This window comes from Castor canadensis, chromosome 7 (assembly GCF_047511655.1).
Source record: "Castor canadensis chromosome 7, mCasCan1.hap1v2, whole genome shotgun sequence".
NCBI lineage: Eukaryota > Metazoa > Chordata > Mammalia > Rodentia > Castoridae > Castor > Castor canadensis.
Window position 1 is genome coordinate 126,476,271 of NC_133392.1, and position 72,089 is coordinate 126,548,359.

The window sequence follows — 72,089 nt, forward strand, 5'->3', positions numbered from 1 at the left end:
GGAGACTCTTGATTGCTGCTTCAATTTCATTTTGTGTCATAGGTCTATTCAGGTGATTAATGTCCTCTTGGTTCAGTTTTGGATGATCATATGTATCTAGAAATCTGTCCGTTTCTTTTAGATTTTCAAATTTATTTGAGTATAGGTTCTCAAAGTAGTCTCTGATTTCCTGGACTTCCATGGTGTTTGTTGTTATCTCCCCTTTTGCATTCCTAATTCTACTAATTTGGGTTTTTTCTCTCCTCATTTTAGTCAGGTTTGCTAGGGGTCTATCGATCTTGTTTATTTTTTCAAAGAACCTACTTTTTGTTTCATTAATTCTTTGTATGGGTTTTTGGTTTCTATTTCATTGATTTCAGCTCTTATTTTTATTATTTCTCTCCTTCTGTTTGTTTTGGGATTTGCTTGTTCTTGTTTTTCTAGGAGTTTGAGATGTATCATTAGGTCATTGATTTGGGATCTTTCAATCTTTTTAATATATGCACTCATGGCTATAAACTTTCCTCTCAAGACTGCCTTAGCTGTGTCCCATAGGTTCCGGTAGGTTGTGTTTTCATTTTCATTGAGTTCCAGGAACTTTTTAATTTCCTCTTTTATTGCATCGATGATCCATTGTTCATTAAGTAATGAGTTATTTAGTTTCCAGCTGTTTGCATGTTTTTTGTCTTTACTTTTTTTGTTGAGTTCTACTTTTACTGCATTGTGGTCAGATAGTATGCACGGTATTATTTCTATTTTCTTATATTTGCTGAGGCTTGCTTTGTGCCCTAGGATATGATCTATTTTGGAGAAGGTTCCATGGGCTGCTGAGAAGAATGTATATTGTGTAGAGGTTGGATGAAATGTTCTGTAGACATCAACTAGGTCCATTTGATCTTTTGCATATTTTAGATCTTGGATTTCTTTATTGAGTTTTTGTTTTAATGACCTATCTATTGATGATAATGGAGTGTTAAAGTCTCCCACAACCACTGTGTTGGCGTTTATATATGCTTTTAGGTCTTTCAGGGTATGTTTGATGAAATTGGGTGCGTTGACATTGGGTGCATACAGATTGATGATTATTATTTCCTTTTGGTCTATTTCCCCTTTTATTAGTATGGAATGTCCTTCTTTATCTTGTTTGATCAATGTAGGTTTGAAGTCTACTTTGTCAGAGATAAGTATTGCTACTCCTGCTTGTTTTCAGGGGCCATTGGCTTGGTAAATCTTCTTCCAGCCTTTCATCCTAAGCATATGCTTATTTCTGTCGGTGAGATGAGTCTCCTGTAAGCAACAAATTGTTGGATCTTCTTTTTTAATCCATTTTGTCAAACGGTGTCTTTTGATGGGTGAATTAAGTCCATTAACATTGAGCGTTAGTACTGATAGGTATGTGGTGATTCCTGTCATTTAGTTGTCTTAGTTGTTTGAAGGTTTGATTGTGTGTACCTAACTTGATGTTACTCTCTACTGTCTTGCTTTTTCTTATCCTGTGGTTTGGTGCTGCCTGCCTTTTCATGGTTAAGTTGGGTGTCACTTTCTGTGTGCAGGATCCCTTGCAGAATCTTTTGTAATGGTGGCTTTGTGGTCACATATTGTTTTAGTTTCTGCTTATCATGGAAGACTTTTATTGCTCCATCTATTTTGAATGATAGCTTTGCTGGGTAGAGTATCCTGGGGTTGAAGTTATTTTCATTCAGTGCCCGGAAGATCTCACCCTACGCTCTTCTTGCTTTTAATGTTTCTGTTGAGAAGTCTGCTGTGATTTTGATGGGTTTACCTTTGTATGTTACTTGTTTTTTCTCTCTTACAGACTTCAATATTCTTTCCTTAGTTTCTGAACTTGTTGTTTTAATGATGATATGTCGTGGGGTAGTTCTATTTTGGTCTGGTCTGTTTGGTGTCCTGGAGGCCTCTTGCATCTGTATGGGAATATCTTTCTCTAGATTTGGGAAATTTTCCATTATTATTTTGTTGAATATATTACGCATTCCCTTCGCTTGCACCTCTTCTCCTTCTTCGATGCCCATGATTCTCAAGTTTGGTCTTTTGATGGAGTCGGTGAGTTCTTGTATTTTCTTTTCACAGGTCTTGAGTTGTTTAATTAATAGTTCTTCGGTTTTTCCTTTAATTACCATTTCATCCTCAAGTTCTGAGATTCTGTCTTCTGTTTGTTCTATTCTGCTGGATTGGCCTTCCATTTTGTTTTGCAGTTCTGTTTCGTTCTTTTTTCTGAGGTTTTCCATATCCTGGCAGTTTTCTTCTTTATTATTGTCTATTTTTGTCCTGAGTTCATTTATCCATTTATTCATTGTGTTCTCTCTTTCACTTTGGTGTTTATACAGTGCTTCTATGGTTTCCTTTATTTCTTCTTTTGCTTTTTCAAATTCTCTATTTTTATTGTCTTGGAATTTCTTGAGTGTCTCCTGTACATTTTGGTTGACCCTATCCAGTATCATCTCTATAAAATTCTCATTGAGTACTTGTAGTATGTCTTCTTTTAAATTAGTCTTGTGGGCTTCATTGGGTCCTTTGGCATAGTTTATCTTCATTTTGTTAGAGTCTGGATCTGAGTTTCTGTTCTCTTCATTCCCCTCTGGTTCCTGTACTAATTTTTTGCTGTGGGGAAACTGGTTTCCCTGTTTTTTCTGTCTTCCCTTCATTGTCCTTGGTGTTGTTACTGTCCCTGTACTGTGTGCAATTAAGTATTTTCTAGCTTGTAATAATAACAATGGTAATATTTAGAATGGAAGAGTGAGCTGAGATGGAAAGCAAGAAGTTAAAGAAAAGGGGAAAACAAATATACAGACAAGAAGGAGAAAGCAGAACAAGGTATCAGACAAGAGAGTTTCAAAGGTATAAACAGGGAGTGTTAGTGTACTAATCGACATTAAGCTGAACAGACATTAGAGGGACAGAGAGAGGATTGAAAATCAAAGATAAAAAAATAAAAAATAAGTAAATGAAAGTAATATCTATATATAAAAATGAATTAAAATAAAATGAAAAATAGAAAATTAAAAAAAAAAAAACCAAAAAACTTCCAAGTTTATATGCAATGCAGTTTCAGTCTTAATAATTTGGGTGTCCGTCTCAATCTCCAGTCCTAGAGTTGGTGCCTCAGATGTTGTTCTGTAGTTGTCTCATCAAAGGGGACGCATAAAGTAGAACAAAACTACACACTCACACACACACACACACACACACACACACACACACACAAATGCCCCACCAAGTGTCCCCAGTTCAAATGCAATACAGTTTCAGTAAGTTTTTCAGCTTGCAGGTGTAATTCGGTTGTTCTCTCATCAAAGGTAGGGAGAAAAAGAAGAAAAAGCGTCTGGAGGCAGTTCTGAGAGTGGTATCTGGAACTGTGTCTTGCCTGCCTGCTGCTCCCAGCCTGTAGCTGGCGGCGTTATTTATGCAGATCTCTGGGGTGAGCTAGCACTCACCTGGTCCCACAGGCTTTGTTTGCTCAGAGTTCTCCTGTGCGGGAGCCTCTGCTACAGGCTTTCCCCTTTCCAAGCACTGGGAAAGGTGACACTGCCCCCGCATTGTCAGGCCTGCGTGTTTATTTACAGTTCATGTGGGAGGTGGGTCTTCCCCCCTCTCCTCTGAAGTTTTCCTCCCACTGCCACTTTCAGAAGCTTTCCTGCTCTTGCTTACCGGGCAGTGCTGCTGCTCCTGCCGGCCGCCATGTTTGTTTACAGTTCACGTGGGAAGTGGGTCTTCCCTCCTCTCACAAGCTTCCCCGCTCCTGGTTGCTGGGCGTGTGCCCTGCTCTCGCCAGAGGCTCTCCGGCCTGCCTGGCTTGTTTATTTACAGTCCTGGGAAGGATTCCCTTCCCCCAATCTTCAGCGCTCAGGGCGCCCCACCCTCTTTCCAGCATGTCTTAACTGTTCTTATTGCTTATTACTCAGTTTCTCTTTTTTTTTTCCCCCGGGTGGAGGTCAGTCTGTCCAGGGGGCTATGCTGCTCTGGCCCAGGCTTGTCTGTGGGGCTACCGCAGTACCGCAAAGCTCACCTGGTCCGCGTCTTCCCAAGCCGTATAGGCGCCGGCCACTGGCGGCCCCGGGGGCCCTCCACGTTTCTCCGTTTAACGTGAAGTGAGATTCTCTGCACCAGCTGGAGATGTGGAGGAGTCAAAGTTATGCCTTTTCTCGGTGATTATGCCTGCAAAGTGTGTCTCCAGCGTCTCTCCAAGATTTCACTATAGGAGGGTCGCTTTCTGCTTCCTACCTCTAGCCGCCATCTTGCTATTTGGCACTGTTTTTAATTTTAGAAAACATAACAGGAAAATTTAAGTGCATTTAACATTTAAAGACAGTAACAACATCACAGCTACACAGATGTAGGTATGCAGCAGTAAGAAAAATCAATCAGTTTACAAGCTGACTACAACCCCATGGCCTAATATTAAAACTAACCATGAGCGATGGATTTGTATCAGCCAAGCTTACCTTGGTGCAATTTGGATTCTGTACTGGTTACAAAAGTTCATATTAAGATGTTTCCCTTTTAATAATCAACAGATTGTCCTCTTTATATTGTTATCTTTTCATTTTATGTGTTGTTTCTGGTATCAGCCTCTTTGCCCAGCATATAATAGTTCTGATGTTCTAATAGTTGGGTTGGCATTCAGGATCAGCATCCCATTTTTGATCCTTAAGCACTGGGAGATGCATTGATCCTACTAGCCAAAAATAAGGTGACTAGTTCACTTCATGGCCCATTTAAAATTATTTACTATCATTTACATCCTGCCTAAACCCTAAGGTATTTTTCTAATAATGCTAAAAAAACATACTGCTAGTGACTTGTATCTAAGTGTTACAAAATCATTTACAGAGTTTAAAATGTATACATGTAAACAGCTATAGTTCTTTTATCTAAGGTACATTCTATCTAATAAGGTCTTTAATATTTCTGCTCTTTATACCAAATACTAAAAGTTCTGCCATTTAGGCTTGACATTTGTTTGTCAGCTAACCATTGGTTTACTTGACATCTGTTCATTGTATAAACACTGGTTCATCTGACATTGGCTAGATAAACATTGTTTTCTATATATGATATATAAACATCAAAGCAGGCACTATTTATAATTACTGACACTGCCTTCCCCTAACCACTGAAAAATTTAGGGTTTTTAATGGTCAGTACTGTACTGCACTGACAACCACTAACTCATTACTTTACCTAACTCTTATTCAAGGTTTAAACTGTAATTATCCATGGTTATTTTAAGTTTTGTCATTATAGTTCTGATACTTCAGGAGCATTTACAGACAAGCCCATAAAAAATGACTCTGACAAGTGCTTACTATCAACCAGGACAGACATTCTTAAGTATTAGGCTCATTTTGTATTTTCCTTGTAAAATCTTTGCAACTGTTACCTGCTGACACTTTACAACAATTTAAAGATGTTGGTACATTCTCTATGGGACAAAAAATTAGATTAATTAAGCCTAGCCTAAGAGGTATTTTTTAAATAAGTCTCTTTGTTGCTCAAAAAGACTTTGTTGGCCAAAAAGGTCGCATTGGCTCTGACTTCTGACCTGTTCAATGTATTACTCCCCCTTCTCCATGGGACAAAATCTGACTTTCTGGGGGAAGTCACTCCCACACTGAGGGACAAAACTGCCAAAATCTTCAGATTTTGTCCAGAGAAAGAGTTTAGGAGGACATGACCCCTGAGCGGTCCCCAACTTCTTAGAGGAACAAGTGATGTTCAGCCACCCAAAACATATCAAAAGGACAGCACAAATGAAGGAACTTCTCCAGATACAGATGGAGTCAATTATGCCAGACCTCTAAAAGTAACCAAAGCCAAGAGATTTTAAAAATGGGGCTCTTACACATGTGCTCTAATATTTAAGCCTTCTAGGCTTCTGGCAAAAGACAAACTCATGTCTTTGGCCAAGCCCTTCTGTTTAAGCAAAGGCAATATAACTTTCAATGGTATCTAACTTCTGCTTAGGAATGCTGTGAGTCTTCTTTCTTATTGATGTTCACTAACTCATTGATGTTTACTCCTTTATTAGATTAACACCTGCACCCTGGTACACCTGGCCCCTAATATAATCAGCCCTTAACTGCTCACTATAGTAACAGTCCAAAATAGAGGGCCATATCAGAGTTAAAAAATAGCTACAGGTATAAACACCGACAGGCAAAGTACCATAAGACTCTCTATCACTTTTCAAAATTACCTTTCGTGTCACACCTGGCAGAATGTCTTCTGATGTTCCTATTATTGTTAATGTCCAGGTCATGTCTTCTAAATAAGATTTATCTCTTCCAGAATATAAGCCTATAGGATTCAAATCATGAGACAACAAGGCTATTGATCTCTACAAATGAGCAAGATCTCCATGAGCAACCCAGATCTCCATGAGGAACCTTAACTATGCTGGGCAATAATTTAAACACCTTGTGTCCAAATGAGCCTTGAAGGAGAGAAATAATAGCGACAATTTCCCTTTATAGGTAGGGTCTGCTGCCCCTTGTCAGCTCACAGCAGATACTGAAGATGGACTACCCCCTTTCAACAGCCCCCAAAAGGAATTTTTTGGAATATTGTCTCTCAGGGGCAATTTGAGACAAGCTAGAAGTAGGAAAAGTTTGGGACTCATGTAGGCTACCTGGGGATGGCCCAGACCATCAGTACCTGGCTGGGAACCACCAATGTCCCTCCCTGCTTGTTCATTATTGGGTTGGAATCTCTTGGGTCTGTCCTTCCCATGGGTTAGTGTAGGTTTAAAAAGCACCTAATAAGGAAAAGCATGCTTTCTCTGCTGGCAGACCCACCTGCACCCACCATGCTCCCTTTGTATTTCCTTTCCCAACTTTTAATAAACCCCATTTACACCCACATATTCTGCTTGGATTCTTCCATGCTGGAACACAAGAACCAAGGTCTTCTGAAAACACCTTTTGCCATCAATAAGGCAGAGCCTTATATCACTCTTATACTTCAGCTATACTATGACTTTAGCTTTTCTAAGCTCCTCCCACACTGGGAGAGAATTGAAAGATTACTTCAATAATCTTTGTGCTTGCTTTACTTTTAACTCCTGGTCCGACATCTTCAATCTTCAACTTCACCAACACAAACTTGGGATCAAAATCCAGTATCAAGAGGAAGCATATGAAATTTTTTTCCCCTTGCACTAAGCATACTAACTATACATTAAATGTTAGCTATCACCACATATTAACTCAGAATTCAGAGAGGGCAAGAAACAGTCACACCCAAAATTCAAACCAAGGCTCTGACTCCATAGATATTTTGATTGCTATTTCACATGCTGAGAAGGTGCTGAGCCAGGAAGGGAAAGAGCTGAGGCTTAAGAGTCTCTGGTGGGCAGGATAATATTCCATTTCCTAAATACATCTTAGGCCTGCTCATTATTTTGGTTATTTGTTCAGTAAAGAAATATTTGAGGATGGAAATAACCGCAAAACATGGGCAAACCATGGAATGGGGTGTACTTGTATGAACTAGGGTGGAAATGCTCTGCACATGGGTTTTTTTTACAAGGATCAGGAATTCATGGAAGAAGGGACATGGAGCTATACCTCAGGGTAAGTTAATGTTTAACAGTAAAGTCTTTGGTGCCACACTGCATGGGTTAGAATCCTGGCTGCACATATAACCAGCTGAGTGATCCAAGGCAAACAGTTAATTTCATTTTGTTGGAGATTTTCCATTTATAGTTTGAGATTAAAAACACAAACTGTTTTCTATGGTTACTGTGAAAGAAAGGAAGTAATGTTCTTTGTTCTGTTCCCTAAACAAAGTTACTGTTCACTAAATGTTAGCTATTACCACATTGTAAGCCCAGCTGTAAAGAAGACATCAGGATTCAGAGAGGGAAACACATAACCACAGCCACAATTGAACATGAGTCTCTGATTCCAAGGCTCTTTACCCTTTTGCCCCTCATGGTGTGGGTCAAGAGTGAACTCTGAGTCAGGTAGGGCAGAACCATAGTCCAAAAGTTCTTGGAAGGCAGATGGAAAATAACCACAAAACTGGAGGAAGGTTGGAATGATGTACAAGTAGTTAATTGTACCATCCTTGGTACTGCTCAAGATTTAGGGAAGAAAGAAAAGAACTCCGGTTCCATGAGTAGTGTAACAAACCACTTGTCATTACGTAAAACAAAGAAGGAAGGTATGGGAGTAAAATTTTGATGGGTAGATGAAACCCCCTTGAACAATCAATATACATTTGAAAAATGAAGGACAGGAAGGTAAAACAGGTTGGTACCAATGGGAAGGGGGAGGGTAAATGGAAAGGGTAAAGGGATGTGAATATGGAGGATGTACTTTGTATACATGTATGAAAATAGGAGAATGAAATCTGCTGAGATCATTCTAAGAAAGGGGTGAGGGATTATGAGGGAGACAGATAGAGGGGATAATCTAATTAAGATCTATTGTAAGTACATATGTAAATTTCACAATGACTCTCTCCTTGTACAACTACTATATGCAAATAAATAACAAATAGTAATAAATAAAGAAATGAATAAACAAATGAGTTTTGATTGGTGTTAAAACAGATCTAGAGGGAACTCATGGCCCTGGGAGAATGGTCTTCAAGGGAATCTATCTGAGGTATCTTCAAGGTTTTTCTTTGTGAATTATGGGCATTGGCTTTGATCTTAGAGAAAAATCATGAAAAAAGTAAGGGCAAGGAGCTTCAAGTTGAATTACTTGCTTTTTTAGGTTAGATCTTCTATTGATTTCCTGACTCAGGACTCTCCAACTGGTAAACTCCTATTCTTCCTTTAAGACTCTATTGCATTTGTGCTTTTCATTCCCTGGTGGACATTTCACTCCTCCAGTACATCCTTTTATTTTATTGTACTGATATACCTTTTTGCCATTAGCCAGCAGACTGTGAAGTCAAGAAATATTTGTTGAATGAATGACTGACTGAGAGAATAGTTGTCCTACAGAGTATTTCAGAAAAGGTTTATTATCCCACCTTACAAAGAAAGGCATCAAGGCTCAGAGAACAAGAGATGCTCACCACATTTGTAATGAAGCTGACCTGGGCCTTAGGCATCCTGAATCCAACTCCAGTGCTTCATCCACCAGCATAGTCAACCATGGCCACACTGCCATGTGTATGGGACAAGCCCAGGGAGCATTGCCGAGAAAGATGGGGTGGGTAGCTTTGGAGTCCAGCATGGGAGATTCCTAATGTAGACTCTTGGTGGCTGTTTTCCTTTGAAAAAACTAGTTACTTCTCCATAATCAGTTTCTCATCACTGAGATCATGGTAATAGTACAGCCAACTAAACCTGCAGAACATTTGATAAAATACACTGTGGATCCCATGAAGTTGGTACTCGTGTCTGTTTTTCTTGGAGCTCTGCCCTACCACTTAGCCTCCTACATGGCACATAGTAGGTGCTCATTTAAGTATTTGTAAGCAATATGGAGAGGGGTAAGGGGGTTTGTTTACGGCTGTTTACACTGTCAGCTGATAACATTTTCTCTTACTGTTTCCTAATGTGGATTATTAAGGTTAATCAACTCTGGACTGTGAGGTCAAGTTCTGACCTCACTCTTCTCAATCCCACAGGTGGGTGGGACAATTCTATCAGTATTTAGGTAGGGGAGACAGGGCAGTGTGAGTGACAGATAGTCAGAAGCTTTTGCATCACGAGTGCTTCTGCACTGATTCCCACCGGACTTTTGGGGAGTATCTCTGAACTCCTCCAAGTAGTCTCTGCTTGGCCTGCTTCTGCTGCTGTTCAAGGCAGCCCAGCAACACTTGTGCAGACAGTGGCTGCTCAAAGCCCTACCGGTGTTCGCTTCTCCACCCTCTAACTGGTTCTTCGGGCACTAATTAAAGGTAGGCAGGAGCAGGAATGGGAGTACAATGTTCTGGCAGCCCTGTGCTTGGAGGGCTGTGGTTGGTCCTTCCTGAGTCTCTTCTTCTCATGGCTGTGCATTCCTAGTTCCCTCACACTGTTTTCTTTTCCTATTTGATTGGTTTTATTAGTTATTGTTATTTTCTTGATTTTTTTTCTATAAAACGGGACCATGGAAACCTTCCATAGGATTGTATTCTTTCAAAGCAATTTCCATTTAGGAAAAAATACCCTGAAGTCTGGTCATTCTTGATTCTGAATTCTTGCATATTGTTTATTAGGAATTGATTGACTGCAAAGACAGAAAACTCAATTAATGTTGCTTTAGAGGAAATTTTATTGACTCACAAAATTGCAAAATCTGTGAATAGGTGTCTTCAGGGTCACCTTAACTTGGAGGATCAAATGATAGCACTGTGCTTCTCTTGCTCAAGTTGTCCTCCAGCCACTTCCTCTTGTCCTCAACTATTCTTAATGAACCAGGTTTCTAGATGATTCCCTATCCCAGTCACTCAGTATCATTCTTCAGTCTGGCTCTGAGCTCACCTGGGAACACAAACGTAATCCCTTTCCTGTCAAGTTTTCAGTGTATGATGACAACAGGCAAATGTCAGGAGGAGTCAGGCAACAGGAAAAGAGTTCACCCTTCTGGGTTGGGTGGCTGAAGTCAGGTGAGTTTGCCCATGACTAAGGATATTTTCAGAATAGGTGATTAACAGGCTAAAACCCTGAAGGTCAAGAGCACATGTGAGGATGTGAGGATGGCTGCACAATGATCAGAGGGGACTGGTGTTAGTACTGCCCCATGAAATAGGGCTTGTTTTTCTCTCAGATCTCTTCCTACATACCCTACACTGCAAACTCCTTGGAGCCATGCACACCATCCCTTCCTTTCACCCTAGGGTCCAACAGAGCCTGACATAGGTGCATGTAGTGACAACTGAAGAGTGGAAAGGAATGGATTGAGGGTCGCAGAGGGACAGGTCCAACTCCCTGCAACATCACCCTGGACATGGAGGGGCAGCACTAGACATGGCTGAATGGAATGGCACCCAGAAAGGGATTGTGATGACAACACTTATGTGAATATGGAAGAAGCAGAACTCCTGTGAAGAGCTGAGACTGACGTTCATAGCCATCTGAGGTACCATATGACAAGGCCACAAGACCTGACTCAGAGCAATCATGGGCAACAGCAAAGGTCTGGATGACAGAATGGACAAGATATCTGAAACAACTCCAGAGTCCTGTCTTCTCGCTGAATGTTCAACCACTGTGTCCCAGTGGGTTTCCTGCCCTTCCATCCAATCTGAAAGCTAGGAATAAAAAATGATCTGATTTTTCGTGATTCACTTTTTCTCTGGTCTCAGGTGAAAAAGGAGCAGGAGCTACAGCACATTCTTACATGGGTGGAGAAATTCCCAAGTGCCTGTCCACAGTGGTTCTGGGGGAACAAAGTATTCATCTTGATCTATGACCCTGACTGCATGAAGGTAATTCTGGGGAGATTAGGTAAGAGTGAAATTCCATCCCAGCTGCAACAGATATTTCCTATTGAATTCAGACCCTGCATCTTTGTAATTCCATGAAGAAGGGGCAATTGAGACACTGATATCTAAACGCTCTACCTACCATTCTCTCTGACCAATAATACTTTCTTAGTACTGAATATTTGACAGCTGTGTGGAGCTGAACTCCCTTGTAATTCTCTTTCCTTCTCTTAGACAAATTGAGGTGATCTATTTCATGTAGTGCCCCATATCTGAGAAACAAACTTAATATTTAACTGACTTGGGTTGAGACCTCTAGTTTCCCTTGTCTTCATGATGAGTAGGGCCACCTCTCACTGTGGAAAATCACAAAGTTTTGTCTTATTCTTTGGCCTGAGGACATGACCTATGATTCTTACTAATTCCTCATAATAGTCCCAGGGATACTGAGCTGATATTACATGGAGCCTGACTTCCTGAGACCAAGTGACTGTCAGGACAGAGATGGGTGGCATGGGAAGCAGTAGGAGGTGACATAGTATAAAATACCAAATGACAGTCATCTGGAACTCTTGTCAGGCAATGGCCTCAACCACAGTTGCCTCACAGCTAACTTACTTGGTCACTTTCACATCCTATAAAGCCCTTCTTTTCTTCCAGACCCCAAACCTCTTGACACCTACAAATTTATGGCTCCATGGATTGGTATGTATGATTAAATCAGAACTGTGGTCCCTAGCATGTTAGGTTGCTGAGTGTTCTCTGAGTCACAGAGAACAAGAGTTAATAGTCACAACTGTGATAACCCATCTCTAAATCAAGCCTCATTTCTCTACTACTCAGACCCACACCCCTTCCTTTTCCTAGTTTGAGTCTCCCAACCCTGTGCTCAGTTCCATGTGCTTCTATTTTCAGTTTTCCCCAAATATTCCCAGTCTGACATTATATATGTGCACCTTGATATACCTCCAGCCTTCTTTTAACTTTCCTCTTTTTAAAAATTAGTGTATATTAATTGTACAAAAGAATTTCACTGTGATATTTCTATACATGCATGTATTGAACTTTGAGCAAATTTACCTACTTATCACTCTTTTTTATCCTCCTCCTCTCCTTTGAATGTTTAAAGTGTGTTTCATTATGGTATTCTCATACATGCATATAATGTACTTCAATCCTATTTGTCCCCCCATCACCTTCTCTTTTCCCCCTTCCCATCTTGCTGGTTCCCCCCAAAGAGTCCCCCTTTTACATTCATTCATATTATTTAAGGCTTAGGTACTACATATGAGAGAAAATATGTGATATTTGTCTTTCTGAGCTTGGTTTACTTTGCTTAACATGATGACCTCCAATTCCATCCATTTTCCTGCAAATGGTATACTTTCATTCTTTATGGCTGAATAATACTCCATTGTGTATATGTACCACATTTTCTTATCCATTCATCTGTTGATGGGCATCTGGGATGATTCCACAGATTGGCTATTGTGAATAATGCTACAATAAACAGCAATGTGTGGATATTTTTATTGCATGTTGATTTATACTCCATCAGATTTATGACCAAGAGTGATATAGCAGGATCATATACAAGTTCTATATTTAGTTTTTGATGAACCTCCACTGTTTTCCATAGTCACTGCAGTAATGTATGTTCCTAGAAACAGTGTATAAGGACTCTCCCCACCTCCCCCAATCCTCACCAGCATTTGCTGTTTATTTTCTTGATAATTTGCCATTCTGACTGGGATAAGATGGAATCTTAATGTAACTTTGATCTGTATTTCCTTATGGTGAAGAATGTTGAAAATTTCTTCATGCATTTATTTCCATATGTACTTCCTTCTTTGAGAACTGTGTTCATTTTTCCATTTATTAATTGTATTATTTATTCTTTGGGTGTTTAGTTTTTTGATCTCTTTATATTTTCTGAATATCAATCCATTGTCAGATTGATACCTGGCAAAGATTTTCTTTCATTCTGTAGACTGTCTCTTTATTCTAGTAATTGCTTCTTTTGATGGGCAGAAGCTTTTTAATTTGATGCAATCCTATTTGTTAATTCTTGCTATTGTTTCCTGAACTATTGGAGCCCTATTAGGAAAGTTGCCTATGCCTACATTTTCAAGTGTTTCTCTTAATAGTTTAAAATTTTCCTGTCTTACAATAAGATCTTTGATCTATTTCAAATTGATTTTTATCCAGAATGAGAGGTAGGGATATGGTTTCAGTCTTCTACATGTGGATATCCAGTTTACCACACTATTTATTAAAGTATGTATGGTTTTAGCCCATTGTCTAAAATCATGTGTATGTAGCTGTGTGGGGTTATTTCTGGGCTTTCTATTGCATTTGTTTTTATACTAGGACCATGCTGTTTTTGTTACTATGGCTCTGTATTGTAATTTGCAGTCAGATATTATGATTCCTCCAGCATTCCTCTTTTTACTCTGGATTGTTTTGGCTATTCAGAGTCTTTAGTGCTTCCATATGGATCTTAGAATTTTTTTCTACATCTGTGAAGAACAATGTAATGTAATTTTGATGGTGATTGCATTGAATCTGTAGATCGCTTTTAGTAATATAGGTATTTTCACAATATTGATTCATCTAATCTATGAACATGGGAGGTCTTTCCATCTTCTAGTGTCTTCTTAGAGTTCTTTCTTCAGAGTTGCTTTCATTGTAGAGGTATCTCACCTCCTTAGTTTATTCCTAGGTATTTTTATTTTGAGGCTATTGTGAAAGGGACTGGTTACCTAATTTCCTTCTCAGCATGTTTGTTATTGTTGTATAGAAAAGCTATTGATTTTCATGTGTCAGTTTTATACACTACTTCTTTCTTGAAAGTATTTATCATATCTAAGAGTTTTTTGGTGGAGTCTTTAGGTTCTTTAAGTATATGTTGTGTCATCTGCAAATAGAAATAATTTGACTTCTTCCTTTCCTATTTCAATCCCTTTTATTTCTTTATCTTGTTTTATTGCTGTGGCTAAGTGTTGAAGCACAATTTTGAGTAAGAGTAGAGAGAGTGGACATCCTGATCTTGTTTCTAATTTTAGAGGAAACGATTTTAGTTTTTCCCTATTTAGTAGGATGTTATCTATAGTTTGTCATATACAGCCTTTATTCTGTTAAAGTATATTATTTCTATTTTGAGTTTCTGATGGGCTTTTATCATGAAGGGATGTTGAATTTTGTCAAAGGCTTTTTCTTCACCTATTGAGATGATCATGTGATTTTTGTCCTTTATTATATTTATGTGTTGTATTTATTGATTTGTGTATGTTTGCCTTCCTTGTATCCTTGGAATGAAACCAATTTGGTCATGGTATATGATACATTTAAGGTTTTATGGAGTTTGGTTTGCAAGTATTTTATCAAGAATTTTTGCATCTATGCTTATCATAGATGCAACATTCTACAATTTTCTCTTTTTTTGTGTAGTTATCTGGTTTACCTATCAGGGTGATATTGGCTTCATAAAATGAATTTGGCAGTGATCCTCTGCTCTCTATTTTATGGAATAGTTTGAGAAGTATTAATATTATTTATTTTTTGAAAGTCTGGAATGATTCATCAGTAAGTCTGTCAGACCCTCAGTTTTTCTTTATAGTAACATTATTACTGCTTCAATCACATTGCTCATTACTCATCTATTTAAATATTCTATAATATCTTATTCAGTTTGATAGAACATGTATGTCTAGAAGTTTGTCTATTTATTTTAGATTTGAGTTTGTTGGAGTATAAATTTTCTGAATATTATTTAATGTTCCTCTGATTTTTATTGGTGTTTGTTGTACTCTCCCATTTTCCTCTCAAATTTTATTAATTTATTAATTTTATTAATTTATTAATTTGCCCCGCTCTAATGTTTGTTAGTTTGGCTAAGGGCTTGTCAATCTTTTTCATCTTTTTAAAGAATCATTTCTTTGTTTTGTTAATTCTTTGTATCATTCTTTGTCTCCATTTCATTAATTATCACCCTATTCTTTATTATTTCTTTCCATCTGGTGATTTGAGGCTTGGCTTATTCTTGTTTTTCTAAGAGCTTAGGTGCTTCATTAAGTGATTTATTTGGGATTTCTCTGATTTTCTAATGTAACACCCCTTGTGGGGATTATCCTTCTCCCTGACCATTTTGTTTTGCACCCTATGTTAGAGTGCTTGTTTCTTTTGTAGATCTAAAGTTCAATCTTCCTCGATTTCCTTTGGTCTCTAACTATTGTGCCCACCCCTGCCTTTTTAAGCTACCTATGTTTTTTTGTAGCCATATACCTGAGGTTCTAGCTCAGATTTATGGAGACAAAGGAGAGTGATAGGTCTCTAATCTGTCACTGTGTCCCCCATTTTAACTTTCATTGCCCAGGTGTTGTAGTCACATCAGACATACTAGCCTACCTTGGAGATTCACATTTCTGAAAAGTGCAGCCTTTCCTACTTTTTGACTTTGATTTGCCTTCTTGTGGGTTTTCTCTCCCTAATAGTTTCTCTGTGTCCTTCCAAATTGTCCTTCTGATCCAGTCTCCTAGAAACACTATCTCTAGCCCAGGGTATGGTTTGCCTCTGATGAATGGGCAGATGTGGTTCCAGCACTGGCAGATGTTGACTCCAGACTATTTAGTCTTTCTCTCTCTCTCTCTCTCTCTCTCTCTCTCTCTCTCTCTCTCTCTCTCTCTCTCTCTCTATTTTTCTCTCTCTTTCTCATCTCCCCTAACATTGTCAGGACATTAGTGTGAGAATAGGATTCCCTAAAATGGATGGGATACCAGGATCCGGCCACACTTCATTATCCAAGGCAGATTGTGTCATGGTAGATACAGGACCATGTTCTCAGCACAGAGGACTAGGGAAGTAATTATCCCACTGGAAAGCAGGACTACTTATCCTTGGGTGTTCCTATGATGTTAAATAACAGGCCTGGCCTAAGGCCAGAGCTTCTGTATGGACTTGAGTTACCTAAGCAGTGAAATGGACAACAGGTTCACGTTCTCATAGCCAGCCTGCCATGCATCACCACCATTCACACTGAATTCTGAACTCACTTTAGATGAATGAAAAGGATTTGATATCTTTAACATCTCTGCATTAGGAATATTCAGTATACTTTCTGTTTCTTTGACATTTATCCACTAATATAGTCTTTTAACAGCTTTTCAATGCTTGCTGTGCTCTCAGGAAACTATCTTTGTCTTTCACTTGTTCCTAAAAAAATAAGGAAAGAGAGAAATGAAATTCTAAATAACCAAAATGTCATAACTGATTCCTCAAATTCAAAACATAATTATAACTTCACAAGAAATGCCTTTAATTTTGTTTTAAAAGTTTTAAATTAATAAGAAAAGTTTACAAATACTTTTTTTCATAGTCTGAATTATATGGTATTTGGGGATACAAGGAAGGAACCTAGTCTAGTAACCACAGCCTTCTGGGGCTAATTGAAGGGATCAATGCCCCTCTCCCACCACGAACAAATGGTAGCAGCTCAATACTGAGGAATACCCTCTGGTAATATCCCAACACATCTCTTTGATGACCCTGGATACCATCATGAAGTATGCCTTCAGCCACCAGGGCAGTATCCAGTTGGACAGGTGAGTGACAACCCTTTAGTTGCAGGGTCCTTGTTCTTACTAAGTGGCATGGATTCACCCGAGAGGCAGGTGGATGCTCACCTCCAGAAAAAAATTCTGACTCCAGCCCCATGCCAAGCTCAATGCCAGACCAGATCCACCATGTCCCAACCACAGGCCCCTGATCCCTAGTATAAGTGGAAACCTGGGGGCTTCTGCCATCTTTTAAAGGCCCAGTCATAAAGGTCATAAAACAGAAGTGATTCCTGTCCCATTGTTTTAGGGAATCCTAACCAGAACCCACTCTCCCTGTTAGTCATACCTCATCATTTTCAGTACATTCTGCATCCTCTCCCTTAGGAATTCCCAGTACAATATATAGGCCATTGAGGATCAGAACAATCTCTTATCTTTCTATATGAGAAATGTCTTTCACGCTATTGACACCATCTACAGACTGACTGCTGATGGCTGCTGGGCAAATTGTGCCTGCCAGATCGTCCATGAGCTCACAGGTTCTATCTGTTTTTCCTGTCCCTCCTTCTTTACCAGGGTCATCCCAAAGCAGCTGGTCATGACCCACTAGGCCCACATGTACCCCTGCATGACACATTGCAGGATACACTGTTGCTATATTTTCCTAGTGCAAGGGCAGGAGCTAAGACATTACCGTATTAGGCCCGTGAGGATTACCTGTTCTAACACACTGGCAATGTTGAGACTCATGCTTGCAGCCTTCAATAGGGTCTCTATTGGCTATGCTCCTGAGCAGAGTCCTTACTAGCATTAGATAGTGCTGGACCCCCACCTGTGACCAATCCACTATTTTCCACACTCATCCTGAGTTCTACAGGGATTCACATTAGGAAAGAGGGCACATGGGCCTACTAGGGATTACTAGGGCATTTGGTTTTGCCTGATGACTGCTTTCCTGGGACAGACCGGGTGATCAAGTTGAGGAAGGCTCAACTGCAGGATGAGGGAGAGCTAGAGAAAATCAGGAGGAGAAGGTGCTTGGATTTTCTGGACATCCTCCTTTTTGCCAAAGTGAGAGTACATGGCAGAGGCCTGAGGCTTTCTCTGGAAGCTTAGAGCGAAGCACAGATACTGCTTTCTTACCCATGCCCTTCCTCAGATGGAGAATGGGAACAGCTTGTCTGACAAAGAACCGCATGCTCAAGTGGACACATTCATGATTGGGGGCCAAGACACCACAGCCAGTGGCATCTCCTGGATCTTCTATGCTTTGGCCACACACCCCAAATACCAGCAGAGGTGTAGAGAGGAGGTGCAGAGCCTCCTGGGAGATGGAACCTCCATTGCCTGATGAGTAAGATCACAAGAGGTAGGAGAGCCTTGCTTCTCTGGTAGGGGGAGTCCCTGGTCTTCCTAGGAGCTACTTGCCTTTCAGGATGGGTTTTGTTTCAGGGAACACCTGGATCAGATGCCTTTCACTACCATATGCATCAAGGAAGCCCTGAGGTTCTATGCACCAGTATCAAGTGTGGGCAGAGAGATGAGTAAATTTGTCACTTTCCCTGATGGATGCTGTTAGAAAACACTGCACATCTCACACAAAGGAGGCTCATGAGAGGTATCTTATGTCCAAAGTTTAATAAGCAGGCTGGCTGGCCAAGAAGAAAAAATGGCGCAGCAGCTTCTCTCAGTGGGTCTGGCCTTAAGTAGCATTTGGGAGAAAGTAAGGGCTAGGGATGAACAAAGAGAGGTGGCGGGAGATAAGGGACAGTGGGGCTTTGTTCTGCAAGGGATGAGACCAGCTGCTGAACGGTGGCAAGGGGCAGTTCTTATCATTCCCCCATTTTTTAGTTTAATAATGATGATTGTAGGGACTGAGGATCAGGAGTTGGGGTGAAGCATCGGTCTCTTTAGCCGCTTCCTGCTGGCAGGGGGCATTGTATGGGGCAGGATCCTCAGGCTCCTGTGGCATCCTGGATGGGGCCTTCACAGTAGTTTTTCCGGGAGGCTTTGGAGAGGTTGATACCCCTGGAGGTACAACTGGTTAAATTTTTGATTAGCAGTAGCAGACATGTAGTATGATACAAGGGAGGGAGCTTAAGAATCGGAGAGCAAGAAATATAGGCATTAGGATGGGCATTAGCCAGGAGAACCACTGTGAAATGTTGTTCTCTAGAGGATTTTAAGAGTCCATTCCTTAAGAGGTGCTGCCACTGGGGGATCCCATTGAGCCTGACAGCAGTGCGTGTTGTGAGAAAGACCAGATGAGGGCTGGTTCATCAAAGTCCCAATGGAGAGGGTAGAGGATCTTTTAGGAGAAAAAGATCCCCTGGTTTAACAGAAAGTGTTATAGAAGGGCAGGATACAGACCAGAGTCTGTATGTTTTCTGAGGAGTTCCCTGAGAAGGTTAAGATAAAGTAGTAGTCAGCCAGAGTCTGTTGGGGGCAAGTTTTCTAAGAGAAATGGGTGGCCATACATTATTTAAGACCTAAATAGGAATATTAGGAGAAGCATAAAAGGTGTCTTGCTAAGGGACTGCATACCTAGGGATCTGAATTTTGTAAAATCCTATAACTCCCAGGAAAGCTCTAAGCCACTTTTATGGTATGGGGAAGTGGGAAACTGAGGATTGGGTTGATTTACTCATGACTCAGGGAGTGAGTCTGTCCCTTTAAGAACACACCTAGGTAGGTGACCTGAGGGAGACATAATTGAGCCTTCTCCTTAGAGACTTTGTATTCCTGGAGGCCAGAAAGTTTTAAAAGGGACTCAGTTGCCCTGCAGATAAGGGGCTCTGTGGCTCTGCACTGAAGAAGGGTGGCCTCTGGGCAGTCAATCTAATAAGTCTCTGGTTAGGGCCTATCCATAAAGATGAGGGCTGTCTTTAAATTCTTGAGGCAAAACTGACCAGGTTAGTTGTTATGAAGCATTTGTGGGATCTTTAAAGGCAAATAAGGCTGACTGTCAGGATGCAGGTTAAATGTAGCACTTTTGGATAAAAGAGAGATTTAGCTCATCATTTTACATAAACTGACACTTTTAACTCTGTAAATGTTTGTACCATATTTAGATAAAGTCTAGATACCGAACACAGTTATAAGGTGGTCATTTAAGATACATGAGCAAATACATAAATGAACTCTGATTTAGTAGTACTTAAAGTTTGACAAGATTAACAGAAAACATAAATAATTTTGATAAAATCTTTTTTTGTAATGGTTTTTTGTAGATGTTACTCAGAGCAGAACAATATTAAGATAACCTTGTTATTTTGTAGACATAGAAAATTTGATTTTAGTTTGATATGACCATAAAAATCTTTTAGACAACTCTTAGATTATATTAAATTTTAACTTTATTATACATTGAAGCTTTTATTATACATTTTTAAAACTTACTCAGACCTTTATATAACATACTAAACCCTTTGATGGCTTGTCTTTATCCCTCCTATTTGAAACAATAAACCCTTCTTTATAAAATCCTTTTTTATCTAAAAACATTTTCTTTTCCTTTAACTTCTCAAAAAATACACTCACTACCTATCTATATCCTTTCTAGTTGTTTATTTTGTACCTTGTATTTTAAAATTAACTTTCATAAGAATTTTAAATTTATTGTATAGGCTATAGCAACTAATTAGTAGCCCTTATTTTTAAAGGAATTTATGATGGGCATAAGGTCTCATCGTCCCTCAGGCTTGAGGGGATATTGTTTTGGGTGTGGAAACTGTGAGGGATTTTTGAGTTCTATTTGAATAGGGAGGGTGGTCAAGGCTCACCCTACATTCATCTCATCAGTCCACATTGTGGGATCTATTTGTTTCTGAAGGAGGGGGCAGCAGAGATAGCTGCCTGGGGAGGAGAATTTGAGTTTTTAGTTGTGATAGTAAATCTTGTCCAGCAGGGACATTGGAGTTTTAGGTACTATGAGGAAAGGGTGACAGAAGAGGAGGTCTCCCCAAGAGCAGGCCAGAGGCAGGGTAAATTAGCACTGTAGAGGCTGACCAGGTTTGCCCTGAATGATAACCTTGTCATTGGACTGGGGACTGGGAGAGAAAGATAAGACAGAGAAATGAGCTCCACTGTCTAGCTGGAAAATGATCCTTTGGCTTTTTGTCATAATGGCTACCATGAGGCTCCTCAACATCGATGCCAAGAAGTAGAGCATGGACAGGGGGCTGGGACCCATCAGTCCATAGGAGGTGGCATCTCACCTTCCATCTAAGTGATTAGACCTCCAGTGATTACCTTTGCAGAGAGGGCAGGGTCCCAGTTGGGGGTGGGGCTAATTCCTGTGCTGTCCCCCCTTAAGCATTCTCTGTAGAAATGCCCATCCTGTCCACCATGGTAGCAAACTCAAGATGTAGGCCCCAATCGGGCGGGGGAAGCAATGAGGTCATGTCTCTTATCTTTCTCTCTGTTGGTAATGTCCCAGTTATAATATATAGATATGGCTAGTGGTATTAGTTGACCCAATGACTTTTCTCCTTCAGCCATAGACTGAGTTTTTTGCAAATATCAGGGGCTGACTGTTAGAAATTTATCTTTGAGGAGAACCTCTCTCACTTGTGACTCTGGATAGAAATTTATCTTTGAGGAGAACCTCTCTCACTTGTGACTCTGGATGTAGAAAGGTAGGGGGATTTTCTTTTAGGGCATTGCTGTAAAACAAAGTTGTTATTTTACATTGACACTTGACACTCTGGAGAGCAGGTCTCTGAACTGTTTTGGGCCTCAGTTTCCTCATTTGAAGAATGAGGGATCTGGTCTAGTTTAAACTACATTTTTTCACTATGAGATGGTTAAAGTGGCATTAATATCATTTATTCTCTTTATTTATGTTTTGATTTAGTAATGTTGGGGAATTGAACTCAGGGCTTTTCATATGCCGGGCAGACATTTTCCCATTGAGCTACTTTTTTAGCCCCCAATTTTTTTTTGTCTTTGACTGTGCTGGATTTGAACTCAGGGCTTTATGCCTGTAAAGTGGCATTCTACTGCTTGAGTTATATCATTAGTCCCTTTTAGTGTGGATCAGTTAAGGGGACTGTCTGTGCCCCTGTAGGTAGGTGTATTTATTTCCTCATTTCTGTTTCACTAGTATTGGGGCTTATTGTAAATGGTAATCATTTTTAACCTGAGTGGCCTGGGCCAGAACCCAATGCATTTTTAATAAGACAAGAGTTTGGTCTAGTAGAAGCATAATATCTTTTTATGTTATTTGAAAGGTTTGGATCACAGAGATAAAGGCTGTATGGGCATCAGTATAGCTGTTTAGATGTTTTTAAATTGCCCTTAGATCTGATAGTTGGAATGGGACATAGATTGGCCCTCTTCCTACCATTACCTATTGAAGGGGGAAGCACCCATTAGGATGTTTTGGATATTGGGGTGGCTTAGAAGGTAGGGCAGAGGGTGGAGCAGTAGAGGTAGGACTTGTCATTGATAAGGGGCTTTTCTGGTCCTCCTTTCCATGTTTATCCTGTGGCTTACAAAGAATGGCCAGCATTTGAGTATCTAAATAATAATTGTGGAGCCAATTGGAAATGAAAGAAAATTTGTATGGGGACCTCAGTTTACTTTTTTCCCTTTTATAGAAAAGGTCTAATTGGAGTATGGTATTGTAATTTAAGGAACCCTGTGAAGGCCACTTCTCTTGGTCACCCAGGGCATATTGAGGCCAGGCCTCAGTACAAAGCTTTTAACGTCTACAAGCCAGAAGACTGGAAGGTGCAGGTTCCATCTAGAAAGAACAAAATGTGAGGATCCTGCCTTTTAGCTAACAGCAAGCAGCCTCTTTAATAAAGGCTACTTTTAACAAAGGAATAAATTGTCTGTAAAGTTAGAGAAGGGCATTTTAGGTCAATAACAGTACCATATGGGACAAGTAGTGTTAACATTTGGAGGGAAAAATTTATGTTGAGGCCAAAGTATAGAAAATTTTAAATGAGAAGTTTAGAGACCACAGTAATGTGTTATTTTTGAGACTATAAACTTGAGTTAACAATTGGCTTATAAGGGCTGGGTCTGGTGCCAGGTGTGAGGTGGGGCTAGGAGCAGGGCTTGTGCAAGGTGCCATTCCCTCCATACATACCCGGGACAAGCGAGCCTGTCTGCCTAGGTCTGATCCTGTGGCCTGTCACACCTCCCCGCTTCCTGTGTACTCTGCAAGTGTTTATTCTAGGGGAAGTGGCAGCAGGCTGCAGCCATCGCCGCATGTGGCTGGTGGCCCAGGAAGTGCTGGGTCCTCTCTATGGAATTTTTGTTATGGCAGGCATTTTTGCTGTGTCCAGGAGCTGGCATCCTTGTGCATGAGTGTGCCTATTTGCTTTCCCTCCTCCCCTTGTTGGGGCAGAGTTACAGTGTGAGTGTGGCAGCTGCAGTTTTGTAAGTGCTTTTGTAAAGCAGCTGATTTAAAGTTACTTTAGACTGAGAGGCCTGGCAAACTAGTTGGGATAACTTAAGTCATAAGGTACCATGCTACAAGTTTTTCATGGGAGGGAGGGTCCCAGTAAGCCCAGGGAGGGGAAGGCAGACAGAGACAAAGGACACATGGTGAGACCATGGAGGAAGTAGAAAAGGTGTCCTGACATCTTAGGTAAGGGAGGGGAAGGCAGAGCCTGGAGGCATGACACACACCTGAGGGATTAGCCATCACCTGTGTCTCTAGGTTGCTCCCATTGACTGGTACTGGAACACTTTCAGCAACATGAAACCTCCATTCTCCGGTCACTGTCTCAGGAAAAAGGGGCATTAGATGGCAGGGGGGTGGGAAGAGAAGCAGTCATCAGATAATCAAACAGGACTACCACAATGTAGAATGAGGTGTACCTGAATAAACCTGGGGCTTGGTCTCAGCCCATAGGGAGGGAGCATGAGCTTCCCAGAGCTGGAATCACCATGAGGCCAGAGCTGGCAAGGAGTGGCTTGTTTAACTCCATGATGGGGAAAGTCCTTCAGGAAGATAGGAAGAGACAAGCAGCGTGAGCAGCACAAGAAGTCTGCTTACATGGGGAAGGAGGAGGTTTGGGAGAGGATTTGGTTCATTGGCAGGGTTGAAGGAAGGGAAGGTTTCAGAGTCAGGGACGTTAACTGGGGTTTTTATGGCCAGAAGGACTTGGGCAGGGGAGCAAGAGGTGCAGAGAGAAGGTTTAGAGCGGACATAAGAGAAGGCCTGGACATAGGGGATCTCCTTTTATTTTTCAGTGCGTTCACAGAAGGTGTAGAGATCCCTGAGAATGTTAGGGTCGAGTGTGCCATCAAGTGGCCATTTTGAGTCATTGTCCAATTGGTATTGTGGCTAAGCCTGATTGGAAAGAAAAATTAGTTTTTGGGCTTTGAGATCAGGTGAGAGCCATAAGGGCTCAAGGTTGGCCAGTAGGCAGTCCAGAGGAGTGTCTGAGGGAATTTTGGAAGGTTCAGCCCCCATGATGAGACCCAGTCCGAGGAAGAATATGGTGGGCATCCCTGAGATATTGCTTTCCTGGATGAAACAGAGAAGTAGAGGACCTCAAGGGAACGTCTTCACTGAGAGGATCGTCCACACCTCAGGAACCCGGTTCCTGAGCCAAAGTGAGTCAGGACCTAGTACTAGGATTTTGCCCAATTGAGAGACAGACAGAGAGAGAGAGAGAGAGAGAGAGAGCCATGACACACAACCCAAGGGAACTCACCAAGGGAGGACCGACTGGTGGTGGGCAAGTAATGGGAGCGCATTGGCCTTGAGGAGGTTCCCTGTGAGAGAGAGTGGTGATGGCATCACTAGTCTGGGGTCAGGGGTCCTGGCAAAGCAGCTCAGATCCCAGTAAGTTTATCCAGGCTTAAGGAAGGCAGCTCCCACCTACGTGGCTTTGGCAGGCCTGTATAATCCCCCAGACAGGCCCTCCTATATAGGGGATGTCTGCCTTGTGGCTAAAGTAGGCTTGGGAGTGCAGTGTATATCAGGAGGGCCTGAATTTACTAACTGGGAGAGCAAGATCAATGCCAGAAGCTCACCTGTTCCCTGCCAGTGCGCCAAAATGTTAGGAAAATGCTGCACATCACACACAAAGGAGGCTCACAAGCGGTATCTCATGTCCAAAGTTTAATAAGCAGGCTGGCTGGCCAAGAAGAAAAAATGGTGCAGCAGCTTCTCTTGGTGGGTCTGGCCTTAACTAGCATTTGGGAGAAAGCAAGGGCTAGGGGCGGGCAAAGGAAGGTGGTGGGAGATAAGGAACAGTGGGCTTTGTTCTGCAAGGGATGAAATCAGCTGCGGCTCCGGCTGCAGAATGGTGGCAAGGGGCAGTTCTTATCAGACACTCCTTGACCAAAGGTATGAGCTTCCCAGACTCACTCACTTAAGAACTCAGCATGGACAAGAGAGGATTGTAAATCAATATTTACTTCTGCAGTTGTTCATATCTCTAAGCCTCCCATTCTTCTTAGGTATCTTTTTGATGCTTACTTTGAAGTTGAGGCATAAGAAATTCTGTACATTGTTTGACTTCAGCAAAAGTCATTAAATAAATGCTAGACTGATCATGTGTCCTAGAGCCATTAGGCCTAAAATTTTATTCTCTGAGATGTGGAGGTTGGAGAGGAAAACAAACAGAGGCAGATGGAGAAACAGTCTTTCCTTATGGGATCAAGTAAAATGAGATCAGAAAATCCTGTGTCATGGATCAGATATGGTCCAGTGTTGGAGAAGCCCTCAAGTTTATAGAGGAAAGCAGCTCATGACCACATCTGAGACCTCTGTTGTGGTTATAGCCACCAGCTAATGCATTCACCAATGAATTTGTTCTCAGTCCTGGAGCTTTCTAACTTTGGGATCTAAGACAGGATAATCAATTTTTTTGAGACTAGAAAATCTCTATAAAAATGACAATCTTCCTTGGAGAGTGCTTGTGAGTATTGGGTAAGTAAATGTGTATTCTTCAAAGGTGCTTGGAAGGCATTTGATGAATGTGAGTTATCTCTACATCTAGTACCAACAGGAAGCCTCTGATACTTTCTTTTCATTCCCAAGTTGATGGTTTACTGCTACCTTCCTGAGCTTAGGTGTTTTGTCACATTCATTTCATCTCTTTTTGATGGGGTCATCCTGCTCAAAGTGATAACTTATGGCACCAGGCCTTTCTTTTCTGTGTGTGTGTGTTTTGCTGGCTTTGGGACCAGGACCCCACCCCATTGACATAATTAGGTTTTTTTCCATTAATTTTTTTATTAGGATATGTTCATTGTACAGGGGTAATTCATTGTGACAGATCCATATAGGCTTTATTGTTCCCTGGTTATATCATCTTCACCATCTCTCCCTCTCACCCCACCCCCCGCACCCATACCCTACTTAAAACTATTGCAATAGGTTTCTTTGTTCTATTTCATATAAGTATATGAAATCCTTCAACAATATTCCCCCATCCTTAATCTCCTCCATTCACCTTCCACCCTTCCCAAGTATTTTCCCCCACACATTGTACCTATTTTACTGTCCTGTCTTTTGTTACTAGTATCTAAGTCAAAGTTCAAGTTCAAAGGGGTTTCTCAATGTACCCCCACTGTCAGTATACTTTACTTTGGTCTGTTCAACCCCTTTCATTACTCTTCCTTACCGCTTTACCTCCCACCATCCATTTTCCAACAGCTTTCAATACATATCCTTATTTCCTCTACCTTCACAAATGTTGTGTTTTACGATATTGTTGATGCTCTTTCTCTTTTCCTTTCCTCTTTCCATGAGTTCCACAGAGTAGTTCCACTATTATAAACATGTTCTATGTATGAGTTTGTATATTATCATGTTTGTTTTGTGTATATGTTTATCTTTTGGATCTATCTTCCACATATGAGAGAAAAATGCATGGCCTTTGTCTTTTTTTTTTTCATTTTTCTTTTATTATTCATATGTGCATACAAGGCTTGGTTCATTTCTCCCCCCTGCCCCCACCCCCTCCCTTACCACCCACTCCACCCCCTCCCGCTCCCCCGCCTCAATACCCAGCAGAAACTATTGTGCCCTTATCTCTAATTTTGTTGTAGAGAGAGTATAAGCAATAATAGGAAGGAACAAGGGGTTTTGCTGGTTGAGATAAGGATAGCTATACAGGGCATTGACTCACATTGATTTCCTGTGCGTGGGTGTTACCTTCTAGGTTAATTCTTTTTGATCTAACCTTTTCTCTAGTTCCTGGTCCCCTTTTCCTATTGGCCTCAGTTGCTTTAAGGTATCTGTTTTAGTTTCTCTGCATTAAGGGCAACAAATGCTAGCTAGTTTTTTAGGTGTCTTACCTATCCTCACCCCTCCCTTGTGTGCTCTCGCTTTTATCATGTGCTCATAGTCCAATCCCCTTGTTGTGTTTGCCCTTGATCTAATGTCCACATATGAGGGAGAACATACGATTTTTGGTCTTTTGGGCCAGGCTAACCTCACTCAGAATGATGTTCTCCAATTCCATCCATTTACCAGCGAATGATAACATTTCGTTCTTCTTCATGGCTGCATAAAATTCCATTGTGTATAGATACCACATTTTCTTAATCCATTCGTCAGTGCTGGGGCATCTTGGCTGTTTCCATAACTTGGCTATTGTGAATAGTGCCGCAATAAACATGGATGTGCAAGATGCCTCTGGAGTAACAGTCTTTTGGGTATATCCCCAAGAGTGGTATTGCTGGATCAAATGGTAGATCGATGTCCAGCTTTTTAAGAAGCCTCCAAATTTTTTTCCAGAGTGGTTGTACTAGTCTACATTCCCACCAACAGTGTAAGAGGGTTCCTTTTTCCCCGCATCCTCGCCAACACCTGTTGTTGGTGGTGTTGCTGATGATGGCTATTCTAACAGGGGTGAGGTGGAATCTTAGTGTGGTTTTAATTTGCATTTCCTTTATTGCTAGAGATGGTGAGCATTTTTTCATGTGTTTTCTGGCCATTTGAATTTCTTCTCTTGAGAAAGTTCTGTTTAGTTCACATGCCCATTTCTTTATTGGTTCATTAGTTTTGGGAGAATTTAGTTTTTTAAGTTCCCTGTATATTCTGGTTATCAGTCCTTTGATGTATAATTGGCAAATATTTTCTCCCACTCTGTGGGTGTTCTCTTCAGTTTAGAGACCATTTCTTTTGATGAACAGAAGCTTTTTAGTTTTATGAGGTCCCATTTATCTATGCTATATCTTAGTTGCTGTGCTGCTGGGGTTCCATTGAGAAAGTTCTTACCTATACCTACTAACTCCAGAGTATTTCCTACTCTTTCTTGTATCAACTTAAGAGTTTGGGGTCTGATATTAAGATCCTTGATCCATTTTGAGTTAATCTTGGTATAGGGTGATATACATGGATCTAGTTTCAGTTTTTTGCAGACTGCTAACCAGTTTTCCCAGCGGTTTTTGTTGAAGAGGCTGCTATTTCTCCATCGTATATTTTTAGCTCCTTTGTCAAAGATAAGTTGCTTATAGTTGTGTGGCTTCATATCTGGATCCTCTATTCTGTTCCACTGGTCTTCATGTCTGTTTTTGTGCCAGTACCATGCTGTTTTTATTGTTATTGCTTTGTAATATAGTTTGAAGTCAGGTATTGTGATACCTCCTGCATTGTTCTTTTGACTGAGTATTGCCTTGTCTATTCGTGGCCTCTTGTGTTTCCATATAAATTTCACAGTAGATTTTTCAATCTCTTTAATGAATGTCATTGGAATTTTGATGGGAATTGCATTAAACATGTAGATTACTTTGGGGAGTATCGACATTTTTACTATGTTGATTCTACCAATCCATGAGCATGGGAGATCTCTCCACTTTCTATAGCCTTCCTCAATCTCTTTCTTCAGAAGTGTATAGTTTTCCTTATAGAGGTCTTTCACATCTTTTGTTAGGTTTACACCTAGGTATTTGATTTTGTTTGAGGCTATTGTAAATGGAATTGTTTTCATACATTCTTTTTCCGTTTGCTCATTGTTAGTGTATAGAAATGCTAATGATTTTTCTATGTTGATTTTATATCCTGCTACCTTGCTATAGCTATTGATGATGTCTAGAAGCTTCTGAGTAGAGTGTTTTGGGTCTTTAAGGTATAGGATCATGTCATCTGCAAATAGGGATATTTTGACAGTTTCTTTACCTATTTGTATTCCTTTTATTCCTTCTTCTTGCCTAATTGCTCTGGCTAGGAATTCCAGTACTATGTTGAATAGGAGTGGAGAGAGTGGGCATCCTTGTCTGGTTCCTGATTTTAGAAGGAATGGTTTCAGTTTTTCTCCATTAAGTATAATGCTGGCTGTAGGTTTGTCATATATAGCTTTTATAATGTTGAGGAACTTTCCCTCTATTCCTAGTTTTCTTAGAGCTTTTATCATGAAATGATGTTGGATCTTATCAAAGGCTTTTTCTGCATCTATTGAGATGATCAAGTGGTTTTTGTCTTTGCTTCTGTTAATGTGGTTTATTACGTTTATTGATTTTCGTATGTTGAACAACCCCTGCATCCCTGGGATGAAGACTACTTGGTCGTGGTGAATAATCTTTTTGATGTGTTGCTGAATTCGATTTGCCATTATTTTGTTGAGGATTTTTGCATCAATGTTCATTAAGGAGATTGGCCTATAGTTCTCCTTTTTGGAGGTGTCTTTGCCTGGTTTTGGGATAAGTGTAATACTGGCTTCATAAAATGTGTTTGGCAGTTTTCCTTCCCTTTCTATTTCATGGAACAGTGTAAGGAGGGTTGGTGTCAGTTCTTCTTTAAAGGTCTGATAGGATTCAGTTTATTAATGTCCTCTTGGTTCAGTTTTGGATGATCATATGTATCTAGAAATCTGTCCATTTCTTTAAGATTTTTGAATTTATTTGAATATAGGTTCTCAAAGAAGTCGCTGATGATTTCCTGGACTTCCATGGTGTTTGTTGTTATCTCCCCTTTTGCATTCCTAATTCTACTAATTTGGGTGTTTTCTCTCCTCATTTTAGTCAGGTTTGCCAGGGGTCTATTGATCTTGTTTATTTTTTCAAAGAACCAACTTTTTGTTCCTGGCTTACTTCACTATGTCCTCCAATTGCATCCATTTATCTTCAAACCATATGCTTTCAATATTCCTTATAGCTGAGCAAAATTCCATTGTATATATATATATCCTCATTTTCTTGATGCATTTACCAGTTTTAGAGCATCTGGGTTGTTTCCATAGCTTGGCTACATAATTCATCTTTGTCTTTTCCCTTCCTGCTCCATAGGTGCCAGACTTCTCTCTTTTCATGCCCTTCACCATAACCCCAAGGTGTGGCCAAACCCAGAGGTGTGAGGGCCCAGAAGGAGGGTAGAGGAAGATCCCTCAGGATCAACACTCCCTCCTTTTCTCACCTCTGGGCACCCTGTCCCCTCATGGGTTGAAATCAGAGACTTGACTTCTATTTGTCTTGGTCCTGTTACTCTCTCTGCAGGTATCTGACTCTTTCCAGTTTGCAACAGACTCTGCCAGACACAGTCACTCATTCCTGCCTTTTACATGAGGATCAAGAAAAATGTTGGTAATGGGGTGAAGGACAATGGGAGTTTCTGGGCACATTCCCATAATTTTTAACTCTGTATGTTCCTGTGTTATAGCTTCAGGTATCACTTTGTTGGTGGTGTTTGGGGAAGGATATCTCATGTGGGTGTGTCTGTGTTCCAAAGAAAGGTGGCATTTCAGAGTATACAATGGAGACATTAACACATTTCCTAATAGCTAGGCAAAAATCCATGTCATGGTCACTACACACTTCAGTGTACTTTGATGTTTTCCTCACTTTGGCCTATGAATTTTCAAAAATTAGATTTTCTCATATTAACTAGCTAGGTGTTTGTTATTCTTGTCAGGTATATTAAAGGGTGGATTTTTTTCCCCACATTCTCAATTTAGCCCACTACCTTTTCTACCACTTGGCCACTATAACAAATATTTGTTTAAATTGAAATATTTAAATATAGTTAGATTTCCAGAGGCCTTGCTGGTCCTACTGTTGAAGCCATGGACATGAAAGCTTGCAGCCCACTATAGAAGACTGGGCACCAATGAGTGTTGTTTCACAGACTTGTAAAGTGTGAGACATTCATTACCTATTATTTACATTATCTTTGCGTAGTTTTGCAGACGGCAAAATTCTTTATGTGGAGAGGCATCTTTCAGCATAGTGCTATGGTTCACTTAGTCCCACATTGGCAAAAACATAAGAATCGGCACTAGACAGCCTGTGAGAGAAAATATACTATGGAGTTATGACATATAGTATATACTGGCATGTACAATAAAAACTTACCTGAAATAGCTGACAAACTGTACACATCCAGAGGCATTGCTGTAAAAATCCATGAAGCCTACAGTCATCCTCCTGTGGGATACAAATTACCACAAGGCTTGCAAATAATTAGTAGAAAGAAAAGTTTTTTTGAGTGAATAATGGTGAGCCAGTTTTCGCAGAATATGTTTTAAGCATGTTGTTTTTCTAGAATACAGATTTTTAGAATAAAGTTCATCCAGGGCTGAGCACTGGATATACTGTCTCATAAACAACAACTATAAATAATGATGGTGTCATTGGAGGACAGGAGATTATTGGATTGCTTAATTACCAGTTAGAAATAGAATTTTTTAAAGTTCAACTAATTTAATTCAAATAAAAAAGTATTAAAAAATGTTTCTCTCTGCCAAGTCCTGTACTGAGACAAGAATACAGAGATGCAGAATTCTGGTCTCAGGTACAGGGACAAGCCCAGAAAGGTGTTGATCTGACATCCATATGTAAGATACACATAGTCTCTTCCTTCATTCCTTCACTTGTTCATTGCTCATTGAGCTGTTTGTGGACTGTTCCAGCTGTCTAAGGCCCTAACTTTTGAGGGTATTTGAATATAGCACTGATGGTGTCTTGGGTACCTGGGAGGGAGAAAAACATTTGGCAGAGGGGTGAGGGCCAGCCGGTCATTGTCCTGAGCCTTTAGGATGTGCAGGCACAGGTGGAGAGAAGACATTTTCAGTGACCTCAACATAAGGTGGGGTAAAAGGTGGGGCTGGGCAGGTAAGAGGTGGGGAGAGAGCTGATATAAGAGTGTGTGGATGCATCTGGACACTTCCTACCTGACAGTGGGCATAGGAGGGTCACTGGAGAGGGAGGTGGTCACAGAGACAAGGCAAGTCTAGGAGAGTAAACTGACAGGTACAGACATTTCTGGAGTTGAAGTCTGTAGGTTCTGGTAGACTCTGGGAGTAAAGGGGAGACTTGAGGCTGACTACTTAGTGGGAAGCAGACAAAGCAACAGAGAGAAGACGGATGGTGAATTTCAAGGTCCTCTAGCCTCCTTCTGCCCCAAAGCTTTCCTTATACCTTTCAGGAAAAAATGCCTGTTTCTCACCCATCTGTGTCCTCTCTGTGAGGCACACTGCCATGTGGCCATGACATGTGGCCTTCACACTGGAAGAGGTAGGAACTATTAGTGGAGTAGTGAACAATCCAATGACTAACTCCAAACCACTCATTTGATTGGACTCTTTCTTGCAGGGCACTGGTGTTTTCATAACAAGAGATTTCATGCCTCTGAGAGAAAAATAGGGTCAGGGACGGCCCTGGAAGCACAGGGGTGGAAGGCATTTTTCAAAAGTCAGGAGATGCTGGATGTGGAGGCACATTCCTATAACCTCATCCCTTGGGAGGCTGAGACAGGATGATCAAGAGTCCAGGACCAGTCTGGGTTACATAGTGAGACTGTCACTAAAACAAAACAAAAAAAGAAAATGTCATGACAGTGTGAACCATGGGCTGAAGTAGAAGTGTGAGTGACCTATGTCAGGCTGGGCACATAAAGGAGGACCGTGAATGACCAGCTCTGTGTGAGGCTCAAAGACGAATATCCACTCAGCTGTATGTGGGGCCTGAAGCCATTTCTCATTTCACTGTCCCTTCTTGTCCTAGACACTGCACTGGAAAACTTTGCCATGAATGAGCTGAAGGTGGCCATGGCCCTGACTCTGCTCTACTTTGTGCTGCTGCCAGATCCCACCAGGGTTCCCATCCCCATGCCATGACTTGTGCAGAAGTTCGAGAATGGGATCCATTTGCATCTTAGAAAGTTCCCTTAGTCCTAATGGGGACAGGATAGCAACGTGGGCTTGCTAGTTTCTATCCTGCTTCTTGCCTTCTGCTCCTTTCCCCTGACTATCTGCCATTCTTCCACCTGCATGCTGTGCTGCCTCTTGTCTTCCTGTCTTCTGTCTGTCCTTCTGTCTCTCATCTTCCTCCAGGATCCCTGCTTGCTTTTCTGTCAGTCTATTGCACCTTCCTGCATTTTTGACTGTCCACCTAATCCCGGATCACCTGTCTTCCCATCAATTCTTAGACTGTCTGCAATATCAGAATTAATAGTAAGATGTTTTAAACATATAATACATTCATTGTGGACATTGCCTAATAATAAAAGATGAATTAAAAATATTTCCCATTTTTTAAAAAACATTACATGATTTAATGGGATTCGCTTTGATATTTTCATGCATGATTATATTGTGCATATATCTTGTCTATCCACTCTTCATCTACCATGTCTGCCTTTCCTGTCTCTTTGTCTATATTCTGGCTTCAGATTTTCTCTCTCTCTCTCTCCTTCTTGGACATATATCCGATGCACAGGAGTCACTCAGAACCCCAAGAATGGTGCAGCAGGGCCATACCCTGATTGGCAGGATGCAGCATTCACCCGCGGGACTCATGGGCTCCTCGCCCACACCTGAATCCACGAGTGCCCAAGGCACAAGGGTTGCATTCACGTAGCCTGGTCCTGCCCCAGGGGACGGGCCACATTAAAGCGAGATGCCCCTTCCCTAACCTTATCCTCCCTAATCCTTAGCCCTTCTCCCGTCTTTTTCTTTGCTGATAATCGGTGTGTTGTGGTAGATGTACTCCAAGGTCTCTAACCCCCATGTGGCCAGGGACAATTAGGAATGCCCGAGGAATTTGGGCTGGGTTCTACCCCTTCTCTCTCTCCCTCCCCTAACCTACCAGTGGGAATTTAGAGGACAAGTAAATTCACTTGACCCATCTGGCCACAGTTTTTGTTTTTGTTTTAAAGAAAAAAACTACCTCTGAAGGGGATGGTGACAGCGTCTGTCCTGGGAAAACGTGACCCTGTGCACAGCGGCTTGGACGGCGGTGGAAGGAGCAGCATGAACGGGGAACGAGTCCACCACTACCTGTGGGCTGTGAGACTTGTGGTGCCTGTGTAGGTGCATGGCTGTCTGCATGCCTCAGCACCCGTCCCCGGGGGTAAAAACTGCAGGTGGTTAGATCTGCCAGGCAACCATGCAGGTAGCAAAGGGAATGGAGCCCTAATGCTCCATCTCTGCCACCACCACCCAGGAAGGGGCGGCCCTGGGAAAAGCACAGGACACAGCCCTGAGGGAATAAGGCTTTTCAGCCTGCCCCTTAGGGCGGGGCACATTCAACTCACCCACTTAGCGTCCAGCCGACCAGAAGTCCTGCCTCCGGAAGTCCCACCTCTAACCGGAAGTTTTGTTGGGAGGAGCGGAAGCCCCGCCTCTCAGGCCAGCTTGTGGCATGTACCGCCAGTCCTCTGCCTCTGGTTGGAGCTTGGTGTGGCCATCTGGCTCTGCCTCTTGGCCTGCGCTTGTGGCGTGGACCTCCGGCCCACCATAGGCCAATACCCCTCAGGCCTATGCACTGGTCAGGACCCACCCCGCCTCTCAGCATGGGCCGGAAGCCCCGCCTAGCCAGCTGCTCGGCGTTGATGTATGGCGGTGACAGGCAGTGACTGGGACCATGGCAGCGGCAGTGGACGCGTGGCAGCCATGATAGCAGTGGCAGCATGCGTGCTGCAACAGTTGCAGCCATGGCTGCAGGATGCAAGGAAGCTGCAACACTTATGCACGCACATGCGCATGCCTGCACCCTGGCTCCCCAGCCTGGCAGCCTCTGTCCAGCAGTTTCCAGCCGGAAGGCTCACAGTGCCTGAGCTGGCTGGAAGAAGTAGCGCAAAAGCGCCACCTCTCCTCTTCCGCAGCCAGTGGGAAGGCCAGGGAGGCTTGGGGCACCGGAGGCAAGATGAGCGATAGTCTGCAAGCCCACCAGGACATTGTATGCTCTCCCCAGCCACTCCTTGTGATTCTTCTGCAGCCCCACAACAGTGGCAGCAATGAGGGTGAGGGAGGGGGCTACATGCCCCAAGAGCTGGGGAACACACACCCAAAATTTTTTAAAGGTGCCTCTTCTGCTGACCAAGGTCCCGCACCTGGCTGGACTGCCTTTTTCCCTCTACAGCCTTCTCCCTCTTCCTCCTCTGACCTATTCCCTTGTCCGCCAGGTCTCTGTTTCCCATGGGCACTCTCACCCAGGCCCTCCTTGTCCTCATTGTCTGCAGGGGTTGAGGAAACACTCACCTGGAGGTCAGATCCTCTTGCTCCAGAGACACACACTTGGGGCCTACCAGCAAGTGGTTGGCACCCTTTACTGATGGGACTGATTAGATACTGTAGTAGGGAGGAGGATCAGAAGAGAAACAGGCTGTGTTCTGATAATGAGGCAGGGGGAAGGGATGGCAAAGCAGAGAGATAAAACTTAAAGAATTAAAACATAAAAAAGGTCACATAACACTAAGGAAATAAAACAGCCAATGAAGTCACATACAGCCATATGTGGGTTGAGCTTTGCTTTTTGCTTCTGTAACCTGCTTGCAAGGGTATATAAGGTGAGATCTCTTTGCTCTTGGTGCTCAGCCTATGGACAGTAGTCTGCTGAGTCCTTCCTGCACAATAGACCGTTTCTTCCTGCTAAACTGCCTCAGTGTCCTTATCTCAGCTTGAGATTCCTGCAACATTTCTTGGGACTTGTCCAGGATTTCAGAGATGGTGATTAGTCAGTTACCTGCCTTGTCACCAGGGTGCATCCCCTGGACCATAGGGAGAAGATCCCACAGGGCACCAATATACAGCTCCATCTGCAGGAGGGACTCATTCTCCAGTGAATTGGAGTGAAGGGCTTGGATGCACAACAGAACCTTGTGACACACAGGAACCAGCAAGTGGAGGAGAGCACCATTTGTCAAACTGGTAAGAACCAGGTTTGAATTCAGGCCTGCCTCAGGAGGCAGAAAGGGAGATTGATCACCTCACAGAGACCACTAGTAACCGCCTTTTGCTGTGAAACCATGTCTCTCAGGTTTAGGCAGCAGGTGGAAAGTGTGTGAGACACTTCTGAGAATTAGGGAGGTTGACCTTTTCCTGGGAAATAGCCACAGCGGAGGTTAAGGGATCCATAACAAAAATTCAGTTCCAAAGAGGGAGACTCACAAGAGAACAGATGCATCATCCACCATTCCACTGAATAGTCCTCTGGGTATAATTTAAGTTTTTTTTTTTTTGAGAATGCACTCTAATTTTGTGTGTGTGTGTGTGTGTGTGTGTGTGTGTGTGAATTTGTATAAAGCACTGGGCAAAATTTAATTTGCTACTGGAATTCCAGCTCATCTTATGCACACTTAGGTTGACACTTTCTAGCATACTTAATTTATAAAACTTTTATGTGTATATCTGTGTATATGTAAGTATCTTCAAAATGGTTCTTAAACTGCTTTTATAAGGTTATCATTGATATTCAAGGTAACAAAAAACCAGGATTTTTGTTTTAAAGATCTCTGTTATAAACTACTTAAGCTTTTTACATATGAATATGTAAACATCTTATAAGGATGGTTCTTATTATAGAGTCAATGTAAAAAAATTTTACTCTGTTCTACTGCTACTTTCAAGAAAACAGATTTTCAAACTTATTTCAATCAGGTCTCACTAGGATACAGACATTCAGGGCCTAACACTCTGGCTTAGACCAGAGAAGAAAAAAAAAAGTGTGTGTGTGGGGGCACAGCCTGCAGCAGAAATCTTAAAATTTGGGTAATTAAAAATGACCTTAGCCTGTTTTATTCTGTCATAAATAAAATCTGAGATTTACCTCTCTCTTGTAATACATGGCTCTATTAACAAATGGACTTTCTATAAATTGTTTTTATACAAAAATAATTTTAATTTTAAGGTTGCTTTCTTTCTTTCTCATACAAATATAAGTTAAAAGGTTTTATGAGTTATTTTCAACAAATAACAAATATATATTATATATATGATATTACATATATGGGTTTTAAAAAAATGCTTTTAAATAAAAAAAGATAAAGACAAGCTCCCCCAGGGGATACAAAATAAGTTGTCATAAAGGGACAGAGTAAGTTGTCATAAAAAGATGGAGCTTATAAATGCTTATATAAGTGTTTGAGTTGACTAAAATCCAGTTAAATTAAAGGGTTTATAAGGTCAAAATTGAATGTACTAATATTAAACTAAAACAGTTCTCTATACTCATAATAACAAGACTATCTTAAAAATACATTGTCTTAATAACATTTACAAAAACTGTCTTAAAAATGTTTTTTGTATTGTCAAGTTAACTGTCAAAAATTTTTGGTGCTACAGGTTAACCCACAAGTTTGTTAAGACAGCAAGAGTTTATTAAAACACAGAGAGACAAGAGGCAGCTGAGCACAGGGAGTACTGCTACACTGATATGAGGGTTGAGACAGATTTACTTATGTAAAACAAAGTAAAAAAAAGAAAACTCAAAAGAAACACTATACTGGAGATCAAGACATACAGTTTTTATTGGAGTCAACAGAGTAAAAATGTTAGTCCTACTCCTTCCACATGTCAGGCAGAGGGAATTTTTTGCCTGGGATGGCCGGCTTGGGCCTGTTATTTTAGGAGTGCTCCATTGACTCCAGGTTGGTGGGATCCTGGTGTATGTCATGAGCCATCTGTTAATGTCAACCATCTGGGATATGATCCCTTATCAACATCTGAGCCATGTTTCTTGGCTATTAGGTTTCCTAACTCTACGCTTAGTCCCCATAAATATTTACCTGTGTTCTCTGATGATTTTTGTCAGGATTTTAACTACAAAGGTAACTGAGTCATGTTCATTTAAGAGTTGGTTTATGTTGGGGTTAAAAGTAAGGACAGCCATGTTAGGACTAGACCCGCTCCCCCCTTACAGATGGCTTACTAGAAACTCCCCACTCAACCCCAAAGACTGACAAAGAGACAATTGTTAACCTTTATCTCCGTGAATGGGTGCCAAAGACAGTTGAGCAATGACCTAACTATAGTTTAATTTTCTTGGTTGCCCAGCAACAGTATCCTTTAGTGATCTTCCTAATGGGTCTTCCCAATGAGCTCTAGCTCTCTTGCTGGGGTCTCCCTCCACAGGGCTTCTGCCTAAACAATAAACCCTGTGCTGGTATTTGAGCTGTCTCTCTGCCTCTTCCATACCTCTTATTTTCTAACAGTTTACGTAAAAATTTCTAGATGACCTCATGGTGATTCTAATACAGTCGGTACCCTATATGGGTCTGTAACTTGACTGACACTGTTCTTCCCCCTACAACTGATAAAAATCTAAGGTTTTGCTTCAAAAACAACAACTAAACTAACATGTATATATAACCTCTATAGAGCTATGATGCTATTGCTGGTCCCTTATATTAAATGTATTAATGTTTTTCAAGTTTATCAAGCCTTCTAAAATACAAAATTTAGATAAACACAGTAACAAAAGTTAATGGTACTGATATGCCATTCTGTTAGTTGCTAAATTGTCCATCAAAATTTTAACCATGGCTCTTTTAAGTTTTTGTCATTATAGTTCTGATCCTTCTGGGGCATTTACAATCAGGTCCATAAAAAATGACTAATAAGTGCTTATGTGTCAACCAGGTTAGCTTTTTAGACATCTCCTTTTGTTGGATTTTGTTATGTACTGTCCTTTTCTAAAAGCCTAAGGGCCACTCCTTTGTTGCTTAAATTTGGTCAAAAGGGTCTAGTTGGCCCTGACTCCCACCTAATCTGCTTGTTATTCCCCGCTGCTCCCCCGCCATGGGACCAAAACCAAAGAAGCAAACAAAATCCAGGAAAGAGCAAATCCTCACGATGAAAAAAAAAAAAAGACCAATCAAGAAAGATCTTCAGTCTATCACCATATCACTCTAAATGTGCCCAAACTCGTCTGTCAAAAGTTAAGCAGGGTCAGGCCTGCTTAGTACTTAGATGGGAGACACATCTTCAAAAGTGACTGCTCAGAGACAAACAATTTGAAAACAAAAGGGAAATACCATCAAAGTTCAAATGGAGTCACTCATGCCAGACCTCTCAAAATTAACCAAGGCCAAGAGATTGAGGAAGTGGTTCGTATATGTGTGTGGCCATCTGGCATTAAAGCCCTTCCAGACACAAACTCATATTTTTGGATACAGTCTTCTACTTAGAGACAAAATGACCATTTTTACTGGCTTTAAATATGTCTTTTGATACTTAAAGATGGAAGTTTTAACTTTTTTTTTTTTCATTTTTCTTTTATTATTCATATGTGCATACAAGGCTTGGTTTATTTCTCCCCCCTGCCCCCACCCCCTCCCTTACCACCCACTCCACCCCCTCCCGCTCCCCCCCTCAATACCCAGCAGAAACTATTTTGCCCTTATCTCTAATTTTGTTGTAGAGAGAGTATAAGCAATAATAGGAAGGAACAAGGGGTTTTGCTGGTTGAGATAAGGATAGCTATACAGGGCATTGACTCACATTGATTTCCTGTGCATGGGTGTTACCTTCTAGGTTAATTCTTTTTAATCTAACCTTTTCTCTAGTTCCTGGTCCCCTTTTCCTATTGGCCTCAGTTGCTTTAAGGTATCTGCTTTAGTTTCTCTGCATTAAGGGCAACAAATGCTAGCTAGTTTTTTAGGTGTCTTACCTATCCTCACCCCTCCCTTGTGTGCTCTCGCTTTTATCATGTGCTCATAGTCCAATCCCCTTGTTGTGTTTGCCCTTGATCTAATGTCCACATATGAGGGAGAACATACGATTTTTGGTCTTTTGAGCCAGGCTAACCTCACTCAGAATGATGTTCTCCAATTCCATCCATTTACCAGCGAATGATAACATTTCATTCTTCTTCATGGCTGCATAAAATTCCATTGTGTATAGATACCACATTTTCTTAATCCATTCGTCAGTGCTGGGGCATCTTGGCTGTTTCCATAACTTGGCTATTGTGAATAGTGCCGCAATAAACATGGATGTGCAGGTGCCTCTGGAGTAACAGTCTTTTGGGTATATACCCAAGAGTGGTATTGCTGGATCAAATGGTAGATCGATGTCCAGCTTTTTAAGTAGCCTCCAAATTTTTTTCCAGAGTGGTTGTACTAGTCTACATTCCCACCAACAGTGTAAGAGGGTTCCTTTTTCCCCGCATCCTCGCCAACACCTGTTGTTGGTGGTGTTGCTGATGATGGCTATTCTAACAGGGGTGAGGTGGAATCTTAGTGTGGTTTTAATTTGCATTTCCTTTATTGCTAGAGATGGTGAGCATTTTTTCATGTGTTTTCTGGCCATTTGAATTTCTTCTTTTGAGAAAGTTCTGTTTAGTTCACATGCCCATTTCTTTATTGGTTCATTAGTTTTGGGAGAATTTAGTTTTTTAAGTTCCCTGTATATTCTGGTTATCAGTCCTTTGTCTGATGTATAATTGGCAAATATTTTCTCCCACTCTGTGGGTGTTCTCTTCAGTTTAGAGACCATTTCTTTTGATGAACAGAAGCTTTTTAGTTTTATGAGGTCCCATTTATCTATGCTATCTCTTAGTTGCTGTGCTGCTGGGGTTCCATTGAGAAAGTTCTTACCTATACCTACTAACTCCAGAGTATTTCCTACTCTTTCTTGTATCAACTTAAGAGTTTGGGGTCTGATATTAAGATCCTTGATCCATTTTGAGTTAATCTTGGTATAGGGTGATATACATGGATCAAGTTTCAGTTTTTTGCAGACTGCTAACCAGTTTTCCCAGCAGTTTTTGTTGAAGAGGCTGCTATTTCTCCATCGTATATTTTTAGCTCCTTTGTCAAAGATAAGTTGCTTATAGTTATGTGGCTTCATATCTGGATCCTCTATTCTGTTCCACTGGTCTTCATGTCTGTTTTTGTGCCAGTACCATGCTGTTTTTATTATTATTGCTTTGTAATATAGTTTGAAGTCAGGTATTGTGATACCTCCTGCATTGTTCTTTTGACTGAGTATTGCCTTGTCTATTCGTGGCCTCTTGTGTTTCCATATAAATTTAACAGTAGATTTTTCAATCTCTTTGATGAATGTCATTGGAATTTTGATGGGAATTGCATTAAACATGTAGATTACTTTGGGGAGTATCGACATTTTTACTATGTTGATTCTACCAATCCATGAGCATGGGAGATCTCTCCACTTTCTATAGTCTTCCTCAATCTCTTTCTTCAGAAGTGTATAGTTTTCCTTGTAGAGGTCTTTCACATCTTTTGTTAGGTTTATACCTAGGTATTTGATTTTTTTTGAGGCTATTGTAAATGGAATTGTTTTTATACATTCTTTTTCCGTTTGCTCATTGTTAGTGTATAGAAATGCTAATGATTTTTCTATGTTGATTTTATATCCTGCTACCTTGCTATAGCTATTGATGATGTCTAGAAGCTTCTGAGTAGAGTTTTTTGGGTCTTTAAGGTATAGGATCATGTCGTCTGCAAATAGGGATATTTTGACAGTTTCTTTACCTATTTGTATTCCTTTTATTCCTTCTTCTTGCCTAATTGCTCTGGCTAGGAATTCCAGTACTATGTTGAATAGGAGTGGAGATAGTGGGCATCCTTGTCTGGTTCCTGATTTTAGAGGGAATGGTTTTAATTTTTCTCCGTTAAGTATAATGCTGGCTGTAGGTTTGTCATATATAGCTTTTATAATGTTGAGGAACTTTCCTTCTATTCCTAGTTTTCTTAGAGCTTTTATCATGAAATGATGTTGGATCTTATCAAAGGCTTTTTCTGCATCTATTGAGATGATCAAGTGGTTTTTGTCTTTGCTTCTGTTAATGTGGTTTATTACGTTTATTGATTTTCGTATGTTGAACCACCCCTGCATCCCTGGGATGAAGCCTACCTGGTCGTGGTGAATAATCTTTTTGATGTGTTGCTGAATTCGATTTGCCATTATTTTGTTGAGGATTTTTGCATCAATGTTCATTAAGGAGATTGGCCTATAGTTCTCCTTTTTGGAGGTGTCTTTGCCTGGTTTTGGGATAAGTGTAATAGTGGCTTCATAAAATGTGTTTGGCAGTTTTCCTTCCCTTTCTATTTCATGGAACAGTTTAAGGAGGGTTGGTATCAGTTCTTCTTTAAAGGTCTGATAGAATTCAGCAGAGAATCCATCAGGTCCTGGACTTTTCTTTTTGGGGAGACTCTTGATTGCTGCTTCAATTTCATTTTGTGTTATAGGTCTATTCAGGTGATTAATTTCCTCTTGGTTCAGTTTTGGATGATCATATGTATCTAGAAATCTGTGCATTTCTTTTAGATATTCAAATTTATTTGAATATAGGTTCTCAAAGTAGTCTCTGATGATTTCCTGGACTTCCATGGTGTTTGTTGTTATCTCCCCTTTTGCATTCCTGATTCTACTAATTTGGGTTTTTTCTCTCCTCATTATAGTCAGGTTTGCCGCGGGTCTATCGATCTTGTTTATTTTTTCAAAGAACCAACTTTTTGTTTCATTAATTCTTTGTATGGTTTTTTTGGTTTCTATTTCGTTGATTTCAGCTCTTATTTTTATTATTTCTCTCCTTCTATTTGTTTTGGGATTTGCTTGTTGGAAGTTTTAACTTTTTAAATAACGAGTTTTCTTGAACATGTATACTTACAGTATGTTGTTGCCATGGTAATTCAACTCAGTTAAAAAAAAAACAAAACAAAAGCACCAGCTTAGCAGACATAAAGCAATGAGTTCAACTCTCACCTTAGTTTACTTCAATTTTTTCGTCTTTTCATTAGGCTGGCTAACCCATATGAACACCTGTCTCTTGGGGGAGATGTCTTTTATTCCTATAACAGATTGCTATTTTGAGCCTGTATGTTTCATGTAACATATCTTTGTGTTCCGTTTGAGAGACCCACTGGAGAGACCATGTGGTCACAGGAAATGCTGCCACCATGATGGAGCTACCATGTATTCAACATCATCTTGCCCCTTCCTAGGAAAATTATAACTAGCTTGTAATTAAAATTCTCTAAATTAATACAGTTTTTTATACATTAATTAATACATTAATATTGTTTTTGATACACTAATCTGTTAAGGATTGGACAAAAATAGAGTATTTGTGTTAAAGATCTGTTATAAACTACTTAGGAATCTAGTTGACTAAAGGTAATGACAAAAATTGATTTAAGAGTGCACGCTGAATAAATGTGATTATTTTTTATGTCATTGTGTGTTTTCTTTGTATGTCTTAGTCTGTCTCCTACCTATGTATTTGTGGCCTCTAAATTTTTAGCTCATTATGCATGCTTATATTCTTTGGCATGCCTAGGTCATAACATCTGTGTGGCTGTGTGTGTGTGTGTGTGTGTGTGTGTGTGTGTGTGTGTGAAGATGTCTTTAGGATGGTTCCTAAGCTACTTTTATAAAGTTAATGTGTACAGCTGTCTCAAAAGTTATCTAAAGTTCTAATCCCAACCAGGCCTAACTATCCTCTGCCTTAGAACAAAAGAAAAAATTTAAACAATAATCTCAATCTGTTTCATTCTGTCATGAGTGTAATTTACATTTAACTCTTTTATAATTAGGTTTATTGACCCATGTGTTCTTCAGATTGCTATTATTAAAAGGATAGTTTAACTTAATTTTCTTCCTAAATCTTTTTAGGTATAAGATTACTAAGAGTTTTATTTAAAACAGTGTTATCTAAATTCAGGTTTTTACAAAGGTTGTTTCAGATCTTCAAATTAAGATCTTAAAGCTTATAAGTTTATATATGTGTGATTAAGTTGGCTATAGTGTAGTTTTCCTAGAAGGTTTTCTGAGGTCAAAATCACCTAATCATGCACTTCAAGCTCTCAGAAAAACAAGAACAAATCAAACCCCAAATTACTGGGTGAAAAGAAATAATAATGATTTAGGCAAATATTCATAAAATGGACGTAAAATATGAAGAATCAAAAAAACAAAGAGTTGGTCCTTTGAAAAGATAAACAAGATCAATAAACTCTTAGCTACACTAACCAAAAAAGGAGGGACCAGACCTAAATTAAGTAATTTAGAGATGAAAAATGGGATATCGTAACAAATGCCAATGAAATTCACAGGGACATTAGGGAGCACATCAAAAACTTATATTCTAATTAACTGGAAAATCTAGAAGAAATAGATAAATTCCTGGATTTGGCTATTGCGAATAGTGTCATGAATATTTACCTCTTTTGTATGCTGACTTCATGTCCTTTTGTTGGAATTGAAGAACTTCCAGTGCTGAAAACAAACACACGAGAGACAGAAAATCTTGACAAGGCAATCTCTTTTGACCAAAAGGGTGCAAGCATGTACTTAATCCAACTGAGCAGACACGCGAGCACAAAATGGCTGACTGTGGCTCCTCCTTATATCCCTGACACAGTTGTACCTGCCCCTAAACCAGGATTTGTCCAGGTCAAAGTTTCACGATCTCCCTCGATTGGATAAAAGGCTTGGGGGATGGGTTAGAGCATATAGTTTGGTGGGCAGTGGAGTCATACAGGAATCTGGAAGAAGAAGCAAGGACCCTTTAAACATGCAAGTCACCTAAGATGGTGATCTGATGAATTTTTAAGTAATCTAAGGATAACAAATACTTTGATAGAAAAGATCATTTTTCTTACAATTTCCCCCCTCTTTTAATTTAAATTCTTTTCAAACTCATTTAGGAGCTGTTGGCTCTCATGTTCCTGTGTTTCTAATAGAAACAAGTTATTTTGGCAGGGCAGGATGATTGTTTGGTTTGGGTTGTCTCAATTAACCGCTGTATTAGTCCTCGGACACAAGGAATTATGCAGCATCCTGCTAAAATCCTACTAAAATTAAAACTCTAGCCACTATAATCAAGGAGATTAAGACTGAGGTCATCCAGCCCTTTTATCTTCCAAATCATTTTTCCATTAAGTCAGTGAAGGTATCATTTATACCTGAGTTTTCAGCTAGCTTGTTAGATAGGGTAGTTAATCCCTGTAGGGTCTTAGTAATAGTTCCATCAGGGGCTGTATTATTTAGTATATATGTGCAACATGAAACTCCAATCATTATGCACATTCCTCCCTTTTTGGCCAAAATCATGTTTAATGCTAGCCTGTTCTCCCAAGCCTTCTAGCTAGTTGGTCCCAATTGCTCTGCTATTCCTTTGATGGCATCCTTGGTACAGTTAAAAAACCTTTGTTGGTTATAATAAATATAATTTACCCAATTGACATTTTTATTTATAGTGGACCCTGCTGCAATTTGGTTCCTGGCTTTGAATTCATTTGGTACTCCCCTAGGAACCTCAATGGCATCAATGTAAACATGGAGATCAAAGGAGCCTCTGTGGCTGGCTGCAGCGTCTATGTTTTTGTCTCTCCTTTTTCTAGATGTTGTGGCACAGGCTGGGGATCTAAATGCTAGGGTGAAAGAGATTGCCAACTGCACCAAAGCACAGGTGCCTGCCCAGTTACTGGGAGAGTCTCAAGTAAAGGTCCTCTGCAGTACCACCAGACATCAGCTCTGCCCACTGAGAGTGTGGACTGGTTTGGGAGGCTGTTGAATGACTGGCTTTCACTGCATCCTGTCAGGTGTTCCACATTTGTCAGTTATCCTCCCTGTCTGGTGAGACATGAGGTATAATTGATGTCTAGGGAGGGTGGCCTCATAGTCCTTGGGGGCTGACCTAAAGGACCTCTGACTTCTGGGAACAGTAGTGATAGCGTCCAGCAGGATTCACTGCCCCAAGCCATGTCTGAAACAGCTGTAATTTCAACTGTAGTCTGTTAAAAGACTGTTGATTGTCCTGGATGGTGGAAATTAGAGTCTTACCAGTGTCTTGGGGCCTGGTCCAGCCCTTAGGATTATCATAAAAGGAAAAGTATATCCTTTATATCCAGTGTTTTACCCCACATCCATCCACTCTGGACAGATACTAGGTTTCCCTATGTATCCTGGGATGGGGCACATATAAAAGGAATATCCTTGGTGCTAGGGTTGGGACATAAGGCCTCCACAAGGAAGGATCTGGCATGCATCAAGTTCAACAGTTAAGGGAAAAGTACTGAGTTACATTAATAATAAACATACCATTTCCCAGATGAAAGAGAAAGAATAATTTCACTATAGTTTTTTAAAGGTTACTCTGGTGTCCCCTGGATGTGAGACCATGGTGGTCAATTGTTCCTTCTGGTCAGATGGGGGCGCCTTCTTTACCCATGTGTGATGAGTCCACCCCCTCTCCATGGTCCAGAAGGCTGTTTCCTGGTCAGCAGGACCAGGGAAGGTCCTTACCAAGCTGGCTCAAGCTTATTTTCTTTCCATATCTTGATCAGCACATGTTGCCAGGCTGGTATGGGTGAACAAGAAAGTCAAGTGGAGGAGCCTGCGCTAACAATCCTTTTTTCCTAAGACAAAGTAAGGTAGAGGACAATCCAAGCATATAATTTTTGAGGAAATAGTCTTTGGTTTCAAAGGAAGGTTCATCAGTAACCCTCCTAAGGTAAGGAAGCCCATAAAGCATTTCATAAGGGGAGAGGCCAATGTCCTTCTGAGGGGCTGTCCTTATCCTGAGTAGTACTATGGGAAGGCATTTGATCTAAGGTAATTTGGTCTCTAAGACTAATTTAGTGGGCTGATTTTTAAGAGTCTTATTTAGAGCAAACAATTTGCAAGTCTATGCTGACCAATTGTTAGGGAGTCAGCCTGATTCTATTTCAGTCAAGGCCTACCCATTATGCATTTTTCCCTCAATTACCTGAGAGGATCACCCACAAGGAAATGGAACCCAGTCTGGAAAGGAGTTTCCCCGAAGTCTGGCCTAACTTTTCATTTGGTATTCAATAATATCTAAACATTTTGTGCTGGGCTTCTCCTTCTTGCTTCCCCTTCCAAGAAAGTGGATTTAGGACCTCATCATTAGTTAAAGTCAGGTAATTCTTTTCTAGCAAGATAGCCTAATACTTTCAGATCCTGGAATCAGTCAGCCATCTACCCACCTTTTGGTTTAAGATTGTTCTAACTTGATGGGGTGTGCTAAATAACTTGCATTCCCCAAAAGGTGATTTTTCTACTTTCTTCGGTTAAAAGAAGCCACTATTGCCTGAATGCACTCAGGCCAACCTCAGGTGAAAGGATCTAGGAATTTAGATAAGAAGGCCATAGGTTGATGTTGACCCCCATGTTTTTGGGTTAGCACTCCAAGGGCAACTCCCTTGCTTACATTTACAAAGAGGTAAAAGGATGTTCAAGAGAGGGCAAGGCTAGCATCGGGGCTGTGATAAGGGCCTGTTTTAGCTCATCTACTTGTTTTTATCTCCTCGGGGGTCCCAAGAAGGGGGTCTGGTCCCTCTTGGGTCAATTTGAGATATAAAGATTTAGTTTTAAGGCATATGCATCTATCCACAACCTGTAGTATCCCACTAAGCCAAGGAACTTTCTTAATTCTTGTTTTGTTCCTGGGAGCATGAGAACAGTGATTCCTTCTATTCTTTCTGAACCAATCCTTCATTGGCCCTTACTGATCAAATGTCCCAAATATTTCACTTCAGTCTCAGCAAATTGTAACTTATTCTTTGAAATACAAAGTCCCTGGCTTCCCAGGAAATTTATAAAGCTAATGGTTGTGTTAATCACCTCCCCCTGATTATCCCCTCATTATTAAATCTCTCAAGTCTCTTATATTTTCTCAGTGCCCTGGGGTGCTGTTATTCCATCAGGGATCTTGATTAGGTGACTTAACAGCAGCTGCCAAGACACTTTGTCCTGGGGGATGTTCACGTTCCCAGATAGCCATTGCCACTCTATGGATCATGGCTCCTTCCTCCCCTGAGAAGAGAATTCCCAAAATAGACATTAACTCAGCCCAAGTATATATCTGTGGTCCCAGAAATTGATCAACCTGTTCTGAGACCCTGAAGGGATCCTCAAGAAGGGGTCTCAACGCTTTTTTAAAATTTCAGACCTCAGAGCTGGTAAGAGGGAGGCATTTATAAACCCAATTTCACCTCCTCCAAGGGGAACCTCTTGAGAGGAAAGAGAGAGTGGGGTTTTTCTTTTTCAGACTGAGTAAAAGGTAGATTCTCAATGTCTTGATGACATTGTTCTAAGTACTTTTGAAGTTGTGGTAGGGACAGGTTTCGGGTAGGGAGGGAAGGGGCAGGGAGTTGAAGGGGGGTGGAGGTGGAAGGGTTAGAAGGGGGAGGTGGAGAGGTGGAAGCCTGAGGTGGTCACGCAGGGGCCAGCTCTGGCACCTGAGCCAGAGGAGCAGCAGGGTTATGGGGGGGGAAAGGAGGAGAGTAAATCCCAGCAAGAAGGGTTTTTTATCTTTTTTTCTTTTTTCTTTTTCTTTAAGTGGAAACAGGACTATAGGCCTCCAACAGAGGTCATATTCCATCTCCTCTTGAGTGACTAGGCTCTTGTTGTTTACATGCTCAATTAATAATTGACAGACTCAGTTCTCGTCAGACCCAAATTTTGGGCAAAACAACCAAAGGCTTTAAGATCAGTTCTGTGTCCAGATAAAACAACAGTATTTAACCATTCTTTGTTCTTCTTCCCTTTAGTATGGGGGTTATCATCCCAATATTTTGACATCTTCCCTAGGGAACTCTCAGAGGGTATTTTATCCTGGGCCTCTATTTTCTGTCCCCCCTCTTTGCTGCTTTTATTCCCCATTTACCCCTTTTGGTTGACTGTGCTCTATCAGGAGCTCAACCACCCCTTTGACTTGGAGGTTTCTTGCACTCTGATTCTTTTTCCCTTTGTCTGTCTCCAGCCATGTCCCTCGTGGGAGTTGAGGCAACTTTTCATAGCTGGCAGGTCAGTATAAGATGCTGACCTGGATTAGATTCAAGAATCTAATTCTGCCTTAAACAGTATGAGTTTAAGAAATGTGGATCAGGACTCTGCTTTCCCTTCATGCAACCTGACACATCTTATTCACACATCACACAGCCTCCAGTATCCTGACCACCAAGACATTACTTGGTCACCCTTGTGACGTTTCTTGTCTTGGTTTGTGCACAAAACTTACATGATTGCTGTGGTCCCTGTCTTCATTATTACTTTATTCATTTATTCACATGTGCGTACATTGTTTGGGTCATATCTCCCCCTGCCCCCTCCCCCCTCACTTCCAGGCAGAACCTGTTCTGCCCTTATCTCTAATTTTGTTGAAGAGAAGACATAAGCATAATAAGGAAGACAAAACGTTTTTGCTAGTTAACGATAGCTATACAGAAAGATTCCTAGCATTGCTTTCATGTACAAATGTGTTACAACCCAAGCTGATTCAACTCTAACTGAGGTTTATACTGGTTCCTGATCCCTTTCTCATGTTAACCTCTGTCACTTTAAGGTTTTTGTATTAGTTCCTCTGGAGTGGGGACATCAAATGCTTTCATGTTTTGGGTTTTCTACCTATTCCTATATTTCCCGTATGTGCTCTCCCCTTGTCATGTGATCCAAGTCCAACCACATTGCTGCATTTGCCCTAGATCTAAAGTCCACATATGAGGGAGAACATACGATTTTTGATCTTCTGGGCCTGGCTAACCTCACTCAGACTGATGTTCTCCAATTCCATCCATTTACCTGAAAATGATAAGATTTCATTCTTCTTCATGGCTGAGTAAAATTCTATTGTGTATAAATACCACATTTTCTTGATCCATTCGTCAGTAGTGGGGCATCTTGACTGTTTCCATAACTTGGCTATTGTGAATAGCGCTGCAATAAACATGAGTGTGCAGGTGCCTCTGGAGTAACCTGTGTTGCATTCCTTTGGGTATAACCCCAGGAGTGGGATTGCTGGATCATATGGCAGGTCTATGTTTAGATTTTTAAGAAGCCTCCAAATTTTTTTTTGAGTGGTTGCACCAGCTTGCATCCCCACCAGCAGTGTATGAGGGTTCCTTTTTCCCCACGTCGTCACCAGCAAATGTTGTTGGTGTTTTTGATGATGGCTATTCTAACAGGGGTGAGGTGGAATCTTAGTGTGGTTTTGATTTGCATTTCCTTTATAGCTAGAGATGGTGAGCATTTTTTCATGTGTTTTTTGGCCATTTGAATTTCTTCTTTTGAGAAAGTTCTGTTTAGTTCAGTTTCCCATTTCTTAATTGGTTCATTGATTTTAGGAGTGTTTAGTTTCTTAAGTTTTCTGTATATTCTGGTTATCAGTCCTTTGTCTGATGTATAGCTGGCAAATATTCTCTCCCACTCTGTGGGTGGTCTCCTCAGTTTAGAGACCATTTCTTTTGTTGTGCAGAAGCTTTTTAATTTTATGAAGTCTCATTTGTCCATCCTTTCTCTTAGTTGCTGAGCTGCTGGGGTTCTATTGAGGAAGTCCTTGCTTATACCTATTAGTTCCAGAGTGTTTCCTGCTCCTTCCTGCACTAACTTCAGAGTTTTGGGTCTCATATTAAGGTCCTTGAACCATTTTGAGTTGATACTAGTACAGGGTGATAAACATGGATCTAGTTTCAGTTTTTGCAAATGGATAACCACTTTTCCCAGCAACATTTGTTGAAGAGGCTGTCTTTTCTCCATTGTATATTTTTGGCCCCTTTGTCAAAAATGAGGTGGGTATAGTTGTGTGGATTCATATCTGGATCTTCTATTCTATTCCACTGGTCTTCATGTTTGTTTTTGTGCCAGTACCATGCTGTTTTTATTGCTATTGCTTTGTAATATAGTTTGAAGTCAGGTATTGTGATACCTCCAGCATTTCTCTTTTTGCTGAGTATTGCCTTGGCTATTGGTGGTCTCTTGTGTTTCCAAATGAACTTTATGGTAGATTTTTCAATCTCTGTGATGAATATCATTGGGATTTTGATGGGGATTTCACTAAACATGTAGATTGCTTTTGGCAGTATATCCATTTTTACTATGTTGATTCTACCAATCCATGAGCATGGGAGATCTTTCCATCTTCTGTAGTCTTCCTTGATCTGTTTCTTCAGGGGTTTGTAGTTCTCTTGTAGAGGTCATTCACATCCTTTGTTAAGTTTACTCCTAGGTATTTGACTTTTTTTGAGGCTATTGTGAATGGAATTGTTTCTATGTATTCCTTCTCAATTTCTTCATTGTTGGTGTATAGAAAAGCTAATGATTTTTGTAAGTTGATTTTGTATCCTGCCACTCTGCTATAGCTGTTTATGGTGTCTAAGAGTTTTTGGGTAGAGTCTTTTGGGTCTTTAGGTTATAGGATCATATTGTCTGCAAATAAGGATATTTTGACAGTTTCTTTTCCTATTTGTATTCCTTTTATTTCTTCTTCTTGCCTAATAGCTCTGGCTAGAAATTCCAAGTACTATGTTGAATAGGAGTGGGGATAGTGGGCACCCTTGTCTCATTCCTGATTTTAGAGGAAATGGTTTCAGTTTTTCACTGTTAAGTATGATGTTGTCTGTAGGTTTCTCATATATAGCCTTTACAGTGTTGAGGTACATTCCTTTTATTCCTAATTTTCTTAGAGCTTTTATCATGAAGTGGTGTTGGATCTTGTCAAAGGCTTTTTATGCATCTATTGAGATGATTGACTGGTTTTAGTCTTTGCTTCTATTGATGTGCTGTATTACAATTTTAGAATTGCGTATGTTGAATCATCCCTGCATTTTTGGGATGAAGCCGACTTTGTCATGGTGTATGACCTTTCTGATGTGTTGTTGGATTCAGTTTGTCATTATTTTATTGAGGAATTTTGCATGGATATTCATTAAGGAAATTAGCCTGTAGTTCTCCTTTTTGGAAGTGTCTTTGTCTGGTTTTGGGATGAGAGTAATACTGGCTTCATAAAATGAGTTATGTTGTGTTCCTTCCCTTTCTATTTTGTGGAACAGTTTAAGGAGGGTTGGTATTAGTTCTTCCTTAAAGGTCTGATAGAATTCAGCAGAGAATCCATCAGGTCCTGCATTTTTCCTTTTTTGGAGACTCTTAATTGCTGCTTCAATTTCATTTTGTGTAATAGATCTATTCAGGTGATTAATACTCTTCGTTCAGTTTTGGATAGTTGTAGGTATCTAGAAATCTGTCAATTTCTTCAAAATTTTCAAATTTATTAGATTATAGGCTCTCAAAGTAGTCTCTGATGATTTCCTGGATTTTTGTGGTGTTTGTTGTTATCTCCCCTTTTGCATTTCTGATTTTACTGCTTTGGGTTTTTTTTCTCCTCATTTTAGTCAGGTTTGCAAGGGGTCTGTCAATCTTATTTATTTTTTCAAAGAACCAGCTTTTTGTTTCATTGATCTTTATATGTTTTTTTTTGTTGTTGTTTCTATTTCATTGATTTCAGCCCTTAATTATTTCTCTCCTTCTGCTTGTTTGGGATTTTCTTGTTCTTGTTTTTCCTGGAGTTTGAGCTGTAGTATTAGATCTTTTAATATATGCACTCAAGGATGTAAACTTTCCTCTTAGGACTGCCTTTGCTATGTCCCATAGGTTCCGGTAGGTTGTGTTTTCATTTTCATTAACTTCCAGGAAACTTTTAATTTCTTCTTTTATTTCATCAATGACCAATTGATCATTTAGCAATGTGTTGTTCAGCTTCCAGTTGTTTGCATGTTTTTACTGCTGTTTTTGTTGTTGATTTCTAGTTTTAATGCATTGTTTTCATATAGAATGCATGGGATTATTTCTGTTTTCTTATATTTGCTGAGGCTTGCTTTGTGCCCTAAGATATAATCAATTTTGGAAAAGCTTCCATGAACTAGTGAGAAGAATGTATATTGTGCAGAAGTTGGATGAAATATTCTGTAGACATAAGCTAGGTTCATTTGATCTATGGTTTGATTTAGTTCTAGGATTTCTTTATGGATTTTTTGTTTGGATGACCTATCTATTGGTGATGGGGGGTACTAAAGTCTCCCACTACCACTGTGTTGGAGTTTATGTGTGTTTTTAGGTCCTTCAGAATATGTTTGATGAAATTGGATGTATCGACATTGGGTGAATATAGGCTGATAATTGTTATTTCCTTTTGGTGTATTTCTCCTTTTATTAGAACAGAGTTCCTTCTTTATCTCATTTGATCCATGTAAGTTTGAACTCTACTTTGTCCAAGATAAGTATTGCTATCCCTGCCTGTTTTCTGGGACCATTGGCTTGGTAAATCTTCTTCTGGCCTTTCACTCTCAGTCAGTGCTTGTTTCTGTCAATAAGGTGTGTCTCCTGTAGGTAGCATATTGTTGGCTCTTCCTTTTTAATCCAGTTTGCCAAACAGTGTCTTTTGTTGGGGGAATTAAGTCCATTAATGTTCAGTGTTAGTATTGATAGGTATGTGGTCATCCCTGTCATTTAGTTGTCTTTGTTGTGTAAGGGTTTGATTGTATGCAGCTTAATCAATGTTAATCTCTACTTTCTTGCCTTTTCTTCTCCAGTGGTTTGGTATTATCTGCCCTTTCATAGTTTTGTTTGCTTTCACTTTCTGTGTGCAGAATTCCTTGGAGAATCTTTTGTAGTGGTGGATTGGTGGTATATATTGTTTTAGTTTCTGCTTATCATGGAAGACTTTTATTGCTCCATCTATTTTGAATGGTAGTTTCACTGGGTAGAGTATCCTAGTGTTAGAGTTATTTTCACTCAGTGCCTGGAAAACCTCACTCTATGCCTTTCTTTCTTTTAAGGTTTCCATTGAGAAATTTGCTGTGATTTTTATGGGTTTACCTTTGTATGTTATTTGTTTTTTCTCTCTTACAGCCTTCAATATTCTCTCTCTATTCTCTGTGCTTGTTGTTTTCATGATAATATGTTCTGGGGTAATTGTATTTTGGTCAAGTATATTTGGTATCCTGGAGGCTTCCTGTACCCAATTTTGCATAGTTTTCTCTAGATTTGGGAAATTTTCTGTTATTATTTAGTTGAATATATTATGCATTCCTTTTGCTTGCACTTCTTCTCCTTCTTCAGTGCCCATGATTCTCAGGTTTGGTCTTTTGATGGAGTCAGTAAGTTCTTGCATATTCCTTTCACAGGTCTTGAGTTGTTTGACTAATAGTTCTTCAGTTTTTCTTTTAATTACCATTTCATCTTCAAGTTCTGAAATTCTGTATTCTGTTTGTTCTATTCTGCTTGAATGGCCTTCCATTTTGTTTTGTATTTCATTCTGTTTTCATTCTTTTGTGTTTCATTCTGTTTTCTGATGTTTTCCATATTGTGGGTCACTTCCTCTTTAATATTGTCAATTTTCACCCTTAATTCATTTATCTCTCTATTTATGGTGTTCTCTGTTTCACTTTGGTGTTTATTTAGGGCTCCAATGATTTCATTTATTTGTTGTTGTGTTTTCTCATTTTCTTTTTTTTGTTGTTGTTGTCTTTGAATTTCTTGAGTGCCTCCTGTATGTTTTGGTTGACCATGTCTACTAACAGTTCTATAAAATTCTCATTGATTGCTTGCAGGATTTCTTCTTTCAGATGTTCTTGTCAGCTTCATTGGGCTCCTTGGTATGGTTTATCTTTGTTTTGTTGGAGTCTGGATCTGGGTATCCATTTTCTTCATTTCCCTCTGAATTCTGTACTAATTTATTTTTGGGGAGTGAATGGTTTCCATCCCTTTTTCATCTTCCCATCATTCCACTTGGTACTGTTTCTGACCCTGGACTATGTATAACTTAGTATTAGCTGAGTTACAATAGTAAAAGTAACAAAACCAAGAATGAAGAAGAAAAAAGAGAAAGAAAAAGAAAGAAAGATAAAAAATTAGAAAAATGGAGAAAAAAAAAAAACCCAACAACAGGGAGAGATGGTGGATGATCAAACAGCAAACAAGACAGCCAAACCCTTAAAGAAAGGAAAAAAGAAAATCACTGGTTTAGGAACAGTAGAATTACAGTCTTAGTTGTTCTGGTGTTACTCCTTTAGCATTCCTGTCTGTCATTTAGACAGTCCTGTCTGTCTGTGTCTCCTGGGCAGGTTTGGAGCTCTTCTGTGGTGGGGTGGGGGGGCTGCAGGGTGGGGGCTTCATGGGGCAGCAGCCTGGTGGGCCTGCAGGATGGAGGCCTGGCAGAATGGTGGTCCAGTGGGCCTGCGGAGTGGGGAGCCTTGTGGGCCTGTTGGGTAGGGACATGGAGGAGTGGTGGCTCAGCAAGCCTATGGGGCAAGGCTTGGTGGACCTGCAGGACCGAGGCCTGGCAGAGCAGCAGTCCAGTGGGCCTGTGGTGAGGGGGCCTGATGGAGTGGTGATCTGGCAGGCTTGCAAAGCAGGGGCATGGTGTGCCTACAGGGCAGGGGCCTGGAGGGCAGTGGCCAGCTGTTCTTTTAGTAAATTGTGGCATGGAGAAGCATTCCATGAGCTTGGGTTTCAGAGTTCTGAAGTTCTGGCTCTCCCTTGTGCTTTACCTCAGCCAAGCATGTCTCCAGTGTCACAGCAAAGTCCCTGATTCATGGAGCTCATGCAATCTGTGGCTGTGTCCCAGTCGCCATCTTGGATCTCTCATTAACTTTTCTATACACCAACAATGAACAAATTGAGAAAGAATATAGGAGAACAATTCCATTTATAATAGCCTCCAAAAAAGTCAAATACCTAGGAATAAATGTAACAAATGATGTGAATGGCCTCTACAAGGAGAACTACCAACTTCTGAAGAAAGAGATTGAGGAAGACTACAAAAAGTAGAAAGATTTCCCATGCTCATGGATTGGTAGAATCAACATAGTAAAAATGGCTATACTACCAAAAGAAATGTATATGTTTTCCACAGGGTGGAGGCCTGGTGGGGTGGGGGCTTGGGGGGCTGGCAGCTGGCAGCCTGGCAGGCCTATGGAGCTGAGGCCTGGCTGGCTGGTGGGTGGGCAGCAGCCCACCTGTTCTTTCAGTGTATCGTGATGTGGAGAAGCCTTCCATGGGCTAAGGGTTCAGGGTGCTGAAGTTTCAGCTCTCCCTGGTGCCTTACCTCAGCCAAGCATATCTCCAGCATCTCAGCAAGGTCCCTGATTCCTGGAGCTCACACAGTCTTCATCTGTGTCCCAGTCACCATTTTGGATCCTCCCAAAATGTCTCTCTTAACCAAAGTTATCCTTCTCCCCTGAGCAGTCACTGTCTCACTATATCCTGCACTTGGTTAAAGGCTTCCAGAAAGTGTGGGCTTTTAATGCAGCTAGATTTTCCAGTCAGCCATTATGGGCCAGCTGGCTTAGGTTGTGGTTGCATCTTTGGCTTCCCATCTTTGGTGGAGCTTTGAATTGTTTTCTGTATTTCTCTGTTACCATTCAGTTTCTCTTTTTTTTGTTGTTGTTGTTGTTATTTGTTTTTTGGTTTTTTTTTTCTGTTTTGCCATCACCTCGTTCACAATTACCAATGGACTCCCTTTCTTTCTACCTCACAATATAGTTTACTGACTCTTCTCATTCACAGAGTCATAATGAATGATGTTTTGAATCCACCACCTGGTCTTCTCTCTGGCTTATTCCACTTAACTGGATTACTGCAGTTCCATCCATTTTCCTGCAAATGATGGGATTTCATTCTTCTTTATGATGAAGAATACTCCACTGGTATATTTAACATATTTTCTACATCTATTCATCTGTTGATAGTAACTTAGGCATATTGCTCATATTATGAGCGATGTCATAATAGCTGGCATGCAACTATATGTTTTGTATGCTGACTTCATTTTCTATGGATATATCTCCAAGAATGTTGTAGCTGGATCATATAGTAGTTCTACTTTTCATTTTCTAGAGTATTCTCTTATTGCTTTTTTTCTGTTATCTAGAATTGCATTCCTGAGCTTTTACATTTTTCCTCTTACTTTCTTTTCTTTTTCATATCTTACAGTGCTGGAATCAAACTCAGGACTTTGGGCTTGCTAGGCAAGTGCTCAACCAATGACTCACATGCCCAGTGACCCTTCCTCTATAATCAATCCAGTGGCATCTTCAAATATCTTTGCTTCTGGGGCTGGAAGCTTGGCTCAAGTGGTAGAGCATCTTTCTAGCAAGAATAAGGCCATGAGTTCAAACCCTAGAACTGCCAAAAAAAAAAAAAGACAGATATTTCTACTTCTGTCTTCACATCACCTGTTTATTATATAAAAACCTTTGTGATTACACTGTGCCCACTGCAATAATATTGAACATTTTATCTGTAGTTATCTTGGAATGGAACTTGGACATGATGGGGAGCCATTATTCAGCATAAGAAAGCTACCCCCCACTGTCACTTTGTCTATCTAAATTTCACCTGTATGATGTCTATCTACGTGTCACCCACAGTACTCTCCTGGGCAATAAAGTTCAAAACTTTGCTTGTAGTGCCTGTCTTCTCTTGGAAGGAGAAGGTGAGGGAAGAGAGAGATTTGGGGCAGGAGAGATAGATGGGAAAAGTCACTTCTGTGGAAGACGAAGGCGATACTATCTATCTTGTGGTACCAGAACACCAGCCTTGCCTGATGTGACTCAGCTCTACCAGGAAGCTTCACTCATATCACTCCAGCTGCTGTAGCAGAGTTTAGAAAAGGGGCTCCTCTCTGAAAGGGAGAAGCTCAGTCTTGTGGGGGAAAGAGGTCAGGCCACCATTCTATTCAAGAGCTAACATTTCTCACAGTAGATTTTCTAGAATAGCTTTCAGGTAGACACTAGCTTGTGCTGTGCAGGCAACCCTTCAGGTCTGGTCTGTCATGAGGGTCTTGGGGATCTAGCTAGTCACAATTCCAATAGCATGTGAGAAGAGAGCCCACCCTGGCATGTCACCAGTCACCTCTCAGGTTCATCTTCATATAGGGACCGAAGGCTCCTCAGAAATGGACAATTAGCAAGTGCTGAGAAGAGATTAGATGGGCAAATGGGTCTGGCTGGTGGGATAGGGTGTCAGATTTTAAGAAGTTCCTACCCTACCAGTCACTTGGTTGTCCCTTGCAAGTCACAACGTAGGAGAAGGAATATTGTTATGGATTAGATATGAAGGGTCCCCTTAAATGTTCAGGTGTTGAAGGCTTGATCTCCATATTGTGGAGCTACTCAGAGGTAATTGAATCATGAGGGCTCTGACCTTATTCCTGGATTAACCCATTGGCAAGTTTACAATTCAATGGTATAATTGGGAGGTGGTAGAAACTAGGAAGTAGGGCCTAGTTGAAGAATGTATGTCACTGGGGACATTCCCTTGAAGAATATACCATGCCCAATGTCAGTTCTAGTATCTCTCTGATTCCCAGCCATCATGATGTGAGATGAGAACAACCTCCTTTGTCACATGCAACTGCCTTCATGATTTGCTTCCAAAAGGTCCAGGCAATGGAACCAGCCAACCAGGGATCGAAGCCTCTGAAAGAATGAGCCACAATAAGTCTTTCCTCCTTCAATTGATTTGTTCAGGTATTCTGTCAGAGATAAAAATGTTCTAACAGAAAATTACTATGAAGAAGTGTAGTTGTTGTGGTGATTACTGTAGGTGATGTGGTTCAGAAAGTTTGTAACTGGTTTGTGGAACAAATTTGTAAAAGTTTGGAGGTGCAGGGTAGAGAAGTCCTAAAACACTGTAAGCAGAGCTTACCAGGCTATTCTGATGGGAGCAGACAATATCAGAATGTGGTCAGGCATATGGACAGTGAAGACCAGGTAAATAAGGTTTCAGAAGGAAATGAGGACTCTTTTGAGAATTGGACGAGAAGCCATTCATGTTAAATTCTGGAATATAGCTTGTCTACATTTTGTCCATGTCCTGAGACTTTGTGGGAGGCTGAGTGTAAAGGTAATGGACTAGATCATCTGGTAGAGGAAATTTCAAGGGAACACAGCATTCAGTCTATGGCATGGTTATTGCTGACTGCATATAACCAGATTTCAGTGAAAATCAGGAACAAAAAAAGCAGGAAAAAAAGTTTTGATAAATGTGCAATATGCCCAGAAAAGTAGCACCTGTAAAGTTGGGTCAAGAAGATATTTCTGCAAAGAGAATAGTGCCATTTAAAATAAACCAAAGTAGGATGAATTTGGTGGCTCATGCCTGTAATCCCAGCTACTCAGGAAGTGGAGATCAATAGCATTGTAGTTTGAGATCAGTTGAGGCAAAAATTATCAAGACCCCATCTCAACCAATAGCAATATGCAAGAGGACCATAGTCCAGGTCAGCCTGGGCATAAATGCAAACCTTATCCCCCAAATAACTAAAGCAAAGAGTTAGGAGCATGTCTCTAGTGGTAGCCCATCTGCTTTCCAAGCACGAGGCTCTGAGTTCAACCCCCAGTACCACTAAAACCAAAAACCTTCCTCCCCTCAAACAAAACCAAATACATGACACTGAGACAGTAGGAAAGATGCCTTGAGTGTGTCTCAGGAATGAGAAAGACCCCATGCATGTAGGGCTCAAAGTTATAGACATATAATTTTATTTGAAAGACTTTGGTTTGAGAAGAGAGCTCCCTGCTTGCACAGGGTTGCCTCACAAAGGGTTTCATCACATCTAACCATCCAAGCCATCTAAGGCCTCTGTAACTATGGTCAATGAAGTCCCAACTATTCCAGGAGCTGGTAGCAGATCTTAACATCATTCATGTGATGATGGTTTAATAGCTGTGGATTCACAGAGATTTCCACCCGGATTCAAAGGAAGGGATTGGAGATCAAGCAATGTGTTATAGGTTCAGTGTTCCTACATGCTGTCCCAAAAGGGTAAAGCTGTGACAGTGAAGCTGAAGTTACAATGGAGACCCCAGAAAGTTACATGGATATGGATATGGACCAACCTACCTCACTCAGAATGATGTTCTCCAATTCCACTCATTTACCAGTGAATGATAACATTTCATTCTTTTTCATGGCTGCATAAAATTCCATTGTGTATAGATACCACATTTTCTTGATCCATTCATCAGTAGTAGGGCATCTTAGCTGTTTCCATAACTTGGCTATTGTGAATAGTGCCGCAATAAACATGGATGTGCAGGTGCCTCTGGAGTAACCTGTATCACAGTCTTTTGGGTATATCCCCAAGAGTGGTATTGCTGAATCAAGTGGTAGATCAATGTCTAGCTTTTTAAGTAGCCTCCACATTTTTTTCCAGAGTGGTTGTACTAGTTTACATTCCCACCCACAGTGTAAGAGGGTCCCTTTTTCCCCGCATCCTTGCCAACACCTGTTGTTGGTGGTGTTGCTAATGATGGCTATTCTAACAGGGGTGAGGTGGAATCTTAGTGTGGTTTTAATTTGCATTTCCTTTATGGCTAGAGATGGTGAGCATTTTTTCATGTGTTTTTTGGCCATTTGAATTCTTCTTTTGAGAACGTTCTGTTTAGTTTACTTGCCACTTCTTTATTGGTTCATTAGTTTTGGGAGAATTTAGTTTTTTAAGTTCCCTATATATTCTGGTTATCAGTCCGTTGTCTGATGTGTAGCTGGCAAATATTTTCTCCCACTCTGAGGGTGCTCTCTTCAGTTTAGAGACCATTTCTTTTGATGAACAGAAGCTTTTTAGTTTTATGAGGTCCCATTTATCTATGCTATCTCTTAGTTGCTGTGCTGCTGGGGTTTCATTGAGAAAGTTCTTACCTATACCTACTAACTCCAGAGTATTTCCTACTCTTTCCTGTATCAACTTTAGAGTTTGGGGTCTGATATTAAGATCCTTGATCCATTTTGAGTTAATATTGGTATAGGGTGATATACATGGATCTAGTTTCAGTTTTTTGCAGACTGCTAACCAGTTTTCCCAGCAGTTTTTGTTGAAGAGGCTGCTATTTCTCCATCGTATATTTTTAGCTCCTTTGTCAAAGACAAGTTGGTTATAGTTGTGTGGCTTCATATCTGTGTCCTCTATTCTGTTCCACTGGTCTTCGTGTCTGTTTTTGTGCCAGTACCATGCTGTTTTTATTGTTATTGCTTTGTAATATAGTTTGAAGTCAGGTGTCGTGATACCTCCAGCATTGTTTTTTGACTGAGTATTGCCTTGTCTGTTCGTGGCCTCTTGTGTTTCTGTATAAATTTCATGGTAGATTTTTCAATCTCTTTAATGAACGTCATTGGAATTTTGATGGGAATTGCATTAAACATGTAGATTACTTTTGGGAGTATAGACATTTTTATTATGTTGATTCTACCAATCCATGAGCATGGGAGATCTCTCCACTTTTTTTTTTTTTTTTTTTTGGTGCTGGGGACCGAACTCAGGGCATTGCACTTGCCAGGCAAGTGCTCTTCCACTGGGCTAAATCCCCAACCCCAGTCTCAACACTTTTTATAGTTTTCCACAATCTCTTTCTTCAGAAGATTATAGTTTTCCTTGTAGAGGTCTTTCACATTTTTTTATTAGGTTTACACCTAGGTATTTGATTTTTTTTTAGGCTATTGTAAATGGAATTGTTTTCATACATTGTTTTTCAGTTTGTTCATTATTAGTGTATAGAAATGCTTAAGATTTTTCTATGTTGATTTTATATCCTGCTACCTTGCTGTAGCTACTGATAATGTCTAGAAGCTTCTGAGTAGAGTTTTTTGGGTCTTTAACGTATAGGATCATGTCGTCTGCAAATAGGGATATTTTGACAGTTTCTTTTTTTTTATTATTCATATGTGCATACAAGGCTTGGTTCATTTCTCCCCCCTGCCCCCACCCCCTCCCTTACCACCCACTCCACCCCCTCCCTCTCCCCCCACCCACTCAATACCCAGCAGAAACTATTTTGCCCTTATTTCTAATTTTGTTGTAGAGAGAGTATAAGCAATAACAGGAAGGGACAAGGGTTTTTGCTGGTTGAGATAAGGATAGCTATACAGGGAGTTGACTCACATTAATTTCCTGTGCGTGGGTGTTACCTTCTAGATTAATTCTTTTTGATCTAACCTTTTCTCTAGCTCCTGGTCCCCTTCTCCTATTGGCCTCAGTTGCTCTTAAGGTATCTGCTTTAGTTTCTCTGCATTGAGGGCAACAAATGCTATCTAAGTTTTTTGGGTGTCTTACCTATCCTCACCCCTCCCTTGTGTGCTCTCGCTTTATCATGTGCTCATAGTCTAATCCCATTGTTGTGTTTGCCTTTGATCTAATGTCCACATATGAGGGAGAACATACGATTTTTGGTCTTTTGGGCCAGGCTAACCTCACTCAGAATGATGTTCTCCAATTCCATCCATTTACCAGTGAATGATAACATTTCGTTCTTCTTCATGGCTGCATAAAATTCCATTGTGTATAGATACCACATTTTCTTAATCCATTTGTCAGTGGTGGTGCATCTTGGCTGTTTCCATAACTTGGCTATTGTGAATAGTGCCACAATAAACATGGGTGTGCAAGTGCCTCTGGAGTAACCTGTGTCACAGTCTTTTGGGTATATCCCCAAGAGTGGTATTGCTGGATCAAATCTTTACCTATTTGTATTCCTTTTATTCCTTCTTCTTGCCTAATTGCTCTGGCTAGGAATTCCAGTACTATGTTGAATAGGAGTGGAGATAGTGGGCATCCTTGTCTGGTTCCTGATTTTAGAGGGAATGGTTTCAGTTTTTCTCTGTTAAGTATAATGCTGGCTGTAGGTTTGTCATATATAGCTTTTATAATGTTGAGGTACTTTCCTTCTATTCCTAGTTTTCTTAGAGCTTTTATCATGAGATGGTGTTGGATCTTACCAAAGGCTTTTTCTGCATCTATTGAGACGACCAAGTGGTTTTTGTCTTTGCTTCTGTTAATGTGGTTTATTACGTTTATTGATTTTCATATGTTGAACCACCCCTGCACTCCTTGGATGACGCCTACTTGGTCATGGTGAATAATCTTTTTGATGTGTTGATGAATTTGGTTTGCCATTATTTTGTTGAGGATTTTTGCATCAATGTTCATGAAGGAGATTGGCCTATAGTTCTCCTTTTTGGTGGTGTCTTTGCCTGGTTTTGGGATAAGTGTAATACTGGCTTCATAAAATGTGTTTGGCAGTTTTCCTTCCCTTTCTATTTCGTGGAACAGTTTAAGGAGGGTTGGTATCAGTTCTTCTTTAAAGGTCTGATAGAATTCAGCAGAGAATCCATCAGGTCCTGGACTTTTCTTTTTGGGGAGATTCTTGATTGCTGCTTCAATTTCATTTTGTGTCATAGGTCTATTCAGGTGATTTATGTCCTCTTGGTTCAGTTTTGGATGATCATATGTATCTAGAAATCTGTCCATTTCTTTTAGATTTTCAAATTTATTTGAATATAGGTTCTCAAAGTAGTCTCTGATGATTTCCTGGACTTCCATGGTGTTTGTTGTTATCTCCCCTTTTGCATTCCTGATTCTACTAATTTGGGTTTTTTCTCTCCTCATTTTAGTCAGGTTTGCCAGGGGTCTATCGATCTTGTTTATTTTTTCAAAGAACCAACTTTTTGTTTCATTAATTCTTTGTATGGTTTTTTGGTTTCTATTTCATTGATTTCAGCTCTTATTTTTATTATTTGTCTCCTATTTGTTTTGGGATTTGCTTGTTCTTGTTTTTCTAGGAGTTTGAGATGTATCATTAGATCATTGATTTGAGATCTTTCAGTCCTTTAATATATGCACTCATGGCTATAAACTTTCCTCTCAGGACTGCCTTTGCTGTGTCCATAGGTTCTGGTAAGTTGTGTTTTCATTTTCATTGACTTACAGGAACTTTTTAATTTCCTTTTTTATTTCATCAGTGATCCATTGTTCATTAAGTAATGAGTTATTTAGTTTCCAGCTGTTTGCATGTTTTTTGTCTTTACTTTTGTTATTGAGTTCTAGTTTTTACTGCATTGTGATCAGATAGTATGCATGATCTATTTGGAGAAGTTTCCATAGCCTGTTGAGAAGAATGTATATTGTGTAGAAGTTGGATGAAATGTTCTGTAGACATCAAGTAGGTCCATTTGATCTATTGTATATTTTAGATCTTGGATTTCTTTATTAATTTTTTGTTTGGATGACCTATCTATTGAAGATAATGGGGTGAGTTAAAGTCTTCCACAACCACTGTGTTGGAGTTAATATATGCTTTTAGGTCTTTCAGGGTATGTTTGATGAAATTGTGTGTGTTGACATTGGGTGCATATAGGTTGATAATTATTATTTCCTTTTGGTCTATTTCCCCTTTTATTATATGGAAAGTCCTTCTTTATCTCGTTTGATCAATGTAGGTTTGAAGTCTACTTTGTCAGAGATAAGTATTGCTACTCCTGCCTGTTTTCAGTGGCCATTGGCATGGTAAATCTTCCATCCTTTCATTCTAAGCCTATGCTTATTTCTGTCGGTGAGATGGGTCTCCTTTAAGCAACAAATTGTTGGATCTTCCTTTTTAATCCATTTCATCAAGCGGTGCCTTTTGATGGGTGAATTATGTCCGTTAACATTAAGTGTTAGTACTGGTAGGTATGTGGTGATTCCTGTCATTTAGGTTGTCTTAGTTGTTTGAAGGTTTGATTGTGTGTACCTAGGTTGAGGTTACTCTCTACTTTCTTGCTTTTTCTTTTCCTGTGGTTTGGTTCTTCCTGTCTTTTCATGGTTAAGTTGGGTTTCACTTTCTGTGTGCAGAATCCCTTGAAGAATCTTTTGTAGTGGTGGCTTTGTGGTCACATATTGTTTTAGTTTCTGCTTATCATGGAAGACTTTTATTGCTCCATCTATTTTGAATGATAGTTTTGCTGGGTAGAGTATCCTGGGGTTGAAGTTATTTTCATTCAGTGCCCAGAAGATCTCACCCCACGCTCTTCTTTCTTTTAATGTTTCTGTTGAGAAGTCTGCTGTGATTTTGATGGGTTTACCTTTGTATGTTCCTTGTTTTTTCTCTCTTATAGCCTTCAATATTCTTTCCCTAGTTTCTGAATTTGTTGTTTTAATGATGATATGCTGTGGGGTAGTTCTATTTTAATCTGGTCTGTTTGGTGTCCTGTAGGCCTCTTACATCTGTATGGGACTATTGTTCTCTAGATTTGTGAAATTTTCTGTTATTATTTTGTTGAATATATTACGCATTCCCTTTGCTTGCATCTCTTCTCCTTCTTTGATGCCCATGATTCTCAAGTTTGGTCTTTTGATGGAGTCAGTGAGTTCTTGCATTTTCTTTTCACAGGTCTTGAGTTGTTTAATTAATAGTTCTTCGGTTTTTCCTTTAAGTACCATTTCATCTTTGAGTTCTTAGATTCTGTCTTCTGTTTGTTTTATTCTGCTGGATTGGCCTTCCATTTTGTTTTGCAGTTCTGTTTAGTTCTTTTTTCTGAGGTTTTCCATATCCTGGGTGGTTTCCTCTTTAACGTTGTCGATTTTTGTCCTGAGTTCATTTATCTCTTTATTAATTGTGTTCTCTGTTTCACTTTGGTGTTTATACAGTCCTTGTATGATTTCCTTTATTTCTTCTTTTGCTTTTTCAAATTCTCTATTTTGGTTGTCTTGGAATTTCTTGAGTGTCTCCTGTACATTTTGGCTGAGCATATGCAATATCATCTCTATAAAATTCTCATTGAGTACCTGTAGTATGTCTTCTTTTAAATTATTCTTGTGGGCTTCATTGGGTTCTTTGGCATAGTTTATCTTCATTTTGTTGGAGTCTAGATCGAGTATCTGTTTTCTTCATTTCTCTCTCGTTCCTGTAGTAATTTTTTGCTGTGGGAAAACTGGTTTCCTTGTTTTTTCTGTCTTCCTGTAATTGTCTGTGGTGTTGTTATTTTCCCTGTACTGTGTGCAATTAAGTATTTTCTAGCTTGTAATAATAACAATGTTGATATTTAGAATGGAAGGGTGAGCGGAGATGGAAAGCAAAGAAGTTAAAGAGAAAGGGAAAAACAAATAAACAGACAAGTAGGAAAAAACAAAACAAAGAATCAAACAAAAAAGTTACAAAGATATAAACAGGGAGCATTAGTGTACTAATTGACATTAAGCTGAACAGGCCTTAGAGAGACAGAGAGAGGATTGAAAATAAAAAATAAAAAGAATAAAGGTAAGAATAAAAATAAAAAATAAGTAAATGAAAGAAAAAATATATATGTTAATTAAATAAAATAAACAAAATGAAAAATAGGAAAAAAACCTCCAAGTTCAAATGCAATGAAGTTTCAGTCTTAATAATTTTGGTGTCTGTCTCAGCTTCCAGTTCTGGAGATGGTGCCTTAGATGTTGTTCAGTAGTTGTCTCATCAAAGGGGATGCATAAAGTAGAACAAAACTGCTCAAAAAAAAAAAACCCACCAAGTGTCCCAAGTTCAAATGCTATACAGTTTCAGTAAGTTTTTCAACATGCAGGTGTAGTTCAGTTGTTTTCTCATCAAAGGTAGGGAGAGAAAAAAAAAAGAGTCTGGAGACAGGTCTGTGAATGGCTATCTGTGGCTATGGCTTGCCTTCCTGCTGCTGTTAGCCTGCTGTTGCTGGAGGCGTTATTTATGCAGATCTCTGGGGTGAGCTTAGTACTCACCTGGCCCTGCAGGCTTTGTTCACTCAGAGTTCTCCTGTGCACAAGCCTCTGCTACAAGCTTTCCCCTTTCCAAGCACACTGGGGGAGGTGACACTGCACCCACTTTCTCTGGCCTGCATGTTTGTTTACAGCTCACGTGGGACGTGGGTTTTTCCCCCTCTCCTGTGGAGTTTTCCTCCCACCACTGCTTTAACAAGCTTCCTGCTCCTGATTGCTGGGTGTTGCTGCTGTTCCTGCCAGCCGGCATGGTTGTTTACAGCTCCTGTGGGAGGTGGGTCTTCCCCCCTGTCCTGTGGAGTTTTCCTCCCTCTGCCATTCTCACAAGCTTTCCTGCTCCTGGTTGCTGGGCATGTGCCCCCACTCCCACCAGAGCCTCTCCAGCCAGGCCCTGTTTGTTTATTTACAGTTTTGGGAAGGATTTCCCTCCCTGCTCTTCGGCGCTCAGTGTGCCCCACCCTCTTTGCTATGTGTCTTTATTATTCTTATTGCTTATTACTCAGGTTCTCTTTTGTCCTCTGTTGGGGGTCGGTCTGTCCAGGGGGCTATGCTGATCTGGCCCAGGGTTGTCTGTGGAAGTACCGCATACTGCTTAGCTCACCTTGTCCACGTCTTCTCAACCTGTCTGGGCATGGGCGACTGGTGGCCTGGGGGCCCTCCTGGTTTCTCCGTTTAACATGAAGTGGAGATTCTCTGTACCAGCTGGAGGTGTGGAGGGGTCAAAGTTTTGCCTCTTCTCGGTGGTTTTGCCTGCAAGGTGTGTCTCCAGCTTCTCTCCAAGATTTCACTATAGGAGGCATGCTTTCTGCTTCCTCCCTCTAGACGCCATCTTGGAATTTCCTCTACAGTGTTCTTTAATCAAATTAACCTCCTCTATTATGTTCCCTTAACCCCTACCTATGTCCTCCCCCACTTTTTCAGACAGTATTTGGTGGGTTTTATTATGCACTTTAAAGCAGCAGCTCATGATGCTTGCTTATCTCATAGCTTCCTGGAATGTTAAATGTTAACCTTGTCCTTTACCTTACCTATAGTTAATTGAGAAAGACTGTAAACCCTAAATCCTTACCAATAGGAGAAAGGGACAGTGTTCAGTCAGGGATAAAAATCTGAGTAGATATCCTGCTTGGTATGCTTGCTTACCACCCCTTTGTCAGTTGCACGTGCTTCTGCAGAAGTAAAATTGTTTGCTTTGCTGACTGACTCCTGAATCTTATTCATTAGTCATGAGAAGTTTCCAACAACTTGGGGGCTCATCTGGGATACCTTCATCATCACAAGGGGTTTGAGGATCTTCCTTTTTAAACCTGTTTGCCAAACAGTGTCTTTTGATGGGGGAGTTGAGTCCATTAACATTTAATGTTAATATTGCTAGGTATGTGGTGATTCCTGTCATTTAATTGTTTTTATTGTTTAAGGATTTGAGTGTGTGCAGGTCATTCAATGCTACTCTCTGAATATTTGTCTTTTCTTCTTCTGAGGTTTAATACTTCCCATCCTTTCATGGTTTTTTTTTGTTTTTGTCTTCAGTGTGTAGAATTTCTTGCAGAATCTTCTGTAGTGGTGGCCTGGTGGTCATATATTGTTTTAGTTTCTGTTTATCATGGAATATTAAAAAAACTAAACTCCCAAATATCAATGACCCAATAATGAAATGGGCAACTGAATTGAACAGAACTTTTCAAAGGACAAAGTTCAAATGGATAAAAACACATGAAAAAAATGCTCACCATCCCTGACTATAAAGGAAAGGCAGATAAAAGCCACATTAAGATTCCATCTCACTTCTGTAGAATAGCCTTAAGACTATCCTTAAGAATACTACCACCACCAAATGTTAGTGGGGATGTGGGGAAAAAAGGACTCTTATATACTGCTGGTGGGAATGTATGCTGCTAGTAAAACCACTAGAGAAAACAATATGGAGGCTCCTTAACAAACTAAAAATAGATCTGCCATACAATCCAGAAATACCACTCCTAGGGATATACCTGAAGGAATGTGAGTCAGGTTATAACAAAGGCACCTGCATACCATGTCTGTTGCAGCACTATTCACAACAGCTAAGCTACGGAAACATCAAAGATACCCCACTACTGAAGAATGGATTACGAACATGTGGTATTTATACCCAATGGAATTTTATTCAGCCACAAAGAAGAATGAAATTTTGTCAATATCACGTAAATGGATGGAACTGGAGAACATCATCTTAAGTGAAAAATTAGTCAGGTTCAGAAGGCCAAAATCTGCATGCTCTTCCTCATATGCAGATTATAGACCTAAAACAGATACAGCAAAATTATGTGACATGGGGCACACTAAGGGGAGGCCATGGCATGGGAGCGATAGGGCAAGGGAAAAACCAAAAACTTGAATGTAGTTGATATGTACAGGAATGAATATAGAGATCTTAAACTGGCCAGGGCCACCATAGTAAGGGGACTAGAGAAGAGTGAAGAGGACTGGCAGAGGTGAGCCAAAGGAGGCTGCAATACCTATATACACGGAAACAGCATAAGGAATCTCCCTGAGTAGCTATCTTTATCTTGAACTAGCAAAAATGTCCTGTTTCTCTTTTTATCTTTTATGTCTTTTCTTCTACAAAATTGGAGAACAGGAGGGTGGAGCAGTTTCTGCTGTGGGGGAGAGGGGGTTGGCACCTGTGGGTGGGATGAGGTGGCAGGGAAAGGGGTAAGAGGATAAATATGATGCAAATAATGTATACACATGTATGTAAATGCAAAAATGATACCTGTTGGAACTGTTTCAGGAATCAGGGATGTGGGGATGAAAGAGCAGTGGAAGGGGTGAATTCAAGTATGAAATACTTGATACATTATAAGAACCTTTTAAATGCTACAATGTACCCCCACACAGCACAACAATAAAAAAAAAAGACTCTTGCTGTGCCAAGTTAATATAACCCCTAACCTAAATCCACAAACCATACAGTTTGATGCTTGTCATGTAATAGACTGTAGGGCTCTGACTTGGGAAATATTTTATTATCTATATCCTGAACTAGTTGGGGATATAAAAACAAGGATGGTTGTGGCACCTGGGATGATGTATGTTGGACCACAGAACCCAATGGATGGACTGCTTCACCAAGGTCAAAGGGACAGGTAGGGTACACAGGATAGGGATAAATGCTTCATGGAGGGACCTCATTAGAAAGTTTTGAATTCCCCTGGACAGACCGACCTCCACCCGGGGAAAAAAAGAGAAACTGACTAATAAGCAATAAGAACAATAAAGATACGCGGGAAAGAGGGTGGGGCACATTTAGCGCTAAAGATTGGGGGAAGGGAATCCTTCCCGGGAGTGTAAATAAACAAGCCAGGTGGGCTGGAGAGGCTCTGGCAGGAGCGGGGGTGTGTGCCCAGCAACCAGGAATGGGAAAGCTTGTGAGAGTGGCAGAGGGAGGAAAACTCCACAGGAGAGGAGGGAAGACCCACTTCCCACGTGAACTGTAAACAAACATGGTGGCTGGCAGGAGCAGCAGCACTGCCCAGTAATCAGGAGCAGGAAAGCTTGTAAAAGTGGTGGTGGGAGGAAAACTGCACAGGAGAGGGGGAAGACCCACTTCCCACATGAACTGTAAATAAACATGCAAGCCTGAGAATGCGGGTGTAGTGTCACCTTCCCCAGTGTGCTTGGAAAGGGAAAAGCTTGTAGTAGAGGCTCACGCACAGGAGAACTCTGAGTAAACAAAGCCTGCAGGGCCAGGTGAGTGCTAAGCTCACCCCAGAGATCTGCATAAATAACGCCTCCAGCAACAGCAGGCTGACACCAGCAGGAAGGCAAGCCACAGCCGCAGATACCATTCAGTGAACTGTCTCCAGACTCTTTTATTTTTTCTCTTTTTCTCCCTACCTTTGATGAGAGAACAACCGAATTATACCTGCATGTTGAAAAACTTACTGAAACTGTATTGCATTTGAATTTGGGACACTTGGTGGGGTTTTTGTGTGTGTGTGTGTGTGTGTGTGTGTGTGTGCAGTTTTGTTCTACTTTAAGCATCCCCTTTGATGAGACAACTACAGAACAACATCTGAGGCACCATCTCCAGGATTGGAGACTGAGACAGACACCAAAATTTTTAAGACTGAAACTTCATTGCATTTGAACTTGGAGGTTTTTTGATTTTTTGTTTTTTTTTTAATTTTCTATTTTTCATTTTATTTTATTTTATTTATATATATATATTTCTTTCATTTACTTATTTTTTATTTTTATTCTTATCTTTATTTTTTTTTATTTTTTATTTTCAATCCTCTCTCTGTCTCTCTAAGTCCTGTTCAGCTTACTGTCGATTAGTACACTAATGCTCCCTGTTTATACCTTTGAAACTTTCTTGTCTGATTCCTTGTTCTGTTTTCTCCTTCTTGTCTATTTATTTTTCCCTTTTCTTTAACTTCTTTGCTTTCCATCTCCGCTCACCCTTCCATTCTAAATATCAACATTGTTATTATTACAAGCTAGAAAATACTTAATTGCACACAGTACAGGGAAAATAACAACACCAAAGACAATTACGGGAAGACAGAAAAAACAAGGAAACCAGTTTTCCCACAGCAAAAAATTACTACAGGAACCAGAGAGAAATGAAGAAAACAGATACTCAGATCTAGACTCCAACAAAATGAAGATAAACTATGCCAAAGAACCCAATGAAGCCCACAAGAATAATTTAAAAGAAGACATACTACAGGTACTCAATGAGAATTTTATAGAGATGATATTGCATATGCTCAGCCAAAATGTACAGGAGACACTCAAGAAATTCCAAGACAACCAAAATAGAGAATTTGAAAAAGCAAAAGAAGAAATAAAGGAAATCATACAAGGACTGTATAAACACCAAAGTAAAACAGAGAACACAATGAATAAACAGATAAATGAACTCAGGAGAAAAATAGACAACATTAAAGAGAAAACCACCCAGGATATGGAAAACCTCAGAAAAAAGAACTAAACAGAACTGTAAAACAAAACGGAAGGCCAATCCAGCAGAATAGAACAAACAGAAGACAGAATCTCAGAACTTGAAGATAAAATGGTAGTTAAAGGAAAAACCGAAGAACTATTAATTAAACAACTCAAGACCTGTGAAAAGAAAATGCAAGAACTCACTGACTCCATCAAAAGACCAAAACTTGAGAATCATGGGCATCGAAGAAGGAGAAGAGGTTCAAGCAAAGGGAATGCGTAATATATTCAACAAAATGATAACAGAAAAATTTCACAAATCTAGAGAAAGATATTCCCATACAGATGCAAGAGGCCTCCAGGACACCAAACAGACCAGATTAAAATAGAACTACCCCAGGACATATCATCATTAAAACAACAAGTTCAGAAACTAGGGAAAGAATATTGAAGGCTGTAAGAGAGAAAAAACAAGGAACATACAAAGGTAAACCCATCAAAATCACAGCAGACTTCTCAACAGAAACATTAAAAGAAAGAAGAGCGTGGGGTGAGATCTTCCGGGCACTGAATGAAAATACTTCAACCCCAGGATACTCTACCCAGCAAAACTATCATTCAAAATAGATGGAGCAATAAAAGTCTTCCATGATAAGCAGAAACTAAAACAATATGTGACCACAAAGCCACCACTACAAAAGATTCTTCAAGGGATTCTGCACACAGAAAGTGAAACCCAACTTAACCATGAAAAGACAGGAAGCACCAAACCACAGGAAAAGAAAAAGCAAGACA

At 40.4% G+C, this 72,089-nt stretch overlaps 1 pseudogene; it reads left to right on the plus strand.

Moving 5' to 3' along the window:
* The first annotated feature begins 7,553 nt into the window (after positions 1-7,553).
* Positions 7,554-33,544, plus strand: LOC109679800 (cytochrome P450 4A6-like; annotated as a pseudogene).
* Positions 33,545-72,089: the final 38,545 nt, after the last annotated feature.